The sequence below is a fragment of the Punica granatum genome, chromosome 6 (assembly GCF_007655135.1).
Source record: "Punica granatum isolate Tunisia-2019 chromosome 6, ASM765513v2, whole genome shotgun sequence".
In the NCBI taxonomy this organism is placed as follows: domain Eukaryota; kingdom Viridiplantae; phylum Streptophyta; class Magnoliopsida; order Myrtales; family Lythraceae; genus Punica; species Punica granatum.
In genome coordinates, this window is record NC_045132.1 from 12,550,012 (window position 1) to 12,622,100 (window position 72,089).

The following is a 72,089-nucleotide window of genomic DNA, read 5'->3' on the forward strand; positions in this document are numbered from 1 at the left end:
AGAAAATGATATTGTTTAGAAAAAATGTTACACTTTCTTAAATATCGAATTTTAAAAATTATAATAAATGACTTCAATATATTTTGTAAAAACATACCAGTCATCTATTGTTATAAAGTCTTCATGCAAATTCTTATTTTTAAAATTTTTAAATAGATTTATCTTTTATTTTTCTAAAAATGTTCAAAATTTAAAATATTTATTGCATGTCAGTAGATTTTTCTTTTAGTTAAAAAAGAAAATGCAAATCATCTATTATCATAATTTCTTTTTGCAAATTCTTACTTTTAAAAATTTTAAATAGATTTATCTCTTATTTTTTAAAAAAATGTTCACTATTTAAATATGTTTATTGCATATCGGTAAATTTTTCTTTTAGTTACTAATTGTGTCGAAATGTTTTTTATAAACATGATCCCGGCCACCACCGCCTATTGTCCGGAATCAGGGGTCTAGCCTCCTCAAATCGAAGAGAGAGAGAGGAGGGTCACACCCCGATTCCTGAGAAGTAATGGCCTCAATCCTGGCTATCACCGCCGAAGCGAAGTCGCCGGAAATCCCTGACGTCACCGGTGACCTCGATTAGGGTGGTGATGGCCGGAATCAGGGCCACCAATGCCTTTCTCCCCCTTCTTCAGTCAGATCTACGATCTAACCTTGTTTTTTAATTTTCGTAAAAATAGAATGAAAATATTGGGGTGGAAATTAAAAGAAGAAAAAGTTTTGTTGCCTTTCTGTAGCTAGAATCTCTCATGATTTAATGTTTTCAATACTTATTCCACCAAACAAAATTTGTTTAATTCATTAAACACTTATTTACTTAAACAATAAAATTTTAAGCACTTAAAATTCAGCATTTAATTTTAAATAAAAAAAACACAACCTTAGTAAGTTAAGCAATTCAAGTTTTGTCAATCAAATAAGATAAATCCAATTAAGTGCACTTAATTGGTGTTATCGAACACCGGATATAATGTGGAAACCAATAATTATAACTACACTACAATGGGGAAAGTGATATCTATGCCACGCTATATCCGTAGCTTTAGAAATATCTATAAGATGGATGGATGATTCGTGGTCGAATACAGTGGAGCACATGTGATTTATCTATCTATACTATTATAAAAGGAAAAGGAAACATTTGTCTAATTTTCAATTTCCTTTTTTACCCTTAAAATTTATGGTAAATTGCACTGGTGGTCCAAAATATTTTACAAATGTTACATGATGGTTCAAAAAGTTTTTTTCGTTATATGATGATACAAAATGTTTCAAAGTTGTTTCATGATGGTACAAACCGTCAACTCGAGCTTGACGCCGTCAAGCCGATGCTGACGTGGTTACTACGTGTCATCTCCTTGCTGACGTGGCTACTACGTGTCATCTCCTTGCTGACGTGGCCGAAAAATTTTAAATTTTAAAAAATTTCAAAAATAATTTTAAACTTTTAATTTAAATTTTGAAATAATTTTAATATTAAATATTAATTTTTTTATAAAATTATTTTTAAAAATCAAAAAAATTTAAAAAAAATTTAAAAAAATTAAGAAAATTTTTTAAAATTCTAAAAAAAAATTTAATTTTTTAAAAAAATTTAAAAATTTAAATTTTTTCAAAATAATTTTCAAAATTTTAAAATTAATTTTTTTATTTTTTTCTAAATTTTTACTCTTTTTTGTATTTTTTATTATTTTTATATTTTTAAAAAAAAATTATAAATTTTATATTTTAAAAAAAATTTCAAAATTTTAAAATATTTTTTTATTTTTTTGAAAATTTTTACTCTTTTTTTGTATTTTTTAATTATTTTTTTGTATTTTTTTGGACTTTTTAAAATTTTATTTTCTCTTAAATGACGTGGCACATTATGATTGGTTCCACGTAACAAAAGTGACACATAGGACGCGTCACGTCAGCAAAATGTTAACGGCGTCAGGGCCAATTGACGGTTTGTACCATCATGAAACAACTTTGAAACATTTTATACCATTATGTAACGAAAAAAACTTTTTGGACCATCATGTAACATTTGTAAAACATTTTGGACCACCAGTGCAATTTACCCTAAAATTTATGTTATAATTTTTAACTACCATTAGATGGAGGACGTGATTGTAATTTCATCGCGATAACCACCCATTTCCCACTTCTCTTCCTCCTCTCTTTTCCCTAAATCATCAACCGTGGCCTTTTATAAATTTGTTGAAGATTTTAATCTTTTTTATTATTTGTTAAGATGAAGCATTCTATGAATATAATTCAAGTTAAGATAATAAGAAATAAACAAGTATAATAATTCATATTGACAAAATAAATACTGAAACCTAGCAAACGAATGTGTTCCTTAGAAGTTTGTTTTCAAATTATACACGTAGGTCATAACTTGGTAACTTTAAGTTGACAAGAAGAATGACTAGGAATACCCGAAAAAAGAAAAAGGAGAGAGCGTACTTTAATCTAGAAAACAACCAAGAAACTAGTACAAACATCAAAGCATCGCAATCCATTTACTGGAAAAGTGCCAGTGACTTGGACTTGAACTAAACAGATTATACTGGCTCAAGATAAAATTCAACTATTTCCTTAAAAAAAAAACTATTTTGCCATATTGACATGGTAAGGTGACGCATATCCGTACCACATAACATAGTTGTACTCCATTGTCATCCCTATTTCGGACCCTCCCTCAACTGACATAGAGACTGCCCTTCGCAGTTAATAAAGAATTACCCTTCCACCACCTCTTCTTACCTTCCAACCCAAGCCTATGTTTGCTTAGTAAGGTTGCTTGAGCTGCATGGAAGATAAGCTTTTGTAATTGGTATTAGTTGGCAGCACCGCTTGCCTATCTATAATCGGGGGCCTTTTCTAACTCAAACATCAACCCGCAAACGGGAGCTTGCTAACATTTTGTAAACGCAAACTAAATTCCAAGCTTGTTTTGTTTGGACGGAGGGATTTGAAAATAGAGGATTCATATAAAAGATTTTTATACCTCCCAAAAACTCCATCCAATTGGATTTTATTTCGAAAAATGAAGGAAGAACTTTTTTTTTTTTTAATGAATGAAGGAGGAAGACTTTTAGTTAGGGGTAAAAGGTAGGAGGTAACTGCAAAGACACGCAAAACATCAAATTTAAATATCCAAAAAATCAGGATGTTTCGAATTTGTATTATCGTCATCCTAAAGAGCAGTTTATGTACAATGAAATTACCGCCAGCACTGGAAAACCTGCTGGCAATTCTGACTCTTTTTTTTTTTTTGATAAATGCTGGCAATTCTGACTTATTAAGACATAAATGGAGCCCTCTACTTCCTACAACAGATTCCTGCCACGTAAAGTCTCGAAAAGAATGGGTTTCGATTTACACCGAGAATTAATTACTAACGTAGGGATAAAAGAATATGATGCCTGCTCTCCTACAGTTTCCTGTTTTGAAACTCAGGTCTCTTGAAGCTTTGCCCTCTACTATTTTCCTGTAATGCTACTCATGGATGTTGCACTGTTGCAAGTAAGGGTGGTGGTAGGAGATACGCCTGCTCCAGTAGCCCTTGTACTTGCCGATCCCGATCTCAAGCCAAGGTTTCATTACGCCATCGTAATGAATCACTGCTGCTCGATCGATTTCGCTCCGTGGTATCCCCGAGTCATAACCTAGGCCAAGAATCTGCCACCTTTTGTCGAGAGGTACCGTCTGGTTATAGAAGATGAGCCACCCCAAGGGCAAACTCCCCGCTTTCCACAGTGGGTCCCTTCCGTTCTGCAAAGGAACCAGCAGTTGGTATAATCAATGTCATCAGGCTTTATGCAATATATTTGATGTTGACAATCGCCCATCAAGGCCTAACAGCTAGCACCAATGCCGAACATGCTGTCACTGCAACTATTTCATGTCTCAACATTCCATGTCACCACTCTGCGGTAACCCCATGCTGCTTCTAAGCCATTTCAACTCCAGATGTTTTCTCATACTTTAAGCAAGCACATAACCCAGTACAAGTGGACATGCAGCACAAAATGGTACAGTGATGTAGTTCCGTGATTGTAAGAATCATCCTTTCTATTTTTTCTTTTAAATTATTATTTTTCCTTTATTTGACTATTATTTAATTAAATATTTATAGAATATAAAAAGCATCACACATTACCTACAAAGGAATTGTTTGATTGGCATCATAGATAAAGACAGGCAAGTAAAACATACAAGGCAAAGTAAAGGCATGTGAGGAATATTTGCTTACCATCTGTAAGTAGCTGCTGTATACAGCAGTTAGATTTTGTCTTCTCCACTCTTGCAAATCAAACAAGTTCATACCAAATGCCCACGTGCATGAGTTTGGATCAAATCTCTCCGAAACAAATGGATCTGAAAAGTTAATGTACGTATCCATACGCCGAAATGAACCTTCACCTTCCTGACAAGTTTGTACAGCTCCATTCACTTTTCCCATCATGTTCACATTCCATAGTTCACTTAGATCCCTTTGCACCACCACGTCATGGTCAAACAGCAATATCTTATTCAGTAAAGGAAAGACATCAGGAAGATAGAAGCGCAGATGATTTAGCGCAGATGTGTATCTTGGGTCACGTGAATTGTGCTTCTCCAAAGCTGACCGACGCTTAGGAGATAACCACTCAAAATCTTGCATGCTCCTGATATCAAGAGTGGCTTTCACAGGAGGGTTAAGTAGGAACCACATAGAAATCGCTGGCAAATTGAGGGAATCAGTCACTATATGGAACACGATCTTCTCTGGATCCTGAAATATTAAACAAAAGATAAAGTTAAATATTCATTCTTAAAAGTAAAAACTAATGTATCATGGCGTTGACTATACCATGAGGAGCCTCCAAGATACTAATCCTGATACGATTAACCTAGAATATCAGCAGTTATTACTGACCATGATGCTGCCATACATTTGTGCAATTAGTTCATAGCTCACATGCGAACTTAAGAAATGCAGATTATCATAACAAAACAAACAAAAATAGAAAGCAAGATCAATTGGCCAGACACATTTAAATCACATAATTGTATACTGAGTGAGCTTGACTACCTTGCAATGAGCAAAAGTGAAAAATAAAATGCAGCAGTTATCAAACTGCAGCTTAGAAGCGTACAAAATAGGTCTTAAGTAAAAATAACTTTGAACAATTAGCATCCATGGTATGAGAATCCATGATAAGAACAGAAACAATTGAGTAGGACTAACCATAAAAATCAAGACCATCAGATCTACACAGGTAAAAAGACCACCTCTAAACTGGAATTGCTAATGAACCCATCCCATACATCAAATTTAGGTGATCCAATATTTGATATTTCATCAAGACATAAGTAACACATGGCAGGTAACCTATGAATCTATTCCCAATTTATGTCAAGTCCAAATGTCAGTAAGAGTCAGAATACATTAGATAACTCCCAGCATAAGCATTATTCTCAATGATCTCAATGTTCTGTCCCACTGAGCTCCAGAGTGAGACATCAGTGGCTTGAAGAATGAAGCAATGAGCCTACAGGTACGAGATTACCAGAAGAAACTGCAACTACTGTCCACATCGGCATAGACCACTAAAAAGATTCTAGATAGTACACACACACCTATATTCATGATAAACAGGATTCTTTGACATATCTTTCCTTTTACCATACTAGCTATAGAATCTCCTGTGTTTCTCCGGATGAGCAGTTTCATGCCAAAATATACTTAGCCTTTCCTGCTTTAGAGCATGACCAGGTATCTACTTTCTCACACTCAAAGGCATGCTACTCTGCAATTGTATTGAAAGTATAATACACTTAAATATGGCTTCAGTTGATAACTTAAAGGTTTACTCTGAGAGCTTGAGCTAAGAATGACCCTTCAATCCTGATGGTCATTGTGCTAATGCTGATCCAAGAATCCCAGCCATCCAGGTAGGATAAGAGAAACTTCTCAATGAGAAATAAAGTCTTTGTCAAGCCCATCAGTCTTTCACAATACAAAAGCTTACATTTTAATCCTATTAATTTTTTTACTAATGAGTCATTGCCATTTTATCACTTAATGATGTCTGAAAAGCTCGATCAAATTATCAATCTACAAGAAATATCATCAAAAGGATTATACCATTGGTTTAAAGAGTAGAGGCAGTACCAATGCAGAGGAGACTGTAGAGTTAACCACCACGGCACATGCCAGAACATTGTCTGAGAAAATTGCATAATGGTGCAAATCTTGATCGTGCACTTTTTGCTGGTTATCAAACTTCCTTTCCTCTGGCAGCAGGGCAAAGTACTCTGCAGTCAGCCGCATTGTAAGGCAATGAAGGCCTTTAAGGGTTGTCCTAGCTGCAAGATGAAGCAGATACGCTGCTTGATCCTGTTGCACCCGGACCTGTTCTTCAGCATTGTAAGTCATAGCCCGGAGCTTGGTGGCCATGGCTGAGCAGTCAGAATAGATGTGGCTTGCCTTCGACAAGGAAGCTTCCATAGCTCTTGATTTCTGCCATGCGCTGCAAGTTCATATGCTTTAATTTCAGTGATAATAATATTAAAGAAAAAAAGGAAGAAATATCCTATGCAATACAAAGTTGGAGATAAATTTGTTTCACCAGCTCAACATAATCATGAAGTTCCTATACAGTGATAAGCCAATATTTATATTTTCAGAAAGACAGCTTATTGTTCAACGATATCTAAGAAGGATCAGGAACACCAAAACCTCCTAGATAAATTTGTATCCTTGCTGGGATCCCCCATAGCTCGTTCCAACTCCTTGATCCGCAACTTCAGCTCTTTCACAAAATGCGAGTTGCTACCAGGAGGAGCAAAATTCAAGTATGCTTTGGCTCTGACTAACTGATCTTTCATCTCTTTGACCTTCTTATCCGTTGAACCTCGTGCTGGTGACTTTTGAATACGTTGAACCACAGTTCTAGTAGGGTCGTCCTAGAACCGTTAAAAAAAGAGATGAATGTCACACTTCTCCAGCAACCGCAGAAAACTAAGAATGCAACCGTCAAAAGTTTAAAGAATTGGTCCACTGTAAAATGAAATGCTAAGGGCAAGTCTACTCCATGTTACTCTTTACTCCGTTTTACATGTAACTTAGTGAGACAAGTAATACAGGTATATTTGATGATGATAGTTACTGTAAAAGTACCAATGTCAGGTTCAATGATTTCATAGAAAATTTGATTGTACTTCAAACTTCAGATTCAAAGAAGCAATCTTGCCCTATGGCAATTAAATAAGCATATAATGTCTATATTACTGGCATAAAATATATTATCAATTATCTTTCCAAGTAACGATGTCACAATCTATTATCAGGAGGTAAACCTAACAGCTCTTAGAAGATAGAAAAAATACGATGAGTTCATTTCTCATATATTCACGAAGCAAATCTTTTTAACACCCTTTCACTAGCACACGTTTGAGAGAGAAGAAATCTACTTGAACTGCGTGCTTGTCTTTACTTGGTCACAGCAGCAGACAGAGGTATATAAAGGATTAGTGAAGGTGGATGTTTCGTTGGTCAGTCCGAGATTAGCATACCTTCCCATGAGATTTGGTAGGTACCACTTTCTTCTGCATCTTCTGATCTTCCTTTGAGCTCCTCGTGCTGGTCCCTGAGTGTAAACATTAAAAAGTCTAGAATCACGCCAAGCTACATGGAAAGAAGAAATTAGTAACACCAACCATTTCTTTGAACTTCAGGCTTGTCTCCAGCATCAATAGAATCCTCAACATCGCCATCAATCTTGTCAGAAGCACTATAGTTGGCAACAGAACCAAAACCCCTATCTTCATAAACGACCAGCTTCGGCTCTTTCAAGCTTTGACCCCCTTCCTAAAACAAAAGACAAACCCAACTCAGGCACAAAGAATGCGGATAAGTCAGCTTAAAACCATTTGAACGCAGCCTAAGTAGTGGTACCTGCTCATCGGAGTTGAGTTTCAAAACATCCGGCCTATGCTTCTGCACAATCAAAACAAATTATTGGCGTCATCGCTTGTCTAATCTAAGAAAATATACAAACGAAAGGGGGAGGAGGGAAAGAAGCATCTCCACGACTTCACTGTGCATTCGAGAAATGCAGATGCAGAGTGTAACAGGGAACGCGTTTTAGTTAATTAAAGAACCAAGAAAAGCCATAAGAACAGTACATTCACATTTTTGCAGCTCGAAACCGAGATCAAGCTAAAACATTCGAGACACTCGAGATTCACTCTGATTTACTTCTTCCACCATCTATCTTTCTATCCATCGATGATCAAACTACAGTGAAACAAGAAGGACTACGAAGGAAAAGGATTCGTACCACAGCCGAAATATCCTCTATAAACTCCTTGCGTCCTGCATCGACACCATATCCATGAAATCAATTTCAATCAACAATCCGCAGCATCTCCAAAAGCATTCCCTCAACTCTGAAACTGTGTCGAATAAGCACTACGTAATGTAATACCGTTACCTATGGAAGAAATGTTTTGGAGCCTCCGGGAAACGAAAACGATGGGAGCGAAGACAGAGACGGAGAACAAGCAGAGGAAGAAAATCCTCTGGCACTGGCGGACGCTCCTCATCAAATCAGAACAACCTTCCGGTCAACGGAGTTCCAGTTTCGGCTCGTCTCCGAGGATGGAGAATCGGAGAAGACGACGACGGCAGATTCAATGCTTGGAAGAGAAGGAAGGGAATCGACGGAGAAGCACTGGGACTTGGCTTCCGGTCGAAAATGGGTTCTTCTCGCTCTCTCTCTCTCTCTCTCTCTCTCTCTCTCTCAGACTCGGAGAGACACAGTCGTTCAAATGAATCTCTTTGCACTAGGTTTGCTTCTTCCATTCATGTCATGGCCTGTGTGAAGATTTTGTCCCTTCTGCCTTTCTTTTCCCGTTCTTTCTTGTTTTCACTTTTTTTTATTAAAAAAAATAATTTTTTTTCGTTTGTACTAGAGTCTACCTGCATTGGCGCTATGCTGGGTGTCGATATATATACATACATACATATATATATATATATAAATGTATATGTATATGAGATTTTGTGGTAAGTGGCTGGTAATATTTCACACGACACGGTAACACGATACGAATACGATACAAAATTAAACGAGTTTGGATTTGACATTTTTGATAATCAGTCTAAATGGGTCCAACCCATTTAAACACGATTAATAAGCGTGTCTTACAGAGTTGACCTCGTGTAATCCGATTATACACAATTAAACATGTTTATTTAGACATGTTTAATCGTGTTACTATAATCATGAAACCCGTTAACTCGTTTATATATTTGGATTTATCAAAATATCTTTTTGTAATCTTAACTTCCTAAGTCCCTATCTTAATTTCATTTTCTTTCTTTCACACAATCCAACACAGCACAACCGTACTTCCACTTCTACTTCTACTTCTCTACTACCCTCCCTCAGATCTCATCTACGGTTTGATTTCCTTCTTCTCATCCATTAATGGCGAAGTTCTGCTTCTTCGCTTTTATTGCTCTCCTCTCCGTGCACTTCGCATTGTCTGCAGATTCACCTTAGATCTCACCCTCCCCTGCTCCCAAGCTCGCCGCCGACTCCACTCCCACCATCTCCCCTTCGAAGCCCACCACTTCGCTGGCTCCCGCTCTAGCCAATGCGCCTCATGGCTCGATCTCATCCTCGTCGTCGCTACCTCCCTCGGATGCAATTCCCGCCTCTTTCCCGTCCACATCCCCCTCCCCTCCATCTCAATCTTCATGTTGACGTGTAACACATGTTGTGTTAACGTGTTCGGGTAAACGAGTTAATCGGATAAACATGTCGTGTTAATGTATCCGGGTAACTGAGTTGATCGGATAAACAAGTTGTGTTCACGTGTTCGAATAACGTTTATAATAGTGTCGTGTATACGTGTACCTATTATGACACGTTTCGATAAATGGATTTAAACGTGTCTAAACAGGTTGACATGGATATAAACGTGTCGTGTATGAGTTTTCAAAACCTGACCCGTTTAATAATCGTGTCGTGTACGAATTATGACTTCGATAACACGAATCTATTTAGACACGACACGTATAAATACGACACGGCACGAATTGCCACCCCTAGTCCCACCGGAGGTATGAAATTGCCGGCCTTATAGCTTTTGAATTTGACATTTTATTTTTTTATCATTTATTTATTAATCCAACGGCTATAAAGTTTATGGTACCATACCGCTAGCGAGATGTCAAAATCTCCCATATATATTCTTCTTAGGTATATCCAGCAAAGTCGAAATCAATTTTTGTTTTATGTGATAATAATTATATTTTTGAATAAAAATTTAACAATATTATTATTAATTAAAAATATGATTTAATGATTACCAATGAAGGGGAGTAAAGAATTGATCAAGGTTGGGTGGGGAGAGAGAGAGAGAACGTGAGACGAGAAAGGCAGATTGAGAAAATTTTAGAGTAAAAAATTGGTGGTTAAATGATGATATAATTAAAATTATTAATTTATTCATAATTTTCTAGTGATTTTTTGCTGTTAATTTTTAAGTTTGTTTATAATGAGCATTTTTTACAGCAGTAAAATTAAACAAACTGTTACAGCCCCGTATCACTATCGAAAGAAAAATTACACAAACTATTTTCCTTCTCTTTTATAATAGTTTTAAACATTCAATATAAAAATTACATAAATTTATGAAATATAAATATAAAATATAAGTATAAACTCTAAGTATATGTAAATGTGGAATTACTCTTTATGCGTCGATATATCTCTTATTATAAAATTAAAAAAATTGAATAATGATTCATTTTTATCTCACATATCCCGGATATCTCTTCATATAAAAACTATCTGATCAACAATTTAAGAATAGATAGAACAGTAAAAAGAGAGATATAAGAAACTACTAATTTCTCCGAATCTCCTATTTTCTCGCTCATTTCTGTGCCCGGCGGTGCTCTTTTCTATCGTTGCTCCCAGTTATATTTTCTTTCTTCACAACAGGCCAACTCATTGTAGTTCTATTGAATACTTTATATTTTATAAATAAATTATATATTAATATAAATATTTTCTACCGTATACATAAATATTATGTGTAAATTTGTTTATTCTGTGTCGACATAATATCTTATTACAATTTTAGAGATTCGTGTAATACTGCACACAAATACTAATTAATGTTAACGTTGATTGGAAAAATGAGATTTGTTTTAAAAGGATAAATAATATATGCATAACAACATTGAGGAATGTGCCGAGATTTGGAAGCCTTGATGAGGTGAGGAGCGCGAAGTGAAGAGAGTGCATATGGGGGGGGGGGGGGGGGGGGGGGGGGGGGGGGGGGGGGGGGGGGGGGGGCGGGTGGCGCTCATGAAATTCGCTATCGGTCAACCTTGATCTCTAATATTTCTTCATTGTCATGCCAAATTTGGATTGGGGCTGCTTCTGTTGTTAATTCTTAGAGGTCAAATTCAAAAGTAGTGGGGAGCCTGTTAGGTACACTCAAGAGTCCATTTAACTCTGTAGCGAAAACTCTTGCGAAAAATAAGGAGCGGATTCCTGAGATGGAATAGAATTTATGGACTTCCATCTTTCCAGGAATCCTTATGTCCGACAGGATGTCTTAACTGAGATTTTAGAAGGCTGAACTACGATTATATTATGCTGATTTTCTTAGGTGACTATTTCTCTTGTATTTTTTCCCCTCTGTAATTAGCTTGGGAGGTTCAACTATTATCCGGGCATTGTCATTTCTCAAAAAAAAAAAAAGATTTAGTTTTTCGGTTGCAACGAAGACATATGGACTTAGTACAATAAAATAGAAATCCTAAACTAACAAATCGATACCAATAGTCCCACTAAATGTCGATGCTATTGTGCTATATTCCTTTTGATAAATAAAAAAACAATAATTTCTCTTTAGTCATTTTCCATGTACCTCTTTCTAAATAATATTTATATATATATATATATATAAACACGTCTTAATCTTTTATCCTTTCTCATAATGTCGGTATTGCAGAACTTTTTTCATCTCTTCCTTAGCATAAAAACAAAAAAGAAAATATTATTCTGACTTCTAATATTCTTTACTGATCAATATTACTTACCTTAGGGTTAGCGAGCCCTGGGTAGCTTCGACAGCCACAGATTCACTAAAGTTCATCCAGCTCCTACCACCCAATGATAAAGACCAACAAGCTCCGGCAACCCAATGATAAAGACCCACTGTTTTCCCTATTTAATTAGAATTTTATTTTAATTTTTCAATTTTTCAGGTGCCACGTCAGAGGATGTTTCGACATCAGCAAAAACCAATGAAAAAACCAATGGAAGCTAGATTTGATGCTAACTTGATAGTTCATGAATGACTTCTAATTAAGTAAATCAGTGTTACCCAAAAAAATAAGTAATTCAGCGTACTAGTTCGTTATCAACTATATTATCGGCTTGAAAACAGTAGTAAACTTGCAAGTGTTATAAACTTATTACCCAAGAATTAACCAATATATATATATATACACACTTTACTATCTTTTCTAATATACAAAATTTTTAGAAATCAAAATACTAATATTCAAAATTGTTTTGTTTTATATCTGTTTTTAACTTTTATTAACTTTACCATTAAAAAACAATCTTTAATAAAAAATGAAAAATAATTTGAAAAATATTAAAATTGATAAAATTGAAAGTAATAAAAGAAGCAAAAAGGAAGATGTTCGAAGAGAAGTAAGGGGGGTGTGCCAGGGGGTGCACACCAGGATTGGCTAATGGTAAGAGAGGGTAAAATCTTAGAGTGGTCAAGTGAATCTGGCCACCAGCGCCTAATAAGGTAGTGACAGTATCATGTCCCCCACAAACTTCCGTTTGCTCTACCTCCGCTATTTTGCGTGCCTTTCTTTTGCTTATTGTATCTTTCTAATATTATTTACCCTTTTTGAAGAAATACTGAAAAACTAATGAGAAATGCATGGAAAATGGAAAACTTAACAAGAAAAACACAATTAGCTAAAGCAAAATATGCTTGAAAGTACATGCTTTATGTTTTAACAACTTTTGCTTTTCACTTTATTAGAGAAAAGAGTAAAATATAGGCTTTTCCTAATCAACCCTTGTGAAATCTTTTCACCAATTAAATTAACAGTAATCTATTTTCCTATATTTGGTATCTCTATCAAAATTACAGGTAATTTTGTTTAAGGTAAGAAAGGTGGGTATCCACTTTTTCTTCCCTTGATAGTAATGTACATTATCACTTGAGTGGAAATGTAAAGTGGGAATATAGATTATCACAACCTAACTAAACATGTCAGTTTTGTCGGTATTGGGAATTTAAACTTATATTTTTAAGAATGTGGATAGATTCCTATATACCAAACGCCCTATACAAGAAACTTCATATTATAATTGTTTCAATTTTTGTAAAGATCTCATTAACCAACCTATTATCCTACTTCAAGGAATTAAAAAAAAAAAACAGAAGTTCTCTCTTAATCTAGCATATGAACAAGAAACTACCATTCCATTCTTTATTGTTGTTAATCGCCTGCTTTTACTGTCAAGTTAATTTGCACAAAAATCTAAGCTAATCAATCTCAAAACTCAAATTTGCATAAAAAAAAAAAGCGAAAGCAATCTCGCATTCGTGAAATGCATGCGGGAGGGTTAGTCTATATTGAAGAGAAAGGCATCCACATATTTTTATTTCTTGATATTTTATAATAAAAATAATGAAATTACACAATTGTCATTAATTAGAAAAAGTAACCAATTAATTAAAATGAACTTTGGATATTTTGGTAATATTACCATAATTTTCTCTTTCTTTATTCTTTTCACATTTTTCTCCCTCCATATCATTCATTAATTAATTTTCAAAAGATAACTTTTACCTTATTTGAGTCAATTGGGATTTTTCATACTTTTCTTATATATTTAGTTATTTCACTTTGTTAGGGACCAAATTTTGGGATTTACCCATTCGAGTCTACGAAGGCCCACCACCAGCCCCATATGGTCTCCTGGATTCACAAACATGAATTTTACTTAGGAATTAAGCAAAGATAGATTTATTTTCTATATCAGACTCCTAAAGATCAACCAAATATACCGAAGATGTTAGAGATAGGTAATTTTATATACCTATAATTCCCTATAAAAATACGGAGTTACGTGCTCTTATGGTCCAATTAGGCACACTTGTTCTCTCACAAAAGAATCGTACTGACTTGAATGTTGGAGAGGAAAATTGGGGATCCACCCCGATCTCCCATTGTGCAAGCGTATCAGATTTGTGACTTGAGGATTGTTCGTCATCAACTTTCACGAGGATTGCACGTGATCAATCACAAATTTTTTCAGGTCTGTAACACTAGTGCCATCTGAGAGAAACGACACGAATAGTCAGTCACATCGGCTATTTTTCCATTATTTCAAGAAGACAGTGGTTTCGATAGGGAGCAAAACTGACCCCTATGCGGGGAGCTCTAAAGCTATAGGCAATAGTGACAAACAAGGCTCGATGAGGACTATTGAGGGGGCGAATGCCCCTCTTCCTAGAAGCTAAGTCATTTGATATTGATTAAGTCTCAAATTGAAAATTCAAATCGACAATTGTAAATAAGCATCCCCGTTGACCGAATTCGTTGGGAGTGGCTTCCGTTTGGAAATTTCCTTAAAGTTAGCTTGCAAAATCATGAAGTTGTTAGTTTTGGTTCATTGGTGTTACCCATTCTTTTAATTGGTCAGAACTAATTCAATACAGTATGCCCTAAAGACTATAAGTGCCTCAACATTTTAGTTATGAATATCGCATATTTTCATTAATTGAGCAAATATACTAGATTATATTATATGTGCATGTATAAGGTCCACAAGATCAAGTAAATGATTTATGCACGTGGTAGATATAGTTGGACGTGTAGAAGGTATATGCCATGGATACTTAAGCCTAAAGTAATTATTCATAACCGGGGTGATGAAACTGGACACTTCGTCATGTAAAGCTTATAACTTGAGGGTCTCCTAAATCTATGGGGATGGCTTGCCTTAGTCATCGGACCGGGTTCGAACTCATGGGGCTACTGCATGATGCTAGCATCGAACAAGACCACGTAAAAGTGATAAATGCACGCTATCACAAAGAGGAATCAGATACTTCTATTGCTATAATATATTCATGAGCTCTTAATCTTGAGCATGTGTGGATGAACCAACGAATTTGGGACCTTGTGCTATGATAGACTATGGTGACATCTTTTCTAGGTCAACAACTCCGTATGTTGGACATATGACAATAGTTAGTTGAGTCATGCATATGCAATATAGAATCTACATCAACCTTATTAGACTCGGACTAATTGCCTCCTTAGGTCATCCTAGTAATCATCTAGAAATCAAACCCTTGGTGATGTGGCTCTATATCACATCGAGTGCTGAAAAACTTGTAGATCCTATTAGCCAGTGGAAAAGAAGTATGACACTCAGGGATATTCGCTTTTTTGGACGAGAAGCTCAATGATGAGATATAATTGAAGAGGTGAGAGTCAAATGGGACATGACTTCGACTACGGGTGTTATGAAGAAAGGTAGTATGTAGAGACACTTATAGGTCAAGGACAAGAGTTGCGCTTGACACAACAAGCCTCTGTAATTAATACAGTATCTAACACCAAAGTGCAACTCTATTTATATAGTGGTAATAATCATAGTCAAAATGGCCTTAGTGTACTATTTGTCCACCAGAGCATTTTGGTCATTTTTGAAGCTAGTTAAACATGTCCTAGGTCCCTTCTCGAGTCTCATTCTCAACTGGTATATAAATATCTACGTTGTATGTGGTTGGTTCGACTTAATGATAAGTATGAATATGGGCTTTAATGAGGCCTATTTGGGCTTGGCCGTTCACTCTTATATTTAAGAAAACAATGGGAAACTTTTGGGCGTGCTGGAGAACTAATGAGACGCGCACATTCGGTTGAATGAGGTAGGAATAGAGGAGAAGATAGGGTTTAAGGCCCGCGATGATCAAGACGATGACAGGACTCGTGTATGCCACCACAGAAGCGGAGCCAAACAAGGCGCAAGGAGCTCAACTATCGCCCATCATCCTCAGCTCCTCCAGACATTCGGAATAGCCTCGAACAGCTTGCACCACTAGTCGCTACACCGGCTATCTTGCGAAGACCACAACCCATGAAGCGAGGTAATTCAATAACCAATTGTTTGAGTTTCTACATCCTCGTATGATTGATGATCCTAGGTTTCTTTCGTTGTGTTTAAAGTTTTAAAGCCTAGGATATCAAGTTAGAAACCAGAAGTTGCTTGTGATTAATTTATTGAATGGGTTAATGACATGGATAGACATGTGGTTTCCCATTTTCCCACATCTAGCACGTGGTTTATATAATTACAAAAACATGCATGGGGTTTGAATTTCATTCCAATTCTAACATGTCTGTCGTCGAAATCTCTGTCAAATGCTTATGTGGCACATTTGATTGGCTTACGATTGCACATGTGGATATCAGCTGTTTGCAGCCCCTAGCATAACTAAAAATCCATTTTCGTCTAATGAAATGCTGACACGTGTAATCCAGACCCCACTACCTATTTTAGGAAGGCCCCAATATTTTTTATGTTCTAAATTTTGGCCCATCCACCCTTCTCTCCTCTGCAATTTCTCTCCTCGTCAACTCATGGCTGCTCCTCTGACATTGGCTGCCATTCAACTACCTCGAATCCCTCTAACCTCGGGGCAACTGCCACCTACCCCACTCCTCTCTCATATTCCCTTTCCTATCCCTCACCCTTCTGACGGCCTCAGCTTCCTCTGACGCGACCTCGTGGCTATCCCTACCCAACCCCCTCTCTCTCTTTTACATCTCTCCAATCGCCCTACCTCAGCCACCTCTCTCAGGTCGCTCTCTCTTTGAATGACTCACTCCATTCCGATTCTTACTTGCCCGCCCATATGTCATCAGAAGCTTGAGATGGGATGGGGATTAAAGTGGACAAGACTAAAGAGTGTAGGAAGAGGAAGAAAGGGAGAGAGAGATCGGGTAGGTAGGGGCAACCATGATATCAAGTGGGGGCAATAGTGACCGGAGGTAGCCGAGGCTATCGAAGAGAGGGACAAGGCAGGTTAAGGGAGAGGGGGTAGTTGGGGGTGACTTTGAGGTTGGAGGCACCTAAGGTTGTAGGACAACAGACATTGCTGGAGTAACCACTAGGGTAGAGAGGAGGAGAGTGAAAGATTACACAAGCATAACAACAATGCGATAAAACCGATGATAAAAAAAAATTTATCAAATAGGCATGCAAGTATTGAACCCGGAATCCTATTATGGTTTGTGATATCACCATCCATCAACTTAAATAACATGGCTTAACATCTACGGAAAAGTTTTCTTTGAAGATTACCTCATGAAGCAAGAGTCTCATAGATGTCGGTGCAGAGCCGATCAATTGCTCGGCCTCTAGCTTGTCATCACGGACTCGACTTTCACCAAGGAGCACCTCTCCATGCTTCGAAGCTGACCTGTGCCTTGCCCCACAATTGCACAAGAAAGCTCAAATGGAAGAAGATGCGATGAGGTGGTCTCGAGGCAATCCCGAAACTCAAAACAAGTTCAATTTTGGCCCTCAATGGAAGTATGGAGCAGCAGCAGTAGCTGAACACTTTCAACTGTGTTCACTTTCAGCTGTGTTCACTTAGTCGTTGGCCTCCTTAAGACTCTCCTTTTAGATACTAACAAGTCTTAGATAGATACAAAAGGTAAGAGTTAATCTTAGCCATATGTATCTTTATATATATTGCATAATAAACCATAAGAGCCAAGTTTGCAACTTTAATCAATTCTCAATTAATTGGTATTGCAAACACATCCTTGTAATTGGTAAGACCTAACTTTAGTCCAAAAGAGAATAACCGAATTGCCCTCAAAATTAGTTTCCATATATAGACTTTTTATTATTGGTAACTTTCCAAATAAGAAAACTTCTATCTATATCTCATATAAATATTCCTCATAGGATCCACCTCAGTTTTGAATTTGACTTCAGGATTTGCTAGCAGCCCTGCAATCGAATTGCAAGTCTAATTCGATAATTGATTCCTAATTAACTGTCTTAATTAGAATCAATTAATCCTTGGCTTAAACTAGTCTTATTGTGTGTGACTAACTATGCCCATAATTACTTGGCAATAAGATTATAATATCAACTTCTTTGATATTACCGGAAACTCTTTTCTACACCAGAAGGCAAGATTCCCAAAATACTCTTGGCTCAATAAGTCATGGGTAACACATAGCACAACATACCACCCAAGTAATGACGAACGTGCGATTATGACATTCTTATGAACCAATGATCGTAGTTGTCGTGCAATCGATCTCTTCATTACAAGATTCTGATCTAACCAGGATTTGGTTAATGTCAAACTCTATAGTTGACCTTAGGAGTCTTCGGGTTTCCATTCTTTGATCAACAAGACTTAAACTACAAACTCCTTTCTATTTAAGTCCAATTACCTTGACCAAGGATTTCTTGATAAAAAATCAACCTCATATCTATAGGACATTTTTTATGTTCACACAAGTTAATGAATCTCTTCATGACTAGTCACCTACTTTCATACACAACTAATTAAAGCCATTAGCTGTCGGATACCATGCCAGGCATAAGTATATAAACAGTAGTAAACTTTAGTCACCTATGTACAAGGTAACCATGCCATCTTAGGATCAAGGATTATATGCACTAATATTTCATTGACATTAATGAAATACCATGCTTACATTATTATGTGTCATGTTCGACCTACTTATCACATAAGTGTCCACATGTATGTCTCGACATCTAATGTCGTATAGCATGGTACTTACTATTCCATTATCATTAATATTGTATACTAATCATGGATACAAACATATATGACGATCTGCAAGAGTGATAATGCCCAATTCAGACTCCTACAACCGTGCACTGTTTTTAAGAAACTTGTATTCGATTACTCTGTCAATCATATTCTCAACTCATTGAGAATGAAGCATCTAACAAGAATCTTTTGGACTTATTCTGATAAACATACACATATTATGAATAGCAGAACAATTAGCTGCCATAAACAGAAATTATCCAAAGTACATATAACAGCTTCAAGGCATATAGCTAATAGAGAGAGAAGTTGCAAAGAAAAAACAAAATTCTCACTTGCCAAAATCAAGTGTCTACACTAAACTCGAGATCAAAGACCTCAATTCTCACATGTCAGAGGAACAATCAGGGTTCTTAAACCCCACAATTCTCACATAGCTGCAAACCAAAAAATTCAATAAATTGAAAAATGAGTGCAAATCTAAGATCATATACCTTCCAAATCCACGATGCCAAAATCTTCTTCCTGAGTCCCATGGCTCCATGAAGTTAAACAATCGAGCTTGCACCCCATGATGATACATTTTTCTCCTTCTAACAACTTGGAAGTAACAGAGAGCTCTTCTTCTTCATCCTGTCAATTTGCTTGGGTAGTAATGGAAGATGAAAAAATCGAATAAAAATTTACAAGAGAAAGCTCGAGAAGATAAGTTCTAGTGAGCAGGGTGAGAGGATGAAGAAATTGGGGCTCAGGGTTTATGCTTTTTGGGGAAATTTTAGATCATTGGAAGATGATAAGCAGAGAGTGTGATGGGGTGATGCGTAAATATGGTGGGTCCCTTAGTGTTCACGTACGTAAATGGATGGAAATTATATTGGAAGTTGTAACGAAAAGGCACTTTTATTACAAAACAATATTCAGGTCAAAATTGAGAATTTTCGAAAAATTTAGGCCTCGTTTACTTTGAGAATTTTTTTCAATTTTTTGGAAAATTTTCATAAAAATTGGAAAAGCATAAAATATGTATTTACTTATTTAAAATGAAGAACAATTTTTAGGAAAAGAGATTTTTTGAAGTCCCCAAATTCAAAGCAATGAAAAGAAGTCGTTTTAATAGTTTTCAAATTTTCTTCCCTTTAATTGTAAGGTTCTACATCAATTACTTTTTGTGAGACCCGGTATTTATTTTTCCAAATATGCATACATACATACATACATACATACATGTATTTATATATATATATATATACACACACACACACACAAACTTATACCTTGCTGAAAAACAAAAATAAAAAGAGAAAAGAAAAGAGGATGTAACTTTTTACCATAGACTTGCCCACCCTCTATCATTCTACCCATTGTTTTTCCACTGCCTTACCCTCTTTTATCAGCTTCCATTCTTTTCTTTTTCTTTCATTTTCTTCTTTGTTCTGGGGGTTTCTAGGAAAGGAAACAGAGGATGAAAGAGAGAGAAGGAGGGGCGACAGACAGAGCAAGAAGAAAACTGAGCTTGGGCTTTGATTTGTAAGTTGATTTTCATGACTTAAACATTAGTATTCTCTATTTTAGGTTTCCTTTAAGCTCAGCCGGGGGTTTGATCTGTGGAGGGAAACGTACTAAAGGTGGCTGCAATTAACTAATCATGCCTTAGACTTCCACTTAAACTCGAATTACAAGTAGTTTAAGGTTCGTTTCTGTTTAGTTTATCTCATTCTAAGTTTAAGTTGTTGTTTGAATTTGCTTAAGGAGATGATTGGTTCGTGGGTTGCTCCAAGTAAATTCCCTTTAAATCAATTAATCTAGTGGAAGTCATGAATATGGAAGCTGATTTTATAGAGTCATAGCTCAAATTATTTCTTTTTGCTGTTGTTGAAATGCTCTGTTAGTAGCTGAATTTGAATTTTTCTCAATAGTTGGCATAAATGGTGAAATGAGAGTTTGTGTAAGCAATGGATTGAAGGAGTTACTTGTTTATTACTTAATGATATGCACACCACTGATAGGAGAAACTCACTGGTTGTCTAAGAATTGTTTTTAACTAGATTTATTTTTCTTAATGAAGATCATTGGTAGATAGCGTGTTTGAGTATCCATAATTTGTAATGGCAATTGAGTCTAAATAATCCTTTTCTTCTGAGACTAAGATGAAGTAAGTTGGTTTTCCATCACCTAAATATAACTATTCTCTAAGTTATGTACTGACTAAGCCCATTTTCTTTTCAATTCAACTCAACCTAAGTCTTGATAGGTTCGTAGTTAAGTGCAGTATTCTTGTGAATTGGTTATCTATGGTTTTGGCATGCTTATTCAGTGGAGTTACCTCTAAATTTATGCTTATTCTTGGTTAATTCAGTCTGTCTAAGGGTTGTTCCGTTGGTTCAATAGTTAGGTTCGCGTAATTGGATTCTTATTTGGTTGAGGTCTTAACCTCTAGGTAATTGATTGGCCATGGAACCTTTTATGAATGATATTCAGCCTAATATTCGACATTATTTGGTTGGTTAAATCTAGCTAGTTGAGTCAAATGCGTGTTAAGAATTCTTAGTTACTATATTAGTTTGGGTAAATTTATAAATTTTAAAACAATGGATTTTGGAATAAGGTTGGTTATTTGTTAAAGGAAAGCTAACTGCCGCCCTAAGTTATCTTTGATTGGAATAACTTATTCATTGCTTATAGTAAATAATTGAAGTTGGTTAATTCTGGAGATTCTCAAGGGCAATTAAGTATCAATAAGTTTCTTCTTTCAGGACCAAATGGAACATGTATTGTTATAAGGAATATATATACAACATAAGTATGCTTTATAATTTGCTCTCTTGTTATTTTTATGATATATAGGAGTTGACGAGACCGAAAGCAAGCACCTAGAGGGCTCGATCCGTTATCATTTTGGGAATTGTCGGTGAGCACCTTATTTCATTGTGAAGTGATATATATATATATATATATACATATATATTACGTTAAGTGCATGGTAATGATGGTGTGATTAATAGAATTGGCGTTTTCTGTTTGTGTTGTAGTTGTCTGTTTGAGGGTATGCGATTGTTGTTATCATTGCAAGAGCTTTGACTGGTAATAATTGTATGATGTTTATAAATTGATTTATGCGGATATAGGATAAGTGATGGATTCTGTCTTTTTATGAGACATGAATTGTATGGATGTTATTATTAAAGGAAATATTGTGATAATTTGGGAATAAAGGTTTGGTGTGGGTATATGATATTAGATGGCATGGTTGCAGTGTGATTGTGTATGCTGATTGTGTATGAGATATGTGATGATAATGTGGTACCATTGTAATGAGGTGCGATGGCATGGTTGCAATTGTTTATGCTTGTGATTGTTGTTTGAATATAGCCATGAGACCGCTGATCCAGCGGTATATAAATAGGACGCCTAGACCGCTGATCCGGCGGGATATAAAATGGACGCTTAGACTCCTACTGCCGGAGGATAATGGGCAGCCCCTGCTTATGAGAAATGAAATGAGGAATTTGTGGATATGAGTGCGGGGTCACGGTACCGTCACAACTCTGTTGCGAGGAAATGCAACCCTATGGCTATATTGATTGGTTTGTGTTGTATATTGTTTGGCTGGTATGAGTGTTGGAGATGTGTTGTTTGTTGAGATTGTTGGAGATGTGATGATTGTTGAGATTGTCTGTAGTTGTTCTATGAAAACCGTGTTGTTACTAGAGTTTGATCTGTCAATTGATTGTGTTGTGAGTTGCTATAGAATGCTAATGAATGGATGTTTAATATTTATGTGATATTGGGTATTAGAGAAACGGTTGGAAGGGTTGTGTGAATTGGTTAGTAGAACTTAAATTTAGTTATTATATTGGATATAATTATTATTATAGTTTGTATATACATATATATATATATACCGTGTATGTATGCCGGGTGAGCTGATAGTTGGATCATATGAGATGATATTAGTTATTTGAATATTTAGTTATTTGTAATTAAATATTTATTTAATAATGTCATTTTACTTTGAAATATAGTACTCACTGAAATGCAGGTCACACTCTGCATATGTTTTTCAGATGAGTTAGGAGCTAGATTAGCAGCACAAGAGAACTCTTTGATATTGGGGATCAACTCGGAGGACTAGGTAGGAACCTTAGTTATTTGATAAGTATTTTTTTGTATAGAGTGTATTTGAATATATTACGACCTGAAATTTTTGTTTAGTTTTGGTTTAGCGATTGGTTGAGAAAATAAAATTACTCTCTTTTGATATGTATATTCATATTAGAGCTTGCTGGATTGATTTTTTTATTTTATTTTTGAGAGTATATTGAAACATGTTTTATGTTAATAGTTATGTAGTAACAAATATCGAAGAAATATAGGGGAAATTCAGCTGAAATTTCGGGTCGTGACAATTTTGGTATCAGAGCCTAGGTTATGAGATCCTATAGACTTAAGTTGAGGCTCGATCCCTGAGCAATTTTTTATAATTGTGGAGATAGGTTACGTGTTCTAATCTTGGCTGTTCACTCTTATCAATTCTCATTCTTCGTTTTTATAAATTTTCTCCACCTCAGATTGATCATTACATGATTATTCAAGTTTCGCTCTTATGTGTTCTTTTTCCATCAGATTTAAATCGGTTAATAGTGGCTGATAGTCATACTATCCAGGCAATGGCTTTCGACCATCATGGGGGCACTCTGATCTTATTCCTTATTATACTTCTACGATTTACATTTTCTTCTGATGGATTGTGAGTTCTTGTGTTTGACTAGGATTTATGGGTAGATTATGCGTTCTATGTAGATTATGTAATCAAAGACTTGGACAGATCAATGGAGTCTTGGATTTCTGAGTTTGGATAACACTTTTCTTTTGATAACTTAGACACTTCGATTTGTTCGATTTTTACCTTGTTGTCCTCAAAGCTGTAATTAGTGGATCACCTATGTTCTTTTTTCATAATTTATGCTTGAGATTGGAGCTGCATGAGGTTGGAGATGTGATAGGTTTTATTCCTCTAGGTTTTGTTGTCCATCGTTCTTTGATGTTGTAGCTTCTCCAATCTCACATTGATCATCCTTGTTACGTTCCAATTTCTTTGATACTTTTGTGTGAGATCCAGATCGATGATAGTGGTAGGAAGTAATGCTTGTGCTTTTGGGAGAGAGCTGATGATTATCTTGAGGTTATGATTGATAGTTTCTTCACAGCTCTTAGGCTTCAATTTCCCTTTTGAGCGGTTGTGAATTTTTGTGTTCAATCGGGATTTAGTGGTAGATTTGGTACACACCGCATGTTTTATAGTCAAGGCTTATGGTGAAAGTTGGTTCAGCTTTAGAGCTTCATTTCTTCGAATGATTGGATTTGATTATCTGATTCCTTTGAATTATTGTGATTTGTCGTAGCTTTATTCCAGGATTTATGATTGCAAGATAACGTATTTGTGTAGACTGATCATGGTTCATGCTTAAGATGCAAGCTGGATAAATCTGGACATTTCATTGATTTAATCATGAGTTGCAACAATCCAAGTGTTTTGTTATCTCTTTCGTTTTAGTGATTAGCCATGATTGACTTGTGACTCGAGGAGTAATCTTAGAATGGGTTTTGCTGCTGTAGAATGGTCGTGTAAGGACTCAGTACTTTAGATAAGTGGATCATATTTGGGCATAAGTTGCACATATAGGGGCTTCCTTGGACTATATTGTGCTAAGTGATCTTGGAAGATATCACAACTTAAAAGAGTAATAATAATAGGTATATCTATTCCTCAAACAAATTTCGGGGACAAAATTTATATTAGTGGGGGAGATTGTGAGACCCGGTATTTATTTTTCCAAATATGCATACATACAAACATACATACATACATACATACATGTATTTATATATATATATACACACACACACACACAAACTTATACGTTGCTGAAAAATAAAAATAAAAAGAGAAAAGAAAAGAGGATGTAACTTGTTACCATAGACTTGCCCACACTCTATCATTCTACCCATTGTTTTTCCACCGCCTTCTCCTCTTTTATCAGCTTCCATTCTTTTCTTTTTCTTTCCTTTTCTTCTTTGTTCTGGGGGTTTCTAGGAAAGGAAACAAAGGATGAAAGAGAGAGAGGGAGGGGCGACGGACAGAGCAAGAAGAAAACTGAGCTTGGGCTTTGATTTGTAAGTTGAGTTTCATGACTTAAACATTAGTATTCTTTGTTTCAGGTTTACTTTCAGCTCAGCCGGGGGTTTGATCTGTGGAGGGAAACGTACTAAAGGTTCCTGCAATTAACTAATCATGCCTTAGACTTCCACTTAAACTCGAATTACAAGTAGTTTAAGGTTCGTTTCTATTTAGTTTAGCTCATTCTAAGTTTAAGTTGTTGTTTGAATTTGCTTAAGGAGATGATTGGTTCGTGGGTTGCTCCAAGTAAATTCCCTTTAAATCAATTAATCTAGTGGAAGTCATGAATATGGAAGCTGATTTTATAGAGTCATAGCTCAAATTATTTCTTTTTGCTGTTGTTGAAATGCTCTGTTAGTAGCTGAATTTGAATTTTTCTCAATAGTTGGCATAAATAGTGAAATGGGAGTTTGTGTAAGCAATGGATTGAAGGAGTTAGTTGTTTATTACTTAATGATATGCACATCACTGATAGGAGAAACTCACTGGTTGTCTAAGAATTGTTTTTAACTGGATTTACTTTTCTTATTGAAGATCATTGGTAGATAGCGTGTTTGAGTATCCATAATTTGTAATGGCAATTGAGTCTAGATAATCCTTTTCTTCTGAGACTAAGATGAAGTAAGTTGGTTTTCCATCTCCTAAATATAACTATTCTCTAAGTTCTGTACCGATTAAGCCCATTTTCTTTTCAATTCAGCTCAACCTAAGTCTTGATAGGTTCGTAGTTAAGTGCGGTATTCTTGTGAATTGGTTATCTATGGTTTTGGCATGCTTATTCAGTGGAGTTACCTCTAAATTTATGCTTATTCTTGGTTAATTCAGTCTGTCTAAGGGTTGTTCCGTTGGTTCAATAGTTAGGTTCGAGTAATTGGATTCTTATTTGGTTGAGGCCTTAACCTCTAGGTAATTGATTGGCCATGGAACCTTTTATGAATGATATTCAGCCTAATATTCGACATTATTTGGTTGGTTAAATCTAGCTAGTTGAGTCAAATGCGTGTTAAGAATTCTTAGTTACTATATTAGTTTGGGTAAATTTATAAATTTTAAAACAATGGATTTTGGAATAAGGTTGGTTATTTGTTAAAAGAAAGCTAACTGCCGCCCTAAGTTATCTTTGATTGGAATAACTTATTCATGGCTTATAGTAAACAATTGAAGTTGGTTAATTCTCGAGATTCTCAGGGGCAACTAAGTATCAATAAGTTTCTTCTTTCGGGACCAAATGGAACATGTATTGCTATAAGGAATATCTATACAGCATAAGTACGCTTTATAATTTGTTCTCTTGTTATTTTTATGATATATAGGAGTTGACGAGACCGAAAGCAAGCACCCAGAGGGCTCGATTCGTTATCATTTTGGGAATTGTCGATGAGTACTTTATTCCATTGTGAAGTGATATATATATATATATGTATGTATATATACATATATATTACGTTAAGTGCATGGTAAATGATGGTGTGATTAATAGAATTGGCGTTTTCTGTTTGTGTTGTAGTTGTCTGTTTGAGGGTATGCAATTGTTATTATCATTGCAAGAGCTTTAGCTGGTAATAATTGTATGAAATTTATAAATTGATTTATGCGGATATAGGATAAGTGATGGATTCTAATGTCTTTATATGAGACATGAATTGTATGGATGTTATTATTAAAGGAAATATTGTGATAATTTGGGAATAAAGGTTTGGTGTGGGTATATGATATTAGATGGCATGGTTGCACTGTGATTGTGTATGCTGATTGTGTATGAAATATGTGATGATAATGTGGTACCATTGTAATATGATTGAGATTGTACTTGTGTATGATGATATATGAGGTGCAATGGCATGGTTGCAATTGTTTATGCTTGTGATTGTTGTTTGATTATAGCCATGCGACCGCTGATCCAGCGGTATATAAATAGGACGCCTAGACCGCTGATCCGGCGGGATATAAAAAGGGACGCCTAGAATGCTGATCCGACAGGATACAAAAAATGGACGTCTAGACCGCTGATCCGGCGGGATATAAAATAGACGCTTAGACTCCTACTGCCGGAGGATAATGGGCAGCCCCCGCTTATGAGAAATGAAATGAGGAATTTATGGATTTGAGTGCGGGGTCATGGTACTGTCACAACTCTGTTGCATGGAAATGCAACTCTATGGCTATATTGATTGGTTTGTGTTGTATATTGTTTGGCTGGTATGAGTGTTGGAGATGTGTTGTTTGTTGAGATTGTTGGAGATGTGATAATTGTTGAGATTGTCTGTAGTTGTTCTATGAAAACCGTGCTGTTACTAGAATTTGATCTGTCAATTTATTGATTTGTGAGTTGCTATAGAATGTTAATGAATGGATGTTTAATGTTTATGTGATATTGGGTATTAGAGAAATGGTTGGAAGGGTTGTGTGAATTGGTTAGTAGAACTTAAATTTAGTTATTATATTGGATATAATTATTATTATAGTTTGTATATACATATATATATATATATACCGTGTATGTATGCCAGGTGAGCTGATAGTTGGATTAGATGTGATGATATTAGTTATTTGAATATTTAGTTATTTGCAATTAAATATTTATTTAATAATGTCATTTTACTTTGGAATATAGTACTCACTGAGATGCAGCTCACACTCTGCATATGTTTTTCAGATGAGTTAGGAGCTAGATTAGCAGCACAAGAGAACTCTTTGATATTGGGGATCAGCTCGGATGACTAGATAGAAACCTTAGTTATTTGATAAGTATTTTTTTGTATAGAGTGTATTTGAATATGTTACGACCTGAAATTTATGTTTAGTTTTGGTTTAGCGATTGGTTGAGAAACTGAAATTACTCTCTTTTGATATGTATATCCATATTAGAGCTTGCTGGATTGGTTTTTTTTTTAATTTTTGAGAGTATATTGAGACATGTTTTATGTTAATAGTTATGTAGTAACAAATATCGAAGAAATATAGGGGAAATTCAGCTGAAATTTCGGGTCGTGACACTTTTGTCCATTTTAGTTATATCAACTAAGCTCCCTTTAATTTATAAAGTCTCCAATGGTTATTAGATGTTGAATATAAAGTTGAAAATTCTAAATTCTGAGTTTGTAATCATAATTTCTCTATTTTTTTAGAGAAATAAATTTAGAAAATTAGAAGAAAAATGAAAAAGAGTTTTCTAAAAGTAGAAAAGACCATTAGGTTTTTTTTATGTAACTTACCCTATATTACTTACAGGTTGATATCCACACAAATTTAACATATATGGGATTAGATAATAAACTATGTATTTTACCCTATATCATGTAATTTCCCTTCATATATTTTGATTAATTTTTTGGAACATATTTACAAGTATCATGTAATGAATGATTTGCCACTAAGTAAGTTTGTATTTTTATGATTTTAATCAATATTTTGTATATTGATTCGCAAATTTTATAGTAATGATAAATGACATAAACTATATAACAGTAATAAAGAATAATTTGAATCACTATTATATACCATATAGCTAGTTGACAATAAAAAAATTACTAATATATAAAATAAACTATTTTGTAATAAAAAAATTTTAAAGTATGTAAATGATGGAGAATATTTCAAAATCGGAATTTGAGAAATAATATGAAGAAGAAACAAGAGAAACAACACTATTAAAATCTAATATTCTTTAAATTCGTTCTTTTGAATGCATCTATGAACACTATTATTTCACTTCAATAAATTGATTTATACTATTAATTTTTCCTAACAGTTTTGCGCGGAGAATCTCTTTATATATAAATATAATTGTAAATTATATCAATCAAATAATGAGATATAAGTATATGAAATATAAATTAACAACAATATCAATCCAAAAAGTTTTGTTGATTAAACGATATTCTATCAATATGTAAAAGAAAAATACTTAACTCATTTATGAGAATATTAGTAAAAAAAACTCTCGTTGATTAAAAGATATTCAATCAATATATAAAAGAAACATATTTAATCCAACTAAAAGAGAGTGTGCTAGAATTATAATGAATAATAATATCTAGAAAGCTTGGGAAAAAATGAAATGGTTCAAATGGATTCAGAGATGTGCCAACATAAGAGAACTGTTCTTGGTGGTTAGCTAAAGATAAGCACTTAAATTGTAGGTGTAACTTAACTGTAGAGAAATTATAGATTTTCTTTTCCATAATTCCCGTTCTTTGAAATCACAACGATTGTTCAATTCATTTTAATATTATTCTGATTCGGAGTGGACGAAATAACATTTAACAGTGAATCTGTTAACCTGAGTGGCGCAAATAAGTTGATGCCAATTTCTATCTTTTGCTATATTGATGTCTATGTTTTCTGTTTTGAGGTATTTTTGCTGGTGCTGAATAGCCCCTCTGTGACAATTAAGTTTCATACTTATCGACTGAGTAATTTTTAAGTGATCTCTTTCTAAAATTTGGACCTATAAGATTAGTACCCTTGCATAACCTTATATTTTGACGAAGGGGAATGAACTAATTCCATACTCAGTGCTTTTATGATTGGGAACGTTTGAACGTTAGGTCTAAATATTTAGTAATCCTATGACTAAGAACATTTATCTCACCAGCATAGGAAGTATGATTTACCTGTTTGCTAATGCGAAGGAGGCAGCCGCCTCTTGACGCATAGTTTATTTGGATTGAAGCATACGGAGAGTTATGTAGGAGTGGATTATAGAAGGACATTAATAACTCAACCCTCCATTATGCTCCATCTTCTGTGACCCAAATAAACTATAAAGGCAAAAATTACTCTAATCATTTTGTCTTCTTAACTGTTACGCTTGTTTTGTTTTGCTTGCAATGAGGAAAAGTTTTTGTATGTGTCATTATATTCTGTTGGATTTTTTAACCTGTGCTCTAAGGGCATAGGATAAGCAATTATTAGTTATCTTATACTGATATATATATATATATATATATATATTTATTATTAATGATCACACACAGACATTTTCAATGTCAAACTTATCCTTTATTTATGTTGGAAACGACCTATTAAGTCTAAATAAATAGAATTTACCATAATTTAATTACTAATATAATTATAGTCAAAACGCTCGAAACTCCAAAGTAATTTTTGAATTTTGAGATTTTATGATTTTAGGTTTAAGACTTTTTGGATTTTTTGGGTACCTCTTGGTTTTAGGATTTAAGTATTTTGCAGTTTACTATTTAGAATTTAGAATTTCAGGGATAAGGTTTATAATTTAGGGTTCATGGTTTAAGTTTTTAGATTTTTAAGGATACATGATTAGAATTTAGGGATTATTTTTTTCATTATTGATTTTTGGTTGTTCACAATGAATGCTACGAATTACATTTGATAGGAAAAATAAGAGTTTCCAAATATAAATAAGGGTTATATTTTATCCCTGAAAATATAGTTGTTTCATCATTAATTATAGGTTGAAATATATGGCAATCAAATTTTTTTTATCCTATGCCCTTAGACAAACCCATTTTATTTAGATACAACACATATGAAGATGAAGAGCTTACCAAAAAAAAAAAAGGAGAGAGAGAGAGACTGGTGTGAAGGTTTGAAGAGATGTTTCACATCCACGTTCTTGATTTGGTTCCGATTCTTGGATCATATGAAACTATATAATTTATCCATCTGAATTTTATCAGTGCCTCGGTACGTACTCGATCTACAAGAAGAAATCACAAAAGAATTTAACTTGAGACCTGAGTAGATCCTAATGGTTTCCGGGTCATACCCATGCGCTGATTTATTATTCGATCTTGGCTTGGATTTGGTTACGATAATTCTTTGTTGGGAAAATCTTAGCTTGCCTTTGATTGCAACAAATATAAGATAAATGCCCAAAACTCATTTTGACCCATGAACGTGTATATGGCACGTGGACGTATATAACTCAAAATTGATTAAATGTACATGATGAAGGATATGTATTTATCAGGTAAAAGATACCCACAGCCTTTCCCAGCCACAGGTGTGGAAAATATCCCCTACAGTTAATAATTCTGTCAAATTTAACGGAATATGACATGAGCAAAGCATGTGATCCAGGGAAAAAAAAAAAGAAGAAGAAGCTCCAAGTGAAAAAAAAAATTCAAATTCTTCTGGGAAAAGGAAAACAAAGATGACTTTGACCCCTACGCTTGGCATACCCTCACCCGTACTCCGGCCATCTATTTAAGTGGTGGTGGCCAGCATTGAGCAACCATCAATCGAGACCTATCCCTCCTTGGCATAATTTTGACCCGTAATAGTTCTCAAAATTCGCACAAGCTTGGAAGAATTAGGACTGTTGTCTATAATAACCACTCATATTAAAGTATTCTCGGTCAGCGCCCACTGTATTCACGCGTTGAAGAGAAAGCTGCCCGTGACCTCATGTCTCTCTCTCCTCATCAGGTCTCCAGTAGTAGTGGCTTAAGGCGAGCCATAACCGCTCGGGAGAGAGCCAGAGGGAGTGCGGGTTGATCGGAGCAGAGCGATGGCCGGAGTAGGGGGCCAGGGGCCCAAGCCAGGGATGGGGCCGCTCTAGCATATCCATAAGAGTCGCCAAAAAGGAAAACAAAAGGTAGAAAGGGAATTGACCTTTCTGGAGGTTCGTAAAATTGCCGCCACTCCATGTCTTCCAGGTGCCTTCTGGAGCTATTCCGAAGACACGGCTTCATCTTTGTACCCCGACAACTGCATACGACCCCCTTCATTTTGATTCCAGAGATCCAAGACCTCGGAAAGCTCGACTCCATTTACTTTACTCTGAATTGCTAGCCTGCAAATGAAGGGGACATACATCTATCCAAAATAAAAATTTCTATTTCCTTGTTCTTTTAACAATAAAAATTTCTGTCATTGAATATCAGGTCCCTACTGAAATTAAAAGTTAAACCTCCAGACAGTTGCAGTAAAACGGTCACAAGATGCAATGCAGATTGCCATTTTACCTGGAGAAAATCGAGGGCCCTGAGGAAAACGAGTTAACATGGGATAAGCGGACCTCACATTGACATCCCACCTGGTTCATAGCTCAAACCAGATTGACTTCATAGATTCACGTCCAGTAAGTATATCAACCAGCTAAAACGGCAGACATTTTTACCGACTCCATGAACCAATCACAATTGATGAAACCCTGAGATTTAAGTTTTCTCATCCAAGCAATTCAAATAAGTATTCCCATTGCTGGGTTCCCAAGGGTTCGATCAAAGGTGGATTCATTTTCTTTCCAGGGAGAAGATGAAATAATAGAAATATTCCCACTCTCACATCTGGCAAACTTGATTTCTGACTGATCATACTCACAAGAACCGATGCCTCGGTTGTTCCTCCCATGAAAGTAGCCTCCTCTAAGTTAAACACTGTTACCACTAGTCCATTGCATGGATCAAACTCACGCCAGTATTATCCCCGTTCATAAGACAGATAAGGTTCAGATTACACCGAAAGTCATGCGAGAGCATTACCTCCTTACTACATTCTATTGCAAAGCCATAAACGAAACAACACAAGCAACGTATGTGGCATCTACTAGAATTGCAAGCAACTTGACAATTCTCCATATATCCTTTCTCTTCCTAGAGTTTCAATGAAATGATCAATGATTAAGGCAATGCGATTAACCCAATTCGCTAGAACAGCTTATGCTGAGTCTCTGATTGGGGTGTTACCCTGGTTTCAGAATACTATTTCCCATATGACAGCTATTTCATTATACTACACTATCATGAGAATATCTGCATACCAAGTTGACATTAAATGCTTACCCGTTAGCTTTTATCAACTGATAAAGGTACCACCACAATCTCGGCATATTACCAAATTTGCCCAATTTAAACTGCTTGATACATTTTTCTTAACCCATAGAATGTGCTAGTCAGTGATCAGTTAACAAATGGACCAGAACTCTGTTCAAAGATAGTATTCTGCTTTGCTAGTAATTAACATATTGTACAGAGTCAAAGGAAAGTCAAGTTACTTCCATTTGGAGGTTCCCAAACACATGCCGAGCAACTAATTTGTCACCTTGATAGATAACAGCAAACAGAATTATTTAAGAGGTAACTTGTCAATTAAAAAATAACACTCATCCATTATCAAATTGCCTTCCCCGCAAGAACGAGCGAGCACTGAAGCATGTCTTGGCTTGCGCAGGAGGATCATTTGGTTGATGAGACGGCAAAATAAACTAGCAAAACCTTCAAACAGAAGCACTACATTGTGAGTAGACACAAACGGGGAAAGTTCACAATACAAGATCTCGCGTAATAAGAATCACGGTTTAACATTAAAAAACAAAAGACAGGCAACAGCTTATAGAATAACAAAGTAAGTAGCTAAGATGACTCCCGGGATGCAAGACGAAAGAATCACTGCCGCTGTCACAGTTTCTATGAGGTCAATGTTAAGTCGATTCGAACTACCAACATTTACAGGCTACACCGACCAGAATCAATCAAAATCTTAGAGAAGGCAAACCTACAGATTAGCAATGCCCAAACTTCCCAGTAAAAAAGAATCAGATCTATGCCCAAATCAACTTGTGCAAAGTTCGAGTTCGTTCGATCAAGATCCTCGAATTTGGTAGCGTGGGAGAGAGGCGATAAGATCACCTAAATGGGAGTGTAGCCGGAACTCGTCGGGCTCCCCACTACCGATTCCAGCCACCCGTCCACGCTTTCCTCGTCGTTGTAAAGATCGTCGGGGCTCCTGAAAGCGCCGTGCAGGGAGACCAGTAAAGCCGCTGTCAGCACCGAGACCACCACGTTCAGCCACACGTCGGTCAGAACCAAGGCAACGATCGTGACGGCGGCGAGGAACACGACCACCGCGCGCTCGTCCACTTGGTGATTGCAGACAACCACGGGCTCGTCGCGGGAGATATAGAGGAAGAGCCAAGCCACGAAGACGATGAGGAACACGATCATGGAGACAGGGTGCCACAGCAGGCTGAGGAAGAGGATCGACAGCGCGATGATGGCGTAGTTTACGCGGAAGTAAGCAAGGTTGCGCCTGATGCGGTGAACGGCCTCGCCGAGGGTATAGGGCCTCGAGAGGGAAGAGGGGGAGAAGAGCTGGCGCCACGGCCGACGCGTGGGGATGAGCGGCGGGGAATCGGGGGCGGCGCGTGGAAGTAGCCGGCTGAAACCGGAGTTTGATGATAACATTTCGGTTTTTACAGATCAACCCGAAAATGGTTGCTTTATTTCCGCAGGGGAAAATACCATTTTTAGTCCCTAATTATTGTTTGGGTTGGAATATATACCAAATAAGTTAAAAAAAAGGTTTTAAAACTAAGGATCCTAATTCCTAACTCGTGCTTTCACCGGACTGTTTTCAAAATAATTTTAAAGATTAATTTAATTTTTAAGAATAATAAGAGTTTTCAATAATAATAATAATTATTATTTTCGAATAAGAATGCTAATATACTAGACTAATTTAATATAATCAATGACAATTTTGCTTTGGGGACTCAGTTTTTCGAGGTGCCTCCACTTGGAGTTAGACCGCTCCTCCTAGGCGATTGTGTCGGGGCTTCCTTACCCCTTTTACTGTCTTATGTGATTTGCTTTTCTCTATTGTTGTATCCATTTAGGCTGCTAGCCTCCTCCTTCTACCGAAAAAAATTTAATATAATCAATGGCAATTTTGCTGCTAATTCTCTGTTTTTTTTTGTTACGAGAAAGTTTCATGAATTTAGTATAATAAAATAAAAATTTTAAATATTTAATAAATGGACAATTGTAATCCCAAGTGAGTATCAAATTTTGTACATTGATATGTTACCCTCTTTGATGCTAATTCTCTTATTTTAATTGCATATTTATTAATTTGTTACCATTAAATAGATTCATTAAAAATTATGGAAAATGCTAATACATTCATTAATGCCTTGTTATATCTTTGTTTTCATATCCTTCTGATTCTAAAACTTGATATTGGGGGAAAATTCTTACGTGATAATATAATTACACCGCTACACTCTCTATCAAATACAAAAATATTTCATGTACAACGGTACGAAGTGTACAATAATAGACTGTATTTACAATTAAATCATATACTTGCTAATTTGAATATATACACTTGCTCAATATTATATTACATTTAAGATATCGGGTAAGAACTATTGCATGTAATGACGGGGGAAAACTCTATTTCTAGCGAAAGTTATAATTGAAAAACTCACCTTTCATTAAATCTATAATTATAAATAATTATTCGCATAAGAAGATCGATATATTAGATGTGCTTCATGTAAAGAATTTTTGTTTTTAAAAGAATCAGTTCCCTATCAGTAAAGCATTAAATCTATAATGATAGAGAATTTTTCATATAAGGAAATCAACAAGTTATTAATAAAATTAAAAATCTATATGAAAAAAAAGTCCTCTAGACTCTGTTAGTAAAGTATTAATTACGTCATATATCCTATGATTTAACCATTTTTTCAAATATATCATATGCTTTAAAAATTATCCAATATATCCCATGGTTTACATTTTTCTCCAAATCTATCACATGGGCAAGAGAGGAATGAAGGGTTTAGATCGGCAAGTTGTGCGAGACGGGAAAGCGGTTTAATGACTTTTCTCTTTCTTTCTTCTGCTTTCCTTGAACCTACGAGATTCTCTTTATCCCCTCCTCTCCTCCCTGCAGCTGAAAGTTGCTGAATGAATTGTGAATGAATGAGGGGGTGTGGCTAGAAGGGAAGGAGGATTCTAGATCGGAAAGTGGTGCAAAATCGGAAAAACGGTTAATGAACTTCCCCTTTCTCTTTTGCAACTGATCTTGGCCAAATTCTTGGCCTCTTTTCTCACCAAATTATGTTGATTGAATGTGTAATGAATGAGGGAGACTGGCAAGAGAGGAAGGATTATCCAAAACCGGAAAATTGCGCCAAAACAGGAAAGCCGTTAATGAGCTTCCTCCTTTTCTTCTGCTGCTGCCCTGCCCGAATTTCTCCCTTTTTCTGAATATTTTCTATTGATTGAATGTGTAATGAATGAGGGAGAGTGGCAAGAGGGGAAGGATTATCCAAAATCAAAAAATTGCGCCAAAACGGGAAAACCGTTAATGAGCTTCTTCCTTTTATTCTGCTGAAAACCGGTAATGAGTTGGTTCGGCCAAAAAGAGCTGAAACAGGGGGAGGAAAGTTTGGCCATAAAGAGATGGAAGTAATGGGGAAATAGTGTCCTGAAATGGCGAGCTTTGAAGGAAAAAATGGGGTTGGAAGTAGGGTTTAAGAATGAAAGAAAGAGATCAAAAAATTAAAGAAAAGTTACTGGGGAGTAAAAGGAGAAAAAAGTGACAAAATGTAAAACAAAATAGGAAAGAAGGGACTTGGATATGCGTTGAAGAGAAATATGAATGGAATGTGTTAGATTAGGAAAGAATGGGACTAATTTGCAAATGAAATAAAGAATGGGGCTAGTTTATGAAAAACAAAAGATTGGAGCCGATTTGTAAATAATGAAAGAGTGGGGCTAGTTTGGTAAATAAAAAGAAAACGGGCTAGTTTGTAAATAAAAGAAATTGGCTAGTTTGCAAATAATAAAAGAATGATGCTAGTTTGCAAATGATGAAAAGAATGAGTTAAATTGCAAATAATAAAAAGAATAGGCTAGGTTGCAAATAAAGAAAGAGAATGGTACTAGTTTGCAAATAAATAAAAGAATAGGAAAGTGGCCGTGAGTCCCGCCTAGATTCAAGGGATGTTGGAGAAATTTGGATCTCAAACAATTACGCATTCAAATTTCGTAACCCAAAGGATAATGTATTGCTTTAGATGAGTTCCACCTCCCGACTTAAGCCAACTCCAACCAAACTTCATATCTCATATGTTTTCGTCCTCCCGAGTCCGTTTCCGAGCTTAGTTTTTGTGTTTGAAGCTTCCAGCCATGCGGAACTGAGCAACACAGAAACAGTCCACAACCGGGTTCTCGCGGTCATTGTTGGGTTCCATGCGTACCCTTCCTTCCCACAACTTAGGCGGGTCGTGCCATCACATTCCAAGGGTTCCTCACGACCCTCACTCTCCCCCGTGATAAGGTGGTCACGTGCCGAGAGCCGTTCAACCATGCACCACCGCCGTTTCTCTCCTTTCTCCCTTCTCGAATTTTCTTTTCCAGTTTTTACCGGTTTTCTTTGCATCTTTCAGAAAAATTGACATGTCCAATCCTCATGAAACCACCGCAGGCATGATCCTCAATCAATTAAGAGTCCAATGCCACCGATCTTGCATCAAAAGACCACCGGAAGCCTCCCGTAGAATCGTTTCTTCATCGGGTGCCAGTAAGGTCTGTTCCTCTGGTTTTCTTTTCTGACCCGAACTTTGCAGGAACATACAGGTCAGCTCAGGTTGAACCTCGCTATGAGCCACCTACCACCCTGATCCTCAGTCAGTTAAGAGTCCAATGCCACCAATCTTACGTCAAAAAACCACCGGAAGCCTCCCGTAGAGTCGTTTCTTCATCGGGTGCCAGTTGGGTCTGATCCTATGGTTTTCTTTTCTGACCCGAACTTTGCAGGAACATACAGGTCAGCTTAGGTTGAACCTTGCTACAAGCCACCTATCACCGTGATCCTTAGTCAGTTAGGAGTCCAATGCCACCGACCTTGCGTCAAAAGACCACTGGGAGCCTCCTATAGAGCATTTTCTTTATCAGGTGTCAGTCGGGTATGTTTTGCCTCGACTGAGTCTTTTTTTTTTTACTGATCCGACTTTACTTTTGATTTTCGAAAAATCTATGCGTGCAATCTTCACGAAACTAGTGCAGACGTGATCCTCAATCTCTTGGGAATCCAACGCAACCGACCCTGTGCGAAAATTCCATCCCGATCAACCGGTACAACCCCGACAAGCCAGACTACCAGTCAGGTCTGCCAGTCGACCCGACTGCACCGATTCGGGTCTGTTCATTTCAGCTGAGTCTCCCGACTCCCTTTGCCACTTCTCCGACTCTTTCCTCGTGTTCCGAGTCTAGGTATAATTGATATGGGCATATTATACTCATATTTTATTGTGCAATTCATGTTAAATTATTATTAATTTTATAGAAATTATAAGAAGTCGGTGCTTAATTATGTGTAATTTGATATTGTAGGTCTTTGAGGACTTAGATGGAATTACGAGGAATATTGAGGAGTTTTGCGCAATTTGGAGCCAGCCTATATCTTTCGGAAATCTTTTTTTTTTTGTTTTGGATATAAATACTCCTCATAACAAGATTAGGAAACCCTAAGGGGGGAGCCATCTTTCACCATTCTTTTAACCTAGAGAGTTTTTGGAGAGGGTCTTGTCTGGAGCCGTCACCTGGATCAATTGATTTGAAGCGAAGAATTGTGGAAGAGACAATTCCTTAAAGGAATTGTTAGGTTTTTGTTTTAGGATTCAATATCTTGAGTTTACTGCTGAATATGAATTCTATTGTAATGACTCCTTGGAATTATAATTGTGTTTTCAATTCCATGATGTTCTAAGCTTCTGTTGTGGGAATATGATGAAACCCTAGGTAGCTAATATGATGATTGTCGCCATGTTATAGGATTAATAGATGTGTTGATGATTCATGATTGCAATTCCTATAATTTCAATTTTAATTCTTAATTGGTTATAATTGTTAGAAACACTATTGATACGGGAGTTGATATAGTGTTTGTTAGGAATTCTTGATTAGACTAATTAGTTAAATGCGATAGCTGCGTTAATTAGTTTAATTAGAGATTATCCAGGGATTAATGCAATGTTTCTAGTTAGTTATTCGCTAAGACATTAGGGATAATTAATTTAGGGCATTAGACAATCATAGCACTGGAAGGTGTATGATTATAATTTAGAGTCCACTATTAATTAGAGATGCGGGAGCTGATTGATTAATTAGAGGTTTAAGACTTTAATTTTAAAGGCTTGATAAACTCACTTGAATAACCACATAGCTATCAGTCTATATAACATGATGGCAATCTGATTAGTGAAACTAGGGTGGATTCTGTTTTTCCCACTTTCAATTGATATATTTTCATACAATTCTCTTTCTGCTCTTTGTGACGATTTAGGTTGATTAGTAGTTAATTAGTTAATTCTCTTAATTTGATTGCTTAGATAATAATAGAATCTAATATAGGTTTAGTACTTAATTAATCCTTGTGGGATCGACACTCTATTCATCACTATATTACTTGATCTGACCCAGTACACTTGCTGGTAGAATTCGAGCTTATTTTTATATATATTTGCAGTGGATCAATAATCTCTCTACGACTTAGAGGAGTTAGGGCTTCAATATTTGCTTGTTGTGGGATGACAAGATGGTTGATAACTATATTACATGCAAGTTTCGTTTTTTATTCATTTCCGTGCATATTTACGTCATTCATCATGCACATACATCGTTCTATTACATGCATCACGACTGGAAATTATTAAAGTCAGGGTAGAAGAGACCACACGGTCTAGCAGAGCCATGGGAACTCACGGCTAGATCCCACGGGAGGGAGCCGCGGGGTTCCTTTGATTCACCGAGACTAAAATGGTCTCTCCTTCCTCGAAGTGAATTGCTTTCCCGCGTCTTACGTTTCCAGCATTATATGCCATGATTACGCGACGAGAATAAGTTGGTTTCGTTGTCAAGGAAACCATCAAAGCTCGGAAAAACCAAGGGGAGCTTTGGTGGATTCCTCTAGGGAGTTGGCTGAGACTCCCATGTGGCTTGCCCTAGCCTAGAACGGTTTCCTTAACCCCGAAATAGACCGGTTCTCGTGGTTTTATTTTCACGTGTTGTTGATTGCATGAGCCGACGCCGTTTTATCGATTCCCTTTAAATATCGTGTTTGCGTCTGTTTGAGTATTTATTTGCGTTTCCAAGATCATCGCGGTATCGGCTTTGTAAAATGTATGTTATTGTCGTGCTTGATGTTTTATGCATGCGAGAAATGTTTAGAACCGGTGTAAGAGACCATCCGAGACCCGAGCCGGGTCAACAAGCTCTCGACTTTCCTCTTTGGAGAGTGGCCGAGAGTTTTATGACCTTCCTCGGGTCAAGGGCGGTCTCGTCTTCCGTTTTCTAATCAATTCTCAGAATTGTTTGCAATCGGATCTTTCTTCTAAATCGTTAGTTGAGAATTAGTTGCATACTAGACACGCTAGTTTCAAACAATTACCCATCAAATCCATAACAATCGTGACTCAGAATCACAAACATGGAACAATTCCACAAACGGGGAAACGGGACGTACCATTCGGTTAAATGAACCACTCGGCCTAAGTAATTGGATAAATCGAATATCAACTCGTAAACGCGTTGACGAATCACTAAACGGTGAGAGTGCCCCTTTAAAATTCACAATTTCAAAACATCGAGACGCATAACACGAATAGAATTAGTGTCTAGGGAGCACTCGTGCGCTATGACTCGAGTCAGGGCCCGATTTGAGGCGGCTCATGTCAAAGTGCGCGAGTCCTCTTTGGACCTCTTTGTGTCATGCGATCCCAACTTTCACATACACGCCCTACACGTTTTACCGTTCGAAGGGCATGGCCATCATTTCGTGATTCATCGACATTCTAGGTGTTAGGGAGACCGAAACACCTCGATCTATGGATGAAAACGGGCAGCCCGTTCGGGTGCGAGTTTCATTCTCACGGCCCTTTTCATCCACTTTCAGTATTTCCACCTTCCTATCGGAGATTCGGTAATCAACATTGTTACTTTTGTCACAAAGCATAAAAAACAGATTAATCATGCATTTGGCTTAATCAAACATTAGATAATAGACATGTGGAATGCTAGGTTCCAATCTAGAGTCAAAATACAAGTTTGGTGTATTCAGTGAAACGGCAGTGACACTTCACGAAATAGAATCTTAAAATGAACCAACACACATAATTGACATAGAACCATGTCTTGACCCCTTTCTTTGCTCGCCTAGTGTACGGACCCGAATGTGGACTCTCGTCGGGGCCCACATCGCGCACTTTTGGATCGCGCGGCTTGGGAGGTGTCCACCTTCCCGTGGGGACGCGTGACGGACACGCGTGAGAGAAAGAGTCGCCACTTATCATTTTACGACCCGTAGGTCGAGGGTGGATAAGTTACCCTGGTCTAGGGATATGGAACACCTAGTTGTTGTTAAGGCATTGATCTGTGCGGAATAGGAAAGTCCGTGTTCGGGGGTTCATATTACGTGCGAGCTTATATCCCGCACGCTCTTTCGGTACTCTGGTTTGCTAGGCTTGCATGTTTTATTTATTTACCGCATGAATTAAGTCGGGTCGGGTGGTGATCGGAATACCCGGTGGTTTTCCGTCGATTTTGGCCGGTTTCGGCCACGGGATGGCTTGCGCAGGGTTGAGGGAGTGGGCTGGAGGTTGAGAGGGTTTTTGAGAGAAGTTGGCTTGAGGGAGGATGGAGTTGAAGAAGTGATTAGATTAGTGAGGCTTAGGGCTTATAAAGGACACCCTAATGGTGTGTTTAAGTGAGACTAAGTGCGGTTTTAGGGAGATTAGAGGGCTACCGAAAATTAAAGGGAGGTTAGGGAGGGGAAATAGTCATGTTGAGTGTCAGCACCCCATTTTGGTCCACCGGCTCCAACAGAGGACTTCCGACCAAAGCTCGGGACACTATTCACGATCGGGAAACCGGAGGCGAACATGCGGGCACAGAGTCATGAATTACGGGAGAAAAGCATGGTCCACTAGGAGAGCACGAGAGGGCAATCGGAGGAGTGAACAGACGACGAGCCTCGAAACCAGCAGAGACTGGCACTGTGGCACTATTCATCACCAAATCACCGAACCATCGAAAGGTGCCCAATATGGGACTCTAAAAATCCCTCCTGGTGCCAAAGTAACCAATGACGCATCCGGGCGCGTTTCGGAGGTGTCCTGCTTAGGCCAGGGTGTCCCCCAAACTCTCACAGACGCCTTTTCTAACGGGGCTCCGGGAGGCCCCGACCCACTGACAAGTAAACGACACCTGGAAACGGGCCTGCATGCACCCAGGGACTACCGGGATCACGGAAAAAGCTTCAAATGACCTTTCGGAACTCGACTTGGTTTCCCGAGGGATGTTTCAATGGTCACAAACACCTCCCGGCGAGTCTTTGGGGCCCATTCTTGGCAAGCAGACATCACAGCGATCCCCGAACACCTCGAGACATTCGGGAAACACTGAGAAAGCCCTAGTCACAAGTCCCTAGATCTCCTCTGGCTCATGGTCTTCGGTCAGGGACGGCGAGCCGACGACCCCGCACAAGACAAAAGGCTCACCGAGACGGACACTGCAATGCACAAATGAGCAATTGGAGAACGGGGACACTCAACTCCACTCTGAATATCCAAACGGGGCAAAACCGACTCTCGAGGCGCCGAGTCACCCGAACATTCGTTCACATGACACATGGTAATATTAGATTCATTCAAATCCTATTCGTGCAAGCATTCCAAATCTATTAATTAATCGAACATCGGAGATCGGACGTGCGCTCAATTAAGTCTCTAGCTTTTCCCGGCTTTTCTCTTAGTTGAATGGGACCCACAGCTCAGCCAAGCCAAGCCACCAAGCCAAGGCTCAAACCCTAGATCTCGGCTCGATCTCCAAGCCGCGGCTTGGCCGCAATCAACCGCAGCTATTCCCCAAACCCGGCTGCTCAAGCCCCAAGCTTCTTCCCTCCACCACACATTTCAAATATCCCTTACACCTTTTCACATCAACCCCCATCTTTCCATCAATTCCCATCAACTCCCATCAACTCCCATCAACCTTCCACTCACAAACCCCACCCTAATCTCCTTGATATTTTCGGCAGCCCATTTCCCCTCCCTAAACCACACTTAACTTCACTTAAACAAGCCATTAAGCCTCCCTTTATAAACCCTAAGCTTCATCAACCTAATCACTTCTTCAATTTCACTCCCTCTCAAGCCAACCTCTCTCAAGAATCCTCTCAAACTCGAGCCCTCTCCCTCATTTCGTCCGACCCATCACTAAGGCCGAAACCGGCTAAAACCAACGGAATACCACTCGGTATTCCGATAACCACCCGACCCGACTTAAGCCAAATATCACCAAACTTCCTAGCCCACATGTTTTCCACGTTCTAAGTTCATTTCAGAGTTCAGATTTTCCATTTGAAGCCCCCAACACCACGTTCCAGCCACAAAAGCAATCGGGTCCCGAGAACCCTCGTCGGATACATCCGACTTCCTAGACGTGCCATTTTCCTCTACGACCTTGGCGAGTCGTGCCATCACGTTCAAAGGGTTCCTCATAACCCCCACTCTCCCCCGTGAAGAGGTGGTCACAGTCCGAGAGCCTTTCAACCGTGCACAACCCCCGTTCCACTATTTCCCTCTTACCGGGTTCCTTTAATTTTTACCAAGTTTTTTCTCACTGTTTCGGGTTCGTCCAGGCCTTGGCACGCTCGAGGCTATCCACGAACGTCTAGATCCGTCTCTTAGGAGTCCGAGGAACCCGACCCTGCATCGTGCCGTGGTCGGAGTCGTCGTGCCAACTTCGTTTTCCCCGGCTGCCTCGGACGCCACCTTACGGGTGTCTCACGTCTACGACATCCGGCCGAGTCTTCCGACTCCCACGACCACTTCCCCAACTCTTTCCTCGCATCTCGAGGCTAGGTAAGGTTCTTCTACCATTTAGAGAAGATAGGTTCCTCAATGTTTGTCCGTTATAGGGTATTATGGTGATCAATGACGATAATGCATGCAAGTTTTCATTTTTATTTACTTCCAAGCATGTTTGTGTCGTTTATCACGTCCATATATCAATATGTCACGTTCACCATGGCTGGAAACTACTGAGATCATGGTGGAAGAGGTCCTCATGCCATGGATGGGCCATGAAGGCTCACGGTGGGATCCCGTTGGAGGGAGCCATGAGTTTCCTTGGCTCATTCGTGGACTCGCGGACCTCTTTCCCCCCGAATGCGGTTGGTTCTCGTGTTTAGGGCTTCTTCTTACGTTGCATGACTCGGATATACCATGGTAGGTGGTTTGAATCTAAGGGAATGAGGCCGGCATAAACTCAAGAGAGCCACGGAACCTCTCGGTCGTCCCCCATGCAACGAGCCGTGAGCCTCCTTGGCTCTCTCTCGGGTTTATGGCGATCTCATCTTCCGGATTTGACCGTTTCCGTGTTCGTGATGTCCATTCGTAATTGCAATATGTAGGCATGATGGGAAATGCCCGAAGTCTAGGGGGAAGAGGTCTCACGATCTCGGTTGCACCAAGGAGAACTCGCGGCTGCCTCCCACGGAAGAGGGCCGAGAGGTTCCTTGGTCCACCCGTAGCCGTGGACCTCTCGTCCCGTGATATCGGATACTTTCCATGATTTACCTTTAAATTGATTATCGTACGAATCGATGCCGTTTTATTTACTCCTTAAAATATTCGTTTGTATGTGCTTGTATGCCCGTTTGCGTAATTATGATCATGGTAGCATCGATTTGGTTAAAGTATGCGCTATTCTTGTGCTAGACATATTATGCATGCAAGACGCGACCGGAATCGACGTAGGAGACCTTCCGTAACCCAAGTTGGGCCAAGGAGAGCTCTTGGCCTAATCCTTGAAGGAGTGGCCGAATGCTCCTTGACCCTTCTCGGGTTTAGGATGGCCTCCTTCGTTGCTTCGGAGTCGTTTCTTGGAATTGATTGTATCCGTATTTCGTATTTCCACCGTTAGCCACGTGGCGATTAAATGATAGGTGCATTAGTCTCGGATAATCTTCCATCAAAACCATAATAATTACATGAAATCACTACCACCGAATAATCTCACAAACAGGAGAAACAGGACGCGTCATTCGATTAATTAAATCACTCGGACCAAATAATTGGATAAATTGATTATTAATTCGTAAACGCATCGATGGTTCACGGAACGGCGGAAATGCCCTTTTCTTTAAAAAGCTCACAATTTCAAAGCACTGAGACGTGTAACACGAATAGAATCATGTCTAGCGAGTACTCGCGTACTATGACTCGAGTCCGGGCCCAATTTGAGGCGGCTCGAGTCGAGACGCACGAGTCCTTTTTAGACCTCTTCGTGTCATGCGATCTTTAATTTATATGTGAACCACACACGTTTTACCGATCAAGGGCATAATCGTCATTCCGTGATTCACCGATATCCTACGCGTTAGGGAGTTGGAAACACCTCGATCTATGGACGGGAAAGGGCAACCCGTTCGGGCGCGAGTCTCATTCGCACGGCCCATTCCATTCACTTTCGGTGTTTCTATCTTCCTATCGTAGATTCGGTGGTGAACCTTTTATTTCAGTTACGAAATACGAAGAACCGGATTAATCATATATTTGACTTAAACAAACATTAGATAATGGATAAGTGGAATGCTAGATTCCAATCTAGAGTCAAAACACGAGTTTGGCTAATTCGGTGAAACCGCAGTGTCACCTCACCGAATAAGAGTTTTAAAACAAATCCACGCATGTAATTGGCGTAGAACCATATTCCAGCCCACCTCTTTGCTTGCCTAGGGTAGGGAGATTGTTTACTAATTGACCCAGTTAATAACTGATTAAATCACGTACATTCGACTTAATATACAACTTGTCTGTATTTACCTATATTTGTCAATTATTGTATGTTTTTCATCAGTTTTATCATTTTTTTTCTGTTTTCCATTTGTTTTTGCTAATTTGTTGCGGTTCGGGTCCGAGCCCATGGGTTACGTGTTGCAAGGGGTCCAACGCCCCAAATCACCGAACACGAGGTCCAACGCCTCCTAATTCACTGAGCGCATGCAACCCGAGTGCGGAATGGGATCTAGCCTCGAGTCACCATCACACTCCAAATATGGCCTATGTGGAAGGCAATTTGGATTGGATGTGTGAAACGTGTTTAGATATCACCCGGGAGCTCGATCGGTCCAACGGTTACAGTGGAAGCTAATCGGTTCTCCTGCAAACCGTCGGTTCGATTGGACCCGACCCCCGGCTCTTTGAGCCCGCGTTGCCTTAATTTGCTTATCGGTCATTCAAAACACACGGTGAGCCGGAGCGGAATATTGGCCCAATGCAAACCGATCGGGATCCATTTACTTTATTCAGTTGTATTCTGTAATTATTCGAGTGTACATTGTGAGGATCTTATTTGTACATCTACTCATTCATTTGTACGGATCCCCGATCGGCAAGCGAGAGGTCCGAGTGTTGATTCGGTGAAGTTGGTCTATTAATGCCTAGAGACGAGTAAGCCCGAATACTCGTGGTCGGTTCACGCAGGGAGTCGACCGCTGTGGTTTGACAAACTGTAAACATTAGGATAATGAACCGATTCCTCGACGCACGAGCCTACTCATCTTTCGGATTATTGGCCTAACTTGATCAATTCATCGACTTTACGGTGTCAAAATGGGCGAGTCGAGTGCAATCCTAAATCACGCGGTAAATAAATAAAACGGCAAGCCTAGCAAACTAGAGTACCGAAAGGGCGTGCGGGATACAGGCCCGCACGTAATAGAACCCCCGAATTCGGAATTTTCGGTTCCGTACGACCATTGCCTTAGTATTTAGGTGTACCTCGTACCCCTAGACCCGGGTGACTCAACGGCCCTCGACCTACGGGTCGTAAACAGTAAGTGGCGACTCCTTCTCACGCGTGTCCGTCACGCGTCCCTGGGAAGGTGGACACTCCCAAGCCGCGTTGCGTAGGCTTCGCGCATGCGTGCCCCGACGAGATAAAATTAGGGTGCGCACAGCTTGGCGACTCCACTAGGGACACTTAGAGGGTTCGGGCTCGATTCCGTTCGCTTGCTTGCATGTTTATTTACCGCTTCCCGTACATTTATTCTTAAGCACATTTATTTCTTGCATTTGCATCGCATCATTCTAGCGGGTTGTTAGGTACCTTGTCCGAAATCCCACGGACACCAAAATAGGAAGCTAGGTTAGTCAGAGGTTCCGAGTAAGGGAACGGATCGTGTCGGCTATACCACCGAATCAGCCCCCAAAGATCCTCGCTCGATTTCAAGGAATTCACACCCTTGTATCGGGAGCCCCCATCCCTAGTTAGCGGTTCTCCCAATAGCACCGAAAACCATGCATACACAGGGACCGTCATGCTGGACCAATCTTTGCCTCCATGCCGTCAACCGACCCCAAAGTCGAGTCATTGAGTCGGCCCGTAGTTTTCCTTTAGGACGGGCCTTTTGTTGTTTTTCCGTGAGAAAGAGTGATGTATACTGTAAAGAACGTGATTATAGTTTATCTTTCCGCACTGCATGCATTATTTTCAAAAAAGACTTAGGACATTACATTGGTTTGATCCTTAAAGCGTTAAGCCGACATCTCCTCCATTTAGGTAAGGATGGACCGCCCGGCTCCCGGTCTCAGGCTCGAAGCAATCACACCACCGAGACAAGAGATCATGCGCATTTGGAGGACTCTTCGATCGGTGGATCGCGCCTTCATTCAAGGCATCATCGGAGATATGGTTATGTTCACGGAAACTCCGGTGGATTGGATCTTCTTGAGGACCGCCATCGAATTTTGGGACCCCGAACATGCAGTGTTCAACTTTCAGGGAACAGAATTGGCACCCACAATCGAAGAGTACACGATGCTCATCCAGAGGCCCATGCCCACAACCCAAGGCATCTTTGTGCCCAACCCGTTCGCGGTAATTCGGAGTCAACTCTCCAACCTCCTTGGCATACCCACCCAAGATGTCCACCAAGAGCTTCATCAAGGATGGGATCACGGCATCAGGATCGCATGGCTCTCCGACTGGACGCTTCTCTGTGCGTTGACACCTTCGACGGCGTCCTACCAGCGCGACGCGTGTCACGGGTTTCTGCTCTTGATCTTCGGCACCCTCCTGTTTCCGTACTCGCCGAACCTCGTTGATAGGGCCATAGCCCATGTCGTCCTCCAAGCGGTGGGAGGCCATAGTTATGTGGAGGCTTTATTAGCCGAGACCGTTCGGTCTCTAGACTATGTTAGAGAGGTTCGGCGCGGCAGGATGAAAGGATCCCCGCACCTACTACAAATTTGGCTCATTGCGCATGTTCGTCCCTTTTGCTCATCACATCCCCTTCTCCTACATTACGGACGAGCGTTCGCTGATCGAGCGCCTGGTACCGGTCATCCCACCTCCCGAGCACAGCTTTTCGGAATGGAGGCACTTTTGGCGCGAGTTGACACCCGCGCGATTCCTATGGGTCTCTCGCTGGAGCCCCGGCGGCCCCATGATCACAGGATGTCCCTGAATAGTAGGAGTCCAAATTCTTAGCCACTTGGGGAGCAACCTCATATTCCCCGGCCAGGTAATCAGACAACTCGGTGGCCTGCAGGACATTCCCGCCGAGGCGGACCGCCTACCCTACCGCATCCAGTGGGCCGACTCTACATCCACAGCCCCCGCAAGATTCCTGCAGATCCGGGAGATCCACCGTCAGCGGGACGCTAGCACCATGCAGCGCCTTTACTTCCCCGAGCATCCCACCGACGAAGAGCGAGCACTCTCCGCCACTGTCAACACCCCATTTTGGTCTACCAGCTCCAACAGAGGACTTCCGACCAAAGCTCGGGACACTATTCACGATCGGAAAATCGGAGGCGAATGTGCGGGCATAAAGTCATGAATAACAAGAGAAAAGCAGGGTCCACTAGGAGAGCACGAGAGGGCAATCGGAGGAGTGAACAGACGACAAGCCCCGAAAACAGCAGAGACTGGCACTATGGCACTATTCATCACTGAATCACCGGAGCGACGAAAGGTGCCCAATGTAGGACTCTAAAAATCCCTCCCGGTGCCAAAGCGACCAATGACACGTTCGGGCGCGTTTCGGAGGCATCCTGCTTAAGCCGGGACACACCCAAACTCTCACAAACGCCTTTTCTAACAGGGCTCCCGGGAGGCCCGATCCACTGACAAGTAAACGGCACCCGGAAACGGGCCTGCACGCATCCGGGGACCACCGGAATCATGGAACAAGTCTCAGATGGCCTCTCGGAACCCGACTTGGTTTCCCGATGGACATTTCAGTGGCCACAAACGCACCTCGGCGGGTCTTCAGGGCATATTCATGGCAAACAGAGATCACAGCGATCCCCGAACACCTCAGGGCATCAGGTAAACATCGATAACACCCGGACCACGAGTCCCTAGGTCACCTCCAGCTAATGGTCTTCGGTCAGAGATGGCGAGCCAACGATCCCGCACGGGACAAAAGGCTCACCGAGACGAGCGCTACGATGCACAATGGAGCAATTGGAGAACGGGGACACTCAACTCCACTCTGAATATCCAAATGGGGCTGTCAGCACCCAATTTCGGTCCATCGGCTCCAGGGGGGCAAAATTGTCATTTTTCTATTTATCACTTTAAAAAAAAATAATTAATTAATTAATAATAATAATAATAAATTTAAAAAAAAATATAAAAAAAAGGAAAGAAAAGAAAAAATCTCGGCAGCGGCAACCGGCTGCCCGCAATCTGGCCGGCCGCCCAGAATAGGAAATCGCGGATTCCGCGATTTCCTCCCCAAATCGACTGAAATCTCGACCGAAAATTGCAATTAAAGGGGGGAAAACCTAATTCGGCGGGGAGAGAAGGAAACCCACAGAAAGAAATCGCGAAATTCCTCTCGGATTGGGAGAATTTGGCAAATCGTTGCCCGATCGGAATAACGCAGGAAAACTGTGAAATCGCCTTGATTCCGACCGTCCCAGCCATCAGCGAAGCCCAGATCGGAGCCGGCGTGACCCGGGCGGTGCTCAGACCCCTCACCCGATCCTTTTCGCGTCGTCGTCGCGGCGTCCAACAGCCGGAACCGCCGCTCGTGGCCGATCGGCGCCGCCAGCACCACCTTCCTCCGGAGCTCCTCACTGACGGGCTTCGACCCATTATTTCCTTGTTGCAGGTCCAGCCCAGTCGGCCCAATCCGCCAACCTCGGCCCATCTATCCTTCCGCAGCCCAAGTCTTCGTCCGGCCCGAATTGCTCCAGACCAGCCCACTCCTTTCGGGCGGTTTTTTTTTCCTTCGGACCGGTCGACCGATCAGATCCGATCCGACCCGTTCGTCCGACAGCTTTCGTATATTATAGAAACGCCCCAAACTTTTGGGTTAGGTAAAAATCTCAACTTAGCGGCATGTTTAGGGCTTTATATTAAATATCATGCTTGCTTGAATGATGATGACATGAAATAATTGCTTGGTGGTTGCATAGATTATCAAAATTATGCCGAATCCGATTATTCTAATTTTCTGATTTGTTCCATTCTAGTCCTGCAACGAATTTTCATTTGTTTTCAATCCTGCCCAAATTCCCAAATCAATTTTAAACCAGTTCCATGACATTTTCGATATTTTCATCACGTCCCTAATTTTTTTCAGAATCAAATACTGCTCCAGCAAACTTTTACATTTGTTTCAATTCAGTCCCTGGAGCATTTATTATTTTTTTAAAATCAGCCCTAAATTTCAAAATTCATTTCAAACATACTCTGGGCTATTTCATTATTTCTAGCACATCCTCCGAATTTTTTAGAATTTAAAATCGCTCCAGTAAACGTTTCAATTTGTTTCAATTTAGTCCCTGCAACATTTATTCATTTTAAAAAAAAAAGCCCTGAATTTCAAAAATTAATTTCAAATAAACCCTAGCCCATTTTATACTTTCCCGGACATTCTCCAAATTTTATAGAATTTAGAAAAAAATCATTCTCCAAAATTTTTTTTTTTGATTTGTTTCAGTTTAGTCCTTGAAACCTTTTTCTGTTGCTTTATTAGTCCTTATTATTCTACATTATGTTGTTCGATCTTTATGCAAATTTTTTCGAGATGACTGGAAATTAGAGTTTACCGGGCGATCTATTATTGATCGTTTCGATGGCTCGAAACCCAAAAAAATAAAATAAAGCATTCAGCAGATTTTAATTAAACTTAATGATTTCACCAATCGGGTAAACGGGACGTTCATTTGACTAATTAATTCACTCGACCTTAATAATTTTGCACGAATTGGTAATTAATCGGAAATACGCGTCGATAAATTGCAAATACGTGTTGACGCCTTCTTTTCAAAATTCGCAAATTTCATATTAAAATCTGAGACTCGTGATCCGATGTGACATGGACGTCTGGGAAGAACTTGCATGTTTTGACTCGAGGCCTCCTAATTTTAGGTAACTCAAGTCGGGGTGTGGAAGTTCTTTTTAGATCACTTTCGGATAGATTGACCGTTTCTTTGACTTTTTGGGGTTCTCGCATAACCCTAGAAGAATCAGGGAATCAGTCAACGCCGGTCACAGGCCGAGGTGGCCCGCATTGCGCAGTCTCTCTCTTTTCAAAAATAAATTTTCTATACAAAGGCAAAAAAAGACGTATTTACAATTTATTGTTATCTATGCATGATCTTGGGTAGTTAGATCGGGAATAACGGTTTTGAGATACCAAAATTTGACTTAATCGCATACTCGGCCTAATAGAAAACATAATGGGGATAGCAGGCTAGGCACTAGGTTGTAGGATTCTCGTGTCAAAATCCACATTCTATAATAACTTATCATAATCAAAGTGTCACGATACATAACAATTTAAAATCAACCCACACATTCGAGACTTGATCACGAACACATACAGTCTGTCAGGTCCGGTAAATGATGCTGAATGCTACATGCCATTCCCGTCTTGCCTTTTGCTTGTTTTAGAATAGGATTTGTATGCCAAGATTCCTCGGTTAATAATCAATTAATCCACGTAAATTTGGTGATAACAAAACCCCATTGATTGTTTATTTGAGCTTGCTTGTTACATCTTTTGCACTTGATTGTATTGCGGATCGAGCCCGATCCTTTAGGACTCGATTCACACTGGGTCCAACGCCCATAACCGACGATCATGGGGTCCAATGCCCTTATACACCGAGTGCGCACTTTAATTTCAATTTCAGTCTTTTCAAACTACACGGTGAGCACGAGTGGAATAATAACCGAATGCGAACCGACCGGGATCCAATTGTTATAATTTGTATTTTATTTATTTGAGAGAACAATGTGAGGATTTATGTTGTATGTTTATTCATGTAAGAATCCCGGTCGGAGAGCAGACGGTCGGAGTGTTTCTTCGAATTTACGGTGTCAAAACGCGTAAGATGAGTGGAACTTAATTAAGCGGTAATTAAAATAAAATGGCAAGCCTAGACAAGCTAGAGTACCGATAGGGCATGCGAGATATAGGCTCGCATGTAACAGAATCCCTGAATTCGGAACCTTGGGTTTCGCAGACCATATGCCTTAGCAACTAGGTGTACTCCGTACCCCTAGACCTGGGTAACTTGTCAGCCCTCGACCCTTGGGTCATAAAATGGCAAGTGGCGACTCCTTCTCACGTGCGTCCGTCGCGCGTCCCCGGGAAGGTGAATACTCCCAAGCCGCGTTGCATTTAGGTCTCGCGCATGCGTGCCCCGACGAGACCAAATTCGGGTGCGCACAGGGGCAAAACCGACTCTCGAGGCGCCGAGTCACCCGAACATTCATTCACATGACATATGGCGATATTAGGCTCATTTAAATTCTCTTCGTTCAAGCATTCCAAATCTATTAATTAATCGGACATCGGAGATCGAACGCGCGTTCAATCAAGTCTCGAGCCTTTCCCGGCTTTTCTCTTAGTCGAATGGGACCCACAGCTCAGCCAAGCCAAGCCACCAAGCCACGGCTCAAACCCAAGATCTCGGCTCAATCCCCAAGCCGCGGCTTGGCCGCAATTAGCCGTGGCTCCAACCCAATTCGGTGGCTCAACCCCAAGCCACTTCCCTTCGCCACACAATTTGAAATATCTTCTTACACACTTACACCCATCACCCATCCATCACCTCCCATCACTTCTCCCTTGCTTCCCCTACACTCCATTTGACAACTTCCCCACCCTAATCCATGTCCAAAATTCGGAACCCCCTTAAGCACCCCTCTAATTGCACTTAATTTCTCTAATTTTGCATCATTAGCCTTCCTATATAAGCCTCTTGGGTCATTAACTTAATCACAACTCAACTCCCATCATCTCTCTAGCCTTCTCACTCTAGGAAACCCTCTCCAAGCCCTCTCAAAGTTCAGCAAATTCCAGAATTCGTGCAGCCCCTCCTCAGCCCAGAAACCGGGCAAAACAAGGCCAAACCAATCCCGTTTTCCGGCGACCGCCGCCCAACCTTAGCTAACTTCAACCAAACTTCATATCCCACATGTTTTCGACCTCCTAAGTCCATTTCCGAGCTTAGTTTTTGCATTTGAACCCTCCAGCCCTGCGTTCCAGAGTCGAGCAGAATCGGGTTTCACGGGTGCATTCCGGGCTTCTTCGACGCCATTCCTTCCCACGACCATGGCGAGTCATGCCATCACTTTCTAAGGGTTCCTCATGACCCTCACTCTCCTCCGTGACGAGGTGGTCACGTGCCGAGAGCCGCTCAACCGCGCAAGACCGCCCTTTTCCAATCTTTTCCTTTACCGGGTTTCAACAGTTTTTTTATCGGTTTCTCTTTGCATTTCCGGTTGAAATCAGTCGTGCGCACGCCACAAGCTGGTCATGAACACCAAGAGCAGTCTTTTAGGAGTCGGAGGAACTCGAGCCAGCTTGGTACAACATCCGGAGCCCCCTTTGCAGCCGTTTCAACCCAAACAGCCCAGTCGGGTCTGTTCCTTTGGTTTTCTTTTCTAACCCGAACTTTGCAGGAACATGCAGGTCAGCTCAGGTTGAACCTCGTTACGAGCCACCTATCACTGTGATCCTCAGTCAGTTAGGAGTCCAATGCCACCTACCTTGCATCAAAAGACCACCGGGAGCCTCCTGTGGAGCCGTTTCTTCATCGGGTGCCAGTCGGGTCTGTTTTGACCCGACTGGGTCTGTCTTTTTTTACTGACCCAACTTTGTTTTTAATTTCCGAAAAATCTACACGTGCTCTCCCCCCAAAATCACCGCAGGCGCGATCCTTAGTCTCTTGGGAATCCAACACAACCGACCCGGCACGAAAATTCCATCCCGATCAACCGGTACAGCCCTGACAAGCCAGACTGCCAGTCGGGTCTGCCAGTCGACCCGACTGCACCGATTCGGGTCTGTTCATTCCAGCCGAGTCTTCCGACTCCCTTTACCACTTCTCTGACTCTTTCCTCGTGTTTCAAGGCTAGGTAAGACTCCTCTGCGACTTAGAGTAGCTAGGTTCTTCGATATTTGTTTGATATGGGTGTTAAGGGCTCATTTCCCATGATTTTCCTTAGATCTCGGGTTTGGCCCTTGAGCAACTTCGTGAACCATCCGACTTTTAAATGAGCTGAAATTTTTACCACAGACTCTTGATATTATTTTAAGTCCCCACATAAAATTTCAGATTTTTCTGGGCACTGGATCTCCGGATAAAATATGTTTGCCCGTTATTTCGGTATTCTCGGCCCGATTTCGATATGTCTCGCGAACCATCCGAGTTCGAAATGAGCTGAAATTTTACCACAGACACTTGATGTTATTTTAAGTCCCCATACAAAATTTCAGATTTTTCTGTGCACCGTATCCTCGGATAAAAAAATGTTTACCCGTTATTTCGGTGTTTTCGGTCTGATTTTGATACATCTCGTGAACCATCCGAGTTTGAAATGAACTGAAATATTTATGACAGACACTTGATGTTATTTTAACTCCCCACACAAAAGTTCAGATTTTTCTGGGAGCTGGATCTCCGGATAAAATTGTTTTACCCGTTATTTCGGTATTCTCGGCCCGATTTCGATATGTCTCGTGAACCATCCGAGTTCGAAATGACCTGAAATTTTTACCACAGATACTTGATGTTTTTTTAAGTCCCCATACAAAATTTCAGATTTTTATGTGCACCGGATCCTCAGATAAAAAATATTTACCTGTTATTTTGGTGTTTTCGGTCTGATTTTGATAGATCTCGCGAACCATCCGACTTCAAAATGAACTGAAATTTTTACCACACATTCCTGATGTTATTTTAAGGTTCCACACAAAATTTCATATTTTTATGGGCGCTGAAATTCCAAATAAAAATTATTTACCGAACTTTTCGTCTATTCGACAAATCAGATCACACTGTTTTTTTTTGGTCTAATGTAGCCCTCTCCAAACTGAATCTAGATCCAAAATAGACCCCTTGACCCTGATCCAACTCCGTTTTCATGTTTATTACGTTTACGATTTACCTTGTTTTTCGTGCCGATGCCATTTTATTGATTTCATTATATATCATGTTTGTGTTTGTATTGCATGTTTATTTGTGATTCCAAGACCATGGTGGCATCGACTTTGTAAATATGTGTGTTCTTATTATGCTTGACGTCTTATGCATGCAAGAAACGATTAAAACCGATTCTTGGAATTGATTGCAATTATATTTTTCATTTAAATCATTAGCTTCACGATTAATTTACATGTTAGGCGCATTGACCCCGAACAATCATCTCATTAACCCATAATAATCAAGGTTTAACTCCTCAATCACTAAACCACTCCACAAACGAGAAATGGGACATGTCATTTAATTAATTAAATCATTCGGCTTAAATAATTGGATGAATCGAATGTCAATTTGTAAACGCATCGACGGATCACCAAATGGTGGAAATGCCCTTTTAAAGTCCACAATCTCAAAACATCGAGACGCATAATACGAACGGAATTAGTGTCTAGGGAGCGCTCACGCACTATGACTCGAGTCCGGGCCCGATTTGAGGCGGCTCATGTCGAAGTGTGCAAGTCCTTTTTAGACCTCTTCGTGTCAAGCGATCTCAATTTTACACATGCAGCTCAAAAATTTTATCGTTCAAGGGCATAACCGTCATTTCGTGATTCGCCGATATCCTAGGCGTTAAGGAGATTGAAACACCTCGATCTATGGATAAAAAAGGGGCAACCCGTCCGGGTGCGAGTTTCATTCGCATGGCCCATTTCATCCACTTTCGGTGTTTCTATCGCCTTACCGTAGATTCGGTGGTTAGCGTTGTTATTTCTATTGCAAAACACATAATACGGGATTAATCATTCATTTGACCTAATCAAACAATAGATAATGGCTAGGCGGGACTCTAGGTTCCAAAGCTAGAGTCAAAACATGAGTTTGGCATATTCAGTGAAACCGCACTGTTACTATACAAAATAAAGTCTTAAAACAAACTCACACACATAGTTGAGCTAGAACTTCATTCTAGCACATTCATCTGTTTGTCTAGGGTAGGGAGATTGTTTGCTAATCAACCCCGGTTAATAACTGATTAAATCACGTACATTCGACTTAATATACAACTTGTCTGTATTTACCTATATTTGTCAGTTATTGTCTGTTTTTCATCAGTTTTATCAGTTTTCTTCTGTTTTCCATTTGGTTTTGCTAATTTGTGGCGGTTCGGGTCCGAGCCCATGGGTTATATGTTGCACGGGGTCCAACGCCTCAAATCACCGAACACGAGGCCTAATGCCTCCTAACTCACTGAGCGCGTGCAACCCGAGTGCGGAATGGGATCTAGCCTCGAGTCACCATCACACTCCAAATATGGCCTATGTGGAAGGCAATTTGGATTGGATGTGTGAAACGTGTTTAGATATCAGCCGGGAGCTCGATCGGTCCAACGGTTACAATGGGAACTAATCGGTTCTCCTGCAAACCGTCGGTTCGATTGGACCCGACCCCCGGCTCTTTGAGCCCGCATTGCCTTAATTTGTTTATCGGTCATTCAAAACACACGGTGAGCCGGAGCGGAATATTGGCCCAATGCAAACCAATCGGGATCCATTTACTTTATTCAGTTGTATTCTGTAATTATTCGAGTGTACATTGTAAGGATCTTATTTGTACATCTATTCATTCATTTGTTAGGATCCCCGATCGGCAAGCGCGAGGTCCGAGTGCTGAACCGGTCAAGTTGGTCTATTAATGCCTAGAGATGAGTAAGCCCGAATACTCGCAGTTTCGGTTCACGCAGGGAGTCGACCGTTGTGGTTTGACAAACTGTAAACATTAGGATAGTGAACCGATTCCTCGACGCACGAGCCTACTCATCTTTTGGGTTCTTGGCCCAACTTGATCAATTCATCGACTTTACGGTATCAAAACGGGCGAGTCAAGTGCAACCCTAAATCACGCGGTAAATAAACAAAACGGCAAGCCTAGCAAACTAGAGTACCGAAAGGGCGTGCGGGATATAGGCCCGCACGTAATAGAACCCCCGAATCCGGAATTTTCGGTTCCATATGACCATTGCCTTAGTATTTGGGTGTACCTCGTACCCCTAGACCCGGACGACTCAACGGCCCTCGACTTACGGGTCGTAAACATTCTTGTCTTCATAACAGGCCCCATCCGCACCTCCACTTGTCTCCATACCGGCCCCAGCCGCGATCTATACCGTCCCTCCGTCGATGGTCTTTTCGACGCCGAGCGCACCTGCTCCGACTCACCGTCAAACCGCAGAGCTTCTCTCCTACCCGCCTCTACAACCTCACACCAACTTTCCCTACCAAGCACCGCCGCCCATAAACACCACTTTCCACGAACCGGGCACGCCGACTCACGCGGCCCAGTTCGCCTCACCGACTCACTTCTTCGCCGAGGTTGACATCGAGCAGGAGCGAAGACTCAAGAGGATGGAAGAAACGATACGGGCCCTGCAGGCAAGTGATACCCGACCTGATGCGCGCTATGGTGACTGTAGTTTGTTCCCGGGCATGCGATTACCAACGAAGGTCAAGATCCCGGAGTTCAGGATTTACGAAGGCACAACGGATTTGCGGCACCATCTCCGCCATTACCAGGGGAAGATGCTACAATATTGGGACCACGAGCAATTCGTTATTCATTCATTTCAAGACAGCCTATCGGGATTCGCTCTCGATTGGTTCATGTCTCTGAAGGCCGAGGACATTCCAACTTGGGCGGACCTTTCCCGGAAGTTCATCGACCAGTACCAATACTGTGCGGAAACGCCTCCGACTCTCTTGGAACTGAGCATGAAAGAGATGGCAGAAGGCCAAAGATTCGAGGAATACGCCACTAAATGGCGTGCCCAAGCGGCGAAGCACATCCCTCCAATCAGCGAAGTACAATAGATCCAGCTGTTCCACTCCACGCTGAGAGGAGTATATTACTCGCATTTATTGGCCTACACTTCTTCGTTCTCCGACCTCATCGAGGCCGGGAAAAAGCTCGACTTAGGAATCAGGCTCGGCAGGATGGAGGGCCCCACCAGCAAAGGAGAAGAATCCTCGAAGAAGGCCTCTACAACGACAACGTCGTCTACCGGAAGAAGAGGGAAAGAGGTAATAGTCAACACCGTCAACCCGGCACATCCGGCGCCCCAACAGTACTCGGCGAACGTCGCGTCTGCACCCCCCGTGGTCCCCACCTACGCTCTGCAATATCGGCCTCAACCCCCTACCCAACCGATCTACTATTCCGCACTACCACCTCCACCCCCACGTACGGTGCCGTCGCCCGTTGTCCACCACTATACTCCTACTCCACCCCAAGCCCCTCAATACCAACCCCCGGCTCTGAGGGTTTCTCAGCCAACAGAACAAGTCCCACCCCTGCAAGGTCAACAGGGCGGTGCGGCACATTCGCGACCCCGCAAGCAATACCCGACCCTGCCGGTCCCGCTTTCCCACATTTACTAGCAAATTCGAGACAAGATGGGGACAATAGCACCCGGCCCGAACTTCGATCCAACCATCCAGGATCAAAGCAAGCGGTGTGAATATCATCAAGGCGCGCCGGGGCACATCTTGAATAATTGCTGGAAGCTGCGGGAGAGGGTCCAGGAGATGATTGAAGCGAAGGAGCTCGTATTCAATGCTGTAAGATCTCCGAATGTACAAGCTAATCCCCTCCCCGACCATGGACCGGCTCGGGGGCCCTCCATCAACATGATCAGCATATGCACATCAGGGGAGGGCGAAAGCGAGCAAGACTGCCCCTCTCCCTTCGTGATTGAGTACGTCCCCGCAGAAGCTGCAGTCGGGTTCACCAGGATTGACGCACCTCCTGCCCCGTTCGTCATAGATATTCCCGCCCGAGAACCATACTTGGACGACAAGGTCCCCTGGACCTATGATGGAGGTGTCGGAAGCCTCGAGCAACAATTCGGCGTCATGGGCATAACACGCTCGGGACGGCTATATGAGAGCCCGGCAGCCGCGGACAAAGGGAAGGCACCCGCGATAGGAGTTGAGGCCATACCCGAAGCCCCGCCTACTCCTCCCAAGAAAGTGACCGAAGAAGAGGCTGAAGCCTTCATGAAAATCATCAAGGCAAGCGAGTATAAGGTGGTGGAACATATGGCCAAATCTCCGGCCCATATATCATTGCTCGCCCTCCTCCTCAGCTCGGAACCACATAGGGAAGCCCTCCTGCGGGTCTTAACGGCTGCACAAGTTCCCAAAGGGACACCTCCGGATCGGATAGAGGAGACCGTCAGCTCCATCTTCTCCAGTACCATCTCGTTTTCAGACGACGAGCTCCCCTCTGAAGGATGCGCACATTCCCGGGCGTTGCACATTGTCTGCAATTGCAACAACCATATCGTTGGTCGAGTCATGATCGACAACGGCTCCGCGCTCAACGTATGCCAGGTGACCACTTTGAAACAGATGAACGTGGATCTCAACCGCGTCCGCCCGAGCAAGACGGCGGTCCGAGCCTTCGATGGCTCGCGGAGGGAGGTGAACGGGGAAATCGACCTCCTCATAGATGTCGGCCCATGCTCTTTCAGCGTCACATTCCAAGTGCTCAATATCCCAAACGCCTTCAGCCTGCTACTTGGAAGACCTTGGATCCACTCGGCCGGTGCCATCCCCTCCTCTCTACATCAGAAGCTGAAATTCATCGTCGAAGAGAGGCTTCTCACGGTCAAAGGGGAGGAAGACTACGTCATCTATAAAGAGACGGCGGTCCCTTACATCAACGTCGGAAACGACGAAAACCTATCCTTCCACTCCTTCGAGACCATCTCCGTCATTCGGGACTACGGAGAGATCGGACCATCCTGCGCCGACCGCATGATAGGGAAAGTTCTCTTGCGCATTAACTACATCCCCGGCACCGGCCTTGGGGCGCGCGGGCAAGGGATCAATCGCCCCATTGAGGTTGAGGAATACAAGCATAGGAGGGGACTCGGCTTTCGCCTCTCCTGCCATGAAATCATTGAAGCCCGCATGGGCAACCATCTCCGGCGCCTCGCTATGCACTACGGGAGGCTCAACAGGGGCGTGCAAGTTCCCCCGCCGTCTCACTTCTTTCCCGGACCTCCACTCATCATCGGGAGCACCCTTGACGGCCCTTCCTCGGACCTCGATGACACGTCTGACACTTTGCCAACCATGTATGCGTCACCGAGGAGAGTCCTTCAGGGGTTCACATCCGCCCGGCGCAGGAAAATGAGGAGCTTAACAACTGGACCTCAGTCCAGCGCTATTCGGCTGTGATCGCCGATGTGTAAGACTTATCTGCGTATAAGATGTTTCCCGCGTGTCGGCATAGCCATACGCCGCACGACGGATGAGGGATCTCTGTTATGGTTTCACGATTCATGCTATCAATAAAATCCCTACATGCATTTTTTTATTCTCGCGTGTTTCATCTTCTTTCCCTACTCTCTCGTTCACAGCGTCCTAAATTTTCTGAAACATTTCTTTCAATTTTCCAGGCTTCACTCGAATCCAAATTATCGACACATCGATTCGAACCCACCCGAAGAGTGTCTCGAAGAGCCCGGACCCATATACTTCGGGGAAGGGCTCGACGAAGACAGTCAAGTGCCCGAGATAGAAGAGAGTTTGCACCGCCTCGAGGATTGCCAACTCACCTCAGTCGAGCCAATGGAAGAGATTAATGTGGGCACCGAAGATGAGCCCCGCGCCTTAAAGATTGACACGGGTCTCGACCCAACGCAACGAGCCCGGATGATCGACTTCCTAACAAGATACCAAGAAGTCTTTGCTTGGTCCTACGCCGACATGCCGGGTCTAGACCCATCGATAGTCAAGCACTTCCTCCTGCTAGACACTGAGAAGTTCCCGCCCAAACGGCAGCAGTTACGACGGCAACATGCAAGCCTCCTCCTCCGTATCAAAGAGGAGGTTGTCAAGCAGATCAACGCAGGTTTTCTCAAAGTTTGTAGCTATTCCGAATGGGTGGCAAACATTGTGCCGGTAGAAAAGAAAGACGGAAGGGTTCGAGTTTGCATCGACTATCGAGACCTCAACAAGGCTAGCCCCAAAGACAATTTTCCCTTGCCCCACATCGACATACTAGTTGACAACACGGCGCGCCACGCCCAATTTTCTTTCATGGACGGCTTCTCCGGATACAATCAAATTCGGATGGCCGAGGAAGACAAGATCAAGACGACGTTCACTACAATGTGGGGAACCTTTTGTTACCGCGTCATGCCTTTCGGCCTCAAGAATGCTGGGGCAACTTATCAGAGGGCTATGGTTACATTGTTCCACGACATGATCCACAAAGAAGTCGAGGTCTATGTTGACGACATGATTGCCAAGTCCAAAGAAGGAGAAGATCACCTTGTCAATTTGAAGCGTCTGTTTGACAGTTTAAAAGAGTACAAACTCCGACTTAATCCGGCAAAATGCACGTTCGGCGCCCGATCGGGAAAACTGCTAGGATTCGTGGTCAGCGAGCGCGGTATTGAGGTAGATTCGGATAAAGTCAAGGCAATCAAAGAACTTCCTCCGCCGTCGTCAGTCCGTGAAGTACGAGGCTTTCTAGGGCGATTGAATTACATTGCGCGATTCATTGCGAACCTGACAAACAAATGCCGACCACTCTTTCGCTTGCTCTGCAAGAACGCGGTGATCGAATGGAACGAAGAATGTCAGAAGGCCTTCGACACCATCAAGGCATATCTGGTTCAACCGCCTATATTGGTTCCGCCTACACCAGGCCCCCTCATACTTTACCTAATTGTACGCTAACAATCATTGGGATGCATGTTAGGGCAGGAGGAGGAGTCCACACACACGGAGCACGCAATCTACTATCTGAGCAAAAAGTTCACCGACGGAGAGTCCAATTATCCGGAAATCGAGAAGATGTGCTGTGCATTGGTGTGGGTCATGCAGAGACTCCGACAATACACGCTTTATCACACAATTCGCTTGCTGTCAAAGGCGGATCCCCCGAAGTATTTACTCGATAGCCCGTCCTCCATGCGGAACATCGCTAAATGGCATTGTCAGTTGACGGAACATGACATCGAGTACGTATCCCGCACCTCGGTAAAGGGGCAGGCGATCGCGGATCATTTGGCAGAATTCCCAATTGAAGACAACACGCCGATCGACCCCAACTTCCCGGATGAGGGGATTCTTCAAGTAGATGATGAGGGAGAGAAGCCGGAATGGAAGATGTATTTTGATGGCGTCGTCAACTCCACAGGGTCCGGCATCGGCGCAGTGCTAATATCCCCGGACGGACGCTATTACCCGGTGGCGGCAAAGATCGACTTCTCGTGCACCAATAATGTGGCCGAATACGAGGCATGTATCCTCAGCCTACAAGCGGCAATCGATTTCAAGGTAAAAGAGCTAGAAGTATTTGGCGACTCTATGCTCACAATCTTCCAAACATTGGGGCAGTGGAAGACAAAAGATGCGAAGCTGGTGCCATACCACGAGTACCTCGAGAGGTTAACGGAGAACTTCGAGAACATCTCGTTGACATATACCCCATGCATGAAAAATCAGTTCGCGAATGCACTTGCAACTCTTGCCTCCATGGTGAACATCACGAGAGAAAGCCTCATCGAACCCCTCGAGATTGAGATAGCCAAAGGACCAGCACACTGCAACGCAATTGAAGCATCTGAGGCAAAGCCGTGGTACGAAGACATCAAGAACTTTTTAAGAACCGGCCAATACCCTCCATTCGCCGATCGCCGCAACCAAAAGACGCTCAGACGTCTCGCGATACACTATTTTCTGAGCGGCGAGATACTTTACCGCCGTTCCTTTGAATGCACGCTCCTCCGGTGCATCGATGAACACGAATCACGACGTCTTATGGAGGACGTGCACAGAGGAAATTGTGGGCCCCATATGAACAGTCTCATGCTCGCCAAAAAGATTATGGGCTTAGGCTACTATTGGTCCACCATGGAGACTGATTGTATGAAGCACGTCAGACATTGCCACCGATGTCAGGTTTACGCCGATCAGATCAAAGCGCCGCCCAATGAGCTATGCCCCATGATGGCACCGTGGCCTTTTTCAATGTGGGGGATGGATGTGATTGGCCCGATTAACCCCAAGGCGTCTAACGGACATATGTTTATCTTGGTGGCGATTGATTACTTCACCAAATGGATCGAGGCTATCACTCTCGCGTCGGTCACTGCAAAAGCCCTAGCCCGTTTTCTTAGATGCGACGTCATTGCCCGGTATGGGGTCCCGGCGACGATCATCAGGGATAACGCCAAGAACTTGAACAACAAAGTCATCGACGAGCTCTGTGCCCAATTTAAGATTCAGCACCGCAACTCCACTCCATACCGTCCGCAAATGAACGGCGCGATGGAAGCTGCGAACAAGAACATCAAGAAGATCATTGAGAAGATAATGATGAATTACAAAGACTGGCACGAAATGCTCCCTTACGCTCTCTTGGCGTACCGAACGTCAATCCGGACCTCCACGGGGGCAACTCCATATTCCTTGGTCTACGGCATGGAAGCAGTCCTCCCAATTGAGGTTGAAATCCCTTCCATGAGGATCCTTGCCGAAGCCGAACTTGAAGAAGCAGAATGGACAAAACAGCGTTACGAACAGTTAAACTTCATTGATGAAAAGAGACTGAAAGCGCTATGCCATGGACAGTGCTACCAGGAAAGAATGGCTCGAGCATTCAACACGAGAGTCCGTCACCGCGAATTCAACCCCGGTGACCTTGTTTTGAAGAAAGTCCTACACGTCACGCCGGACTCCCGGGGAAAGTTCTCGTACAAATACGACGGACCCTTTGTTGTCAATGAGACTTTCTCCGGGGGAGCCGTCATTTTAAGCGACATGGACGGGGCTAAAAATGCGCTCCCGGTCAACGCTGATGCCATCAAGAAATATTATCCATGACCACCGATGTTGTACCTCAATTGCCGGACCTCGTGTCTGTTCCTTTTATAACATCCTTTTCATTCATCCATGACCACCCATACTCTCGTCATTCTCTCCACCACGAAGCCTTTCTGAGACAAAAGAAGAATAATTTTTCCCGCTAGGTCAAAAACCTCCCCGAGGCAGCCTAGGCAAAAGTTAGGGAACGAGGGGCACGGCTTAAAATCCCGCAAAGGGGAGCCGTGGCAAAAGGAGAGCATAAATCATTTCCTCGCTAGATCGAAAACCCTCAGAGGGCGGCCTAGGAAAAAGTTAGAGGAACCGAGAGGTGCGATCTCACCCAAAACACGAGTAATCGTAGCAAAAGGTGAGCATTCATGTGAAAAAAATCAAATAAGACACCCCGCTAGGTTATCACGCATCTCGCGGCCTAGGCAAAAGTTAGGGGACAATGTCGGCGCGACCACGAAAGAAAGGCAACACTTCTCCGTGAAGCTACACCGAGTAGTGGTTCGGCATTCTTCGACGCAAGCAAACTCTCTTCGGTTCTTCAAGCTCGAGACTCGCCTTGAAATGGGGTCGAATCAACGTATCCTTGATTTGGAGGATCCCATAAGATCCCTCCCTTTACCGTTATGCACATATTCCACGGGTTACTCGTTCCGAAAAAGCCATTCTCCGATAGGGACATGACCGCCCTCCAACGGTCACCAATAGCAAATCCCCGATGCATCTTTACATAGATTTCTCTTACACCATGGTTTCGTCGATGGAGCACGACTGAAATCCTTTGTAGGTTTCCTTTTCTCCGAGCGCAGGTGCAGTCGGGAACCCTGAGAGGCATTTTCACCCCGACGGACGCGCGATTGGCTCATGTAGCAGGTCGCGACCTCAAGCCGAGTGGATGGCCTAGCAAAGAGAAGGTACAACAAATGCAAGAACTACAGCGAACTTTGATTTCCGACCCCTCGGGATACGTAGGCGCTATACCCCAGAGCTCGAGTCCCTCATCGCACGACCGGGGCATCCTCAGCGAAGCGGCCGCCTCAGCGCGAGACCGGTCCTCAACAAATCAAAGACCTCGGGCCTACGCACGACACCGTCATCAAACAAGCACCTCGGTCACACGACGATTCGCAAACCATAATCACCATTGCAAGCGAACTGTCCTTTCAGCGCTAAGCGCTATTCCTTAACACTTATCTTTACTCCTGCATTCCATGCATTTCGCTACCACCATCTTGCACCGCACGAACCCATAAACCCGTGTCTTTACTTTCCCTGCACCGCACGGACCCATAAACCCGTGTCCTTACTTTCCCTGCACCGCACGGACCCATAAACCCGTGTCCTTACTTTCCCTGCACCGCACGGGCCCATAAACCCGCGTCTTTACTTTGCCTACACCGCACGGGCCCATAAACCCACGTCCTTACTTTCCCGCACCGCACGGGCCCATAAATCCGCGCATTTACTTTTCCTGCACCGAACGGGCCCATAAACCCGTGTCTTTACTTTTCATAAACCCGCAATCTATTTTTTTAAGTCTGATTCCCCTTCTTCTTATTCACTGATTCCGACATCTGTTCAATACGTTTAGGTACGTATGCTTAGTTTCTTCCCACGCATCCAAAGCTTAGGAGCCAGCGGCCATCGGGAATGAGGTCGAAGCGGTCGCCGGAACCAAAAAGGGTTGCTTCTCATGATCTTTGGTTACCTCCTCTAATCGAGCACGCAACCAAAGAGGGGAAAGCTGTCAGCACCCCATTTTTGTCCACCGGCTCCAACAGAGGACTTCCGACCAAAGCTCGGGACACTATTCACGATGGGGAAACCGGAGGCGAACATGCGGGCACAGAGTCGTGAATTACGGGAGAAAAGCATGGTCCACTAGGAGAGCACTGTGCGTACCCGAATTTAATCTCGTCGAGGCACGCATGCGCGAAGCCTATGCAACGCGGCTTGGGAGTATCCACCTTCCCGGGGACGCGCGGCGGACGCACGTGAGAAGGGGTTGCCACTTACTGTTTACGACCCGTAGGTCGAGGGCCGTTGAGTCGTCCGGGTCTAAGGGTACGGGGTACACCTAAATGCTAAGGCAATGGTCATATGGAACCAAAAATTCCGGATTCGGGGGTTCTATTACGTGCGGGCCTATATCCCACACGCCCTTTCGGTACTCTAGTTTGCTAGACTTGCCGTTTTGTTTATTTACCGCGTGATTTAGGGTTGCACTTGACTCGCCCGTTTTGACACCGTAAAGTCGATGAATTGATCAAGTTGAGCCAAGAACCCAAAAGATGAGTAGGCTCGTGCGTCGAGGAATCGATTCACTATCCTAATGTTTACAGTTTGTCAAACCACAGCGGTCGACTCCCTGTGTGAACCGAAACCGCGAGTATTCGGGCTTACTCGTCTTTAGGCGTTAATAGACCAACTTGACCGGTTCAACACTCGGACCTCTCGCTTGCCGATCGAGGATCCTTACAAATGAATGAGTAGATGTACAAATAAGATCCTCACAATGTACGCTCGAATAATTACAGAATACAACTGAATAAAGTAAATGGATCCCGATCGGTTTGCATTGGGTCAATATTCCGCTCCGGCTCACCGTGTGTTTTGAATGACCGATAAACAAATTAAGACAACGTGGGCTCAAAGAGCCGGGGGTCGGGTCCAATAGAACCGATGGTTTGCAGGAGAACCGATTAGTTTCCACTGTAACCGTTGGACCGATCGAGCTCCCAAGTGATATCTAAACACGTTTCACGGACCCAATCCAAATCGCCTTCCACATAGGCCATGTTTGGAGCGGGATGGTGACTCGAGGCTAGATCCCATTCTGCACTCGGGTTACACGCGCTCAGTGAATTAGGAGGCGTTGGATCTCGCGTTCGGTGGTTTGGGGGGGAAGGGTTAGACCCCGTGCGACACGTAACCTATGGGCTCGGGCTCGAACCGTAACAAATTAGCAAAGACAAATGGAAAACATAAGAAGAATGATGAAACTGACGAAAAAAAACAGACAATAACTGACAAATACCGATGAATACAGACAAGTGATGTATTAAGTCGGGTGTACGTGATTTAATCAGTTATTAACCGGGGTTGATTAGCAAACAATGTGTCTAGCCTAAGCAAACATAGATGGTGGACTAGAATATGGTTCTAAGCCGATTACATGGGTGGATTTGTTTTAGAGTTCTTATTCGGTTAGGCGTCCCTGCAAGTTCACTGAATTAACCAAACTTGTGTTTTGACTCTATATTGGAATCTAGCATTCCGCCTATCCATTAACTAATGTTTGATTAAGCCGAACGCGTGATTAATCCGGTTTTTTTGTGTTTTGCAACAGAAATAAAATGGTCGCCACTGTCAGCATCCCATTTTGGTCCACCGGCTCCAACGGAGGAATTCCGACCAAAGCTCGGGACACTATTCACCATCGGGAAACCGGAGGCAAATAGGCGGGCACAGAGTCATGGATTGCGGAAGAAAAGCATGGTCCACCGAGAAAGGCGGAGGAGAGCCATCAGAAGAACAGACAAACAAGGAATCCCGAAAACGACGGAGCTGGCACTGTGGCACTATTCATCACCGAGTCACCAAAGCACCGAAAGGTGCCCAATATGGGACTCTAAAAATTCCTCTCAGTGCCAAAGTGACCAACGGCACATCCGAGCGCGCTCCGGAGACATCCTGCTTAAGTCGGGACACCCTGATCCCTCACAGATGCCTTTTCTAACGGGGTTCCGGGAGGCCCGACCCACTGACAAGTAAACGGCACCCGGAAACGAGCCTGCAGGTACCTAGGGACCACCGGGGTCGGGGAATGAGCTTTAGATGACCTTCCGGAATTCGACTTGATCTCCCGAGGGGCGTTTCAGTGGCCACAAACGTCTCCCAGCGAGCCTTCGAGGCACGTCCACGGAAAACAGAGACCACAACAATCCCCGAGCACCTCAAGACGTTCAGAGAGCACTGAGAAGACCCCGATCACAAGTCCCTAGGTCATCCCAGGCCAACGGTCTCCGGCTGGGGACGACGAGCCAACAATCTCCCACGAGGCAAAAAAGGGTCACCGAGAAGAATATTGAGATGCACAAAGAGCAATCGAGGACCGGGGGCATCCAACTCCACTCCGAACGTCCGAACAGGGCGAAAACGGCTCTCGAGGCGCCGAGTCACCCGAACGTTCGTTCACACGACGCATGGCGATATTAGGCTCATCCGAATCCTTTTCGTTCAAGCATTCCAAATCTATAAATTAATTGGGCATTCGGAGATCAGACGCGCGTTCAATCGAGTCCCAAGCGTTTTCCGGCTTTTCTCTTAATCGGATGGGACCCACAGCTCAGCCAAGCCAAGCCACCAAGCCGCGGCTCAAACCCAAGATCTCGGCTAGATCCCAAGCCACGGCTTGGCCGCCCAAGCCTCGGCTAGATCCCTCCATGGCCGGCGGCTCCAAGCTCCAAGAGCTACCCTCCACCACAAATTCAAATTTCTTCTTACACATCCATCACTTCCCATCACTTCCCATCACTTCTCCCTTCCCCCACACTCTAAGTGACACAAACCCCTCCCTAACCCCCTTGGAAAATTCGGCAGCCCCTTTAATCCCTCACAAACCGCGCTTAGCTTCCCTTCATCGAGCCATTAGCCTAGCCTATAAAGCCCCATTCATCATTAGCCCTAATCACTTCTTGATTCTCACTCTCTCTCAAGCCAATCTCTCTCAAGGATTCTCTCAAACTCCAGCCCTCTCCTTCAGCTCATCCAGCCCTTGCCAAGGCCAAAACCGGTCGAAATCGCCGGAAAACCACCCGATATTCCGGTGACCACCTGACCCGACTTAAGCCAAAAATCACCAAACTCCCTAGCCTACATATTTTCCACCCCTTAAGTCCATTTCCGGGCTTAGATTTCCCATTTGAGGTTCCCAACATCACGTTCCAGCCACAAGAGTAACCGGGTCCCTAGACCGATACCGCGCGCACCTGGACTCCAACGACATGCCGATTCCTCTCACGACTTTGCCGAGTCTTGCCATCCCGTTCTAAGGATTCCTCACAACCCTCACCCTCCCCCGTGAAGAAGTGGTCACGGTCCGAGGGCCGATCAACCGTGCATAACCACTGTTCATCCGTTTATCTCTTACCGGGTTCTACACGTTTTTTACCGAACTTTCTCTCACATTTTCAAGCTTGTCCAGGGCTTGGCACGTTCGGGACTACCCACGGGCGTCTAGATCTGCCCCTTAGGAGTCCAACGAGCCCGATCTCGCACCGTGCCGTGGCCGAAGCAAGCGTGCCGACCCGTTTTCCCGAAACTGCCGCGGCTGCACCTCTTTCGGGTTATTCAACCCGTAACGCCCAAGCCGAGTCTAGCGAGTCCCACGGCCGCTTCCCCGGCTCTTCTCCTTGTGCAACGAGGCTAGGTAACGCACATCTACAACTTCGAGAAGCTAGGACCTTCGATCTTTGCTTGTATGAAGTGCTCGTACGTTTCAAAGACCCGAATGCATGAAAGCTCACGTCTTTTCTTCGGATCCATGCTCCCATGCACACCATACATCGTCACATGTACATCTCCGTTATTATTCACGTCCATACATCGTGTTAATATGCATGCATGATGCTAGAAGGGTCGGATCCAAGAAGAGGAGATCGGCATAGACTCGAGGAGGCCCAAGAGTCTCTCGGCCGAGCCTCATGGAGGAGTGCCGTGAGTCTCTTCGGTCTCCTAGGGTCCATGACCCTCTCCTCTTCCCGGATTAAGCCATCTCTAGGTGCGGAAAGTCCCTAATCTTGACTAAGAAATGATTAGATGAAGGGAAACGGCTCGATTCCGAACGGGAGAGGCCCCTTTAGCCACGGGTTGAGCCATGAGACTCACGGCCTAGTCTCTAGGGAGAGACCCGTGAGTTCCCTTGGCCTACCCGAGGCTAGGGCGGTCTCCCCCTTTCCGAATAGGGTCGGTTCCTATGTTGTTTTTATCATTAATCGTATGTAACATGTTAACATGACGGGAAACGTCCCAAATCGGGGCCGAAGAAACTCTCCCGACAAGTGTGAGCCATGAAAGCTCACGGCCCTCCTTGATGGAGTGTGGCCGAGAGCTTCCTTGGACCACACAAGTCCGGGAAGCATTCTTCCACCTCGAGACGGACCGGCTCCCGTGTTTTATCCATTTCGCCATTATTTGAGTCGATGTCGTCTTATTGCTTTCGTTCAAATATCTCGTTCGTGCGTATTTGTATGACTTTATGTGATTATGGTCACGGCGGTATTGAGATGAGTAAAATATGTATTATGAACGTGCTTGACGTATTATGCATGTAAGGAATGGCCCGAACCGATGCAGGATACCACCCGCGACCCAAGGCGGGTCAAGGAGGCCTCTCGGCCTAATCTTTCGGAAAAGAGCCGAGTGCTCCTTGACCCCCCCCCCCCCCCCCCCCCGAGTCTAGGGTGGTCTCCTCCCTCGTTTCGCGTTCGATCCTTGGAATTGAGTGTATTCGTATCCTTGTTCCGTCGCTAGACATGTGTTAATCTCTTAATAGGCGAATGGATTTCGGACCACTACCCATTAAACCAATGATGACCGTAACAAGGAGCAACAAACATCGAATAATTTCACAAACGGGATAAGCGGGACGTGCTACTCGGCTAATTAAATCACTTGGACTAAATAATTGGGTAAATTGGTTATTAATTTGTAAACGCATCGATGATCTACGGAACGGCGTAGATGCCCTTTTTCATTAGAAAGCTCACAATTTCAAAATACCGAGACACGTAACACGAATAAAATGGATGTCTAATGAGTACTCGCGTGCTATGACTCGAGTCCGGGCCCGATTTGAGGCTTCTCGAGTCAAGACGCATGAGTCCTTCTTAGACCTCTTCGTGTAACGCGATCTCCAATTTATACACGAACAATGCAATTTTATCATCCAAGGGCATAATCGTCATTCCGTGACTCACCGATACCCTAGGCTTTAGGGAGTGGGAAACACCTAGAACTATGAACGAGAAAGGACAACCCGTTCGGGTGCGAGTTTCATTCGCGCGGCCCATTTCGTTCATTTTCGGTGTTTCTTTCTTCCTATCGTAGATTCGGTGGGGAGCATTCTATTTCAGTTACAAAATACGAAGAACCGGGTTAATCATGCATTTGGCTTGATCAAACACTGGATAATGGATAAGCGGAATGATAGATTCCAATCTAGAGTCGAAACACGAGTTTGGCTAATTCGGTGAAACCGCAGTGTCACCTCACTGAGTGAGAGTCTTAAAAAAACACACACATGTAGTTGGCTTAGAACTCTATTCTAATCCACCATCTATGTTTGTCTAGGTTAGATACATTGTTTGCTAATCAACCCCGGTTAATAACTGATTAAACCACGTACATTCGGCCTAATATACAACTTGTCTGTATTCACCGATATTTATCAGTTGTTGTCTGTATTTTATTAGTTTTATCAGTTTTCTTCTGTCTTATTCTTGCATTTGCTGATTTATCGCGATTCGGGCCCGAGCCCATAGGTTACATGTTACGCGGAGTCCAACGCCCCAAATCACCGAACATGAGGCCCAACACCCCCTAATCCACCGAGCGCGTGCAACCCAAGTGCGGAATGAGATCTAGCCTCGGTTCACCGTCACACTCCGAATGCGGCCTATGTGGAAGGCGAATTTGGATTGGGCGCGTGAAACGGGTTTAGATATTACCCGGGAACTCGATCGGTCCATCGAATACAGTGAGAACCGACCGGTTCTCCCGTAAACCGTTGGATCGATCGGACCCGATCCCCGGCTCTTTGAGCCCGCGTTGCCTTAATTTGTTTATCGGTCATTCAAAATACACGGTGAGTCGGAGTGGAATATTGGCCCAATGCAAACCG

General features: G+C 41.9%; 2 protein-coding genes and 1 long non-coding RNA gene across 6 annotated transcripts; 1 reads left to right on the top strand and 2 right to left on the bottom strand.

Moving 5' to 3' along the window:
- Positions 1-3,133: 3,133 nt before the first annotated feature.
- LOC116211540 (probable galacturonosyltransferase 6) lies at positions 3,134-8,854 on the bottom strand. Of its 3 annotated transcripts, none has more exons than XM_031545979.1 (9): positions 8,475-8,854; positions 8,322-8,356; positions 7,937-7,978; positions 7,699-7,849; positions 7,555-7,628; positions 6,719-6,945; positions 6,125-6,509; positions 4,247-4,768; positions 3,134-3,765 (listed from the first exon to the last, which is right to left on the bottom strand). In XM_031545979.1, exons 1-9 carry the CDS (start codon positions 8,584-8,586, stop codon positions 3,490-3,492), a joined length of 1,824 nt encoding a protein of 607 aa, XP_031401839.1. In that variant the 5' UTR covers positions 8,587-8,854; the 3' UTR covers positions 3,134-3,489. The 3 variants fall into 3 exon arrangements, with proteins under 3 accessions (XP_031401839.1, XP_031401842.1, XP_031401841.1); XM_031545981.1 differs by having other exon boundaries at positions 3,139-3,765; positions 6,152-6,509; positions 8,475-8,850; XM_031545982.1 differs by lacking the exons at positions 8,322-8,356; positions 8,475-8,854 and having other exon boundaries at positions 7,699-7,845.
- Positions 8,855-24,959: 16,105 nt separating this feature from the next.
- Positions 24,960-27,929, top strand: LOC116211978. Its single transcript, XR_004157792.1, has 2 exons — positions 24,960-25,053; positions 27,714-27,929. It is a non-coding gene; the product is annotated as an uncharacterized LOC116211978 (long non-coding RNA).
- Positions 27,930-30,943: 3,014 nt separating this feature from the next.
- Positions 30,944-34,296, bottom strand: LOC116211826 (PRA1 family protein E-like). 2 transcript variants are annotated; one of them, XR_004157755.1, is made up of 3 exons: positions 33,676-34,295; positions 32,011-33,261; positions 30,944-31,838 (listed from the first exon to the last, which is right to left on the bottom strand). XR_004157755.1 is itself a non-coding variant. In XM_031546354.1 (2 exons), the coding sequence occupies exon 1, from the start codon at positions 34,228-34,230 to the stop codon at positions 33,676-33,678; it is 555 nt and encodes a 184-aa protein (XP_031402214.1). In that variant the 5' UTR covers positions 34,231-34,296; the 3' UTR covers positions 30,944-31,838. The 2 variants fall into 2 exon arrangements, 1 of the variants encoding a protein (XP_031402214.1); XM_031546354.1 differs by lacking the exon at positions 32,011-33,261 and having other exon boundaries at positions 33,676-34,296.
- Positions 34,297-72,089: the final 37,793 nt, after the last annotated feature.

Coding starts and splice junctions, on each gene's coding strand:
- LOC116211540 (XM_031545979.1), bottom strand. CDS start 8,586: ATGAGGAGCGTCCGCCAGTGCCAGAGGATTTTCTTCCTCTGCTTGTTC. Junction 7,979..8,321: donor TAGAGGATATTTCGGCTGTG/GTACGAATCCTT, acceptor TTGATTGTGCAG/AAGCATAGGCCGGATGTTTT. Junction 6,510..6,718: donor GATACAAATTTATCTAGGAG/GTTTTGGTGTTC, acceptor ATGAACTTGCAG/CGCATGGCAGAAATCAAGAG.
- LOC116211826 (XM_031546354.1), bottom strand. CDS start 34,230: ATGTTATCATCAAACTCCGGTTTCAGCCGGCTACTTCCACGCGCCGCC.